Below are 72089 nucleotides of genomic sequence, written 5' to 3' on the forward strand. Positions count from 1 at the left end.
AAGTAGTTTCTTTTTTTAGAGCATGTAGCTAACTTTAAAATTTGTTTTCACTGGGAAAATGAGGTTTTTAATCACACATTGTTACAGACACTCCAACAGCTGCTTCTCACTCCTTGCTTCTGACGCAAGTTCACCTTTCACTGAGAAATTAGAAGCAGTCCTCAAAGAATGTCCACAAGCTCTGACCGCAGCACAAGCACAGCTGTGCTTACCCATCCTGCTTTGTGGATGTGCTTCCTCTCACGAAGGCCAAGCCCTCCACTTACACTGACTGGTAATCCTCTCATCTTCTCAACAGCAAATCACTCCCATGATGTAAAGCGTCTGTCTACAATGCAGGAGACCCGGGTTTGATCCCTGGGTTGGGAAGATCCCCTGGAGAAGGAAATAGCAATCCACTCCAGGACTACTGCCTGGAAAATCCCATGGACAGAGGAGCCTGGTAGGCTACAGTCCATGGGGTCGCAAAGAGTCGGACACGACTGAGCGACTTCACTGTAGTCACTATAGTCTCAATGGTCTTTCTTCTCTACTAGAGTTTAAAAATCTATAATATTGCACATCAAAGAAAAGGAAGAAAAGAAGGAAGGAAGAGGATGAGGGAAGGAAGGAAGAGAAGGGAGGAAGAGAGAAGTTAAGAAAAGCCCTCCTATACCTTCTCCTGCTTCTCTTGTTACTAAGAAATAAGGCTCACCTTATCAGGACTAATCTTCTTTAACCTGGGGTCCTAGAAAAGAATTTGTTTTCTGATAGAGCTCCTACGGAAACTGGGGAGCTAGTACTTATTATATCCAACCCTGGTCAGCCAGAAACTTGAACCTCGGCCCTGTTAGCAATTAAGGCAGGGATTTAAGGAATGGGGCTGAAATCGGCCCCTACTTACATCAGAAGAGGAGCTGGTGCAGATTTAAAGCCCCACCGCCTAGTGTCAGAATTTCTCTCCTGGAGCCTGACACTCAGCCCTGCTGCTTCTCTGTGCACTGCCCTAAATGCCATGTGCAGTGGGGGCTCGTGCAACCAACACTGGTTCTGCCCCTTGGAGCTTTTCCCAGAAAACACTGCTCCAGCCAGCCTGGTATGTATGCTGCCTGGTTACCCATTCAACACGGTTGAGACAACAGTACCATTCTCCTGTTTAGAGCAAAACTCATAAAGTTACTTATACTGTTGCCTCTATTATTTTTTATTGTCTCTTTTTTTTCCTAGACATTTTAAAATTAATTAATTAATTAATTTTATTTGTGGCTGCTTTGTCTTTGTTGCTGCATAAGGGTTTTCTCTAGTTGTGATGTGCCAGCTTCTCATTGCAGTAGTTTCTCCTGTTGCAGAGCACGGGCCCTAGGGCTCACGAGTTTCAGTAGTTGCAGCTTGCAGCCTCTAGAGCACAGGCTCAGTAGTTGTGGTGCCTAGGCTTAGCTCCTTCACAGCATGTGGGATCTTCCCGTGTCTTCTACATTGGCAGGAGGATTCCTTATCCACTGTACCACCAGGGAAGTCCTTAAATTTTCTTTTAAACTCTCTCCAGAAAGCCTTTTCTATTAATATTCCTCTGAATAACTCACAAAATGGTCAACAATGACTCCCAGTTGCCAACTCTGTCCTTATTTCATAGACCTATTGTTGCTTTTGACACCATGCACCCTCCTTCCTTTCTGAAGCATTTACTTCACTCCGCTCCTGAAAGACCACTCTTTTGGTTCCCTTGTCCCTCACAATCTCACCCCTTCTCAGCCTTTACTGTGGATCCCTCCAACCTCTAACCCTGGAAAGATCCCAAGCCTTGGGTCTCAGAACTTTTCTACCTAAATTACTCCCTAAATGATCTCTTCCATTTTCCTGTATTTAATGGTATTAAATATCAACTTTATGTTGACAACTCCCAAATCTGCATGTCCAGTTATGACCTTTTTATTGGAACTAAATACTCATCCGTAATGTCCACACTGGATTTATCCCAACATGAACTGCCGCGTTCCCTACCAAACTCTCTTTTCTTCAGCCTTACCCTTCTGAATTGCTCAGGCCCAAAACCTTGGAAACATCTTTGCTTGCTTTATTTCGTACTTAACATCAAATCCATCAGGATATTCTGTCACGCTTATCTCCAAAACAAAGCAAAAATTGAATCACTTTTCACATCCTCTATTGCTGTTGCCCTGATCCAAACCATTATCTCCCATTGTCTGGATATGAACTAGCTTACTACAGCATTTCTGCATTTTGGCACCTTGACAGTTTTTCTTACAGCATACAGACTAATCCCTTTAAAAGGAAATAAGATCGCTTCTCATGATTATGACTTTCTATTCACTTCCATCTCACTCAAAGTAAAAGCCAAAGTCATACAACGGCCTCCAAGGCCCTAGAAGATCTGACTCTTCCCACTTCCTTGCCGATATCTGTTACTTTCCTGGCAGTAAAGACCTCCTTGCTATCTCTGGAGCATACTCCTAACTCAGGACATTTGATCTTGCTCTTCCTTCTGCCAGGAACACTCTGCCAACAAATACAAAGATGGCTCATTTGTCCCTTTTTTAGGTCTCCAGGGTGGCTTCCCCAACTGCAATATGTAAAATGCTACTACCATCCACATTCCCCGTTCTGTTCTGTTTTCTTTTTCCATAGTACTTACTGCTACTTGACACACTACATCATTTTTTATTGTATCTATTCCTCCTCTAGAATCTAAACTCCACTAAGGGAAGGGCTTTGCTTTGTTCGCTAGTGTGACCCCAGAAGCTAGGACAATAACAGCCTTATTGGAGGTGATCACTGTATATTTGTTGAATGAATAACTACATAAATATTAAAATTATTAACACGTTAAACCATGTTCCTTTATATTTTAATCACAGCATGACTAAAAATATAACTATGTAATATGCCAATGAAAGGCTTATTTTTGTCATGTGAGATTTTATTCTGAGATGGCTGATTAAACATTTCATTTCTGAAATGAAATCTCTATCCTTGGGTCACTTATTTTCAAACAACCTTTCAGCTCTTTTGAAAGAACCTCACATAGATTATTATTTACTCTTTTTATTTTTTCATGACATTCTCAAAGATCAAGTGAAAAACACATGTCAAAGCAATTTCTCCCTGCTCTTTCTGATTAAAATCAATATTCTCCCTGCTTTTAGCAGCAGTAAAAATCAACACAACAGTTTCTGTTAACTCAATAGAATGTCAAGTGATATCTTAGTGTATTGTTACCAGCAAGGATATCAACAGAGAACTACCAACAGCCTATAATCACTGCTGTTTTATTATCTACAAAATGTCATCTGTGCATATGGCATTTTATAAAACAACACAGTGAAAACAAAGCTCCTGTCTCAAGTAAAGCTTATTTAGACAAAGAACTAAAGAAAAGGAGGCAAAACTTAAAATGAGAGCCTGTTGTTGTTGAGCAAAGAGTGTGATTGATCCAAGTAAGGGCAGGGTAGTGAGTCTTATTCCTGCTCTGTGAATATGTAGCTTGATTCTGCTCTTTGGATCACAAACAACAGCCATAACCCTAACTGGTTTTCTCAAAACACTCATCCTGTTGATCACAGAGAAGAGAGCTCAGGACATACCCATCAGAAAATACACTGTTAGATATGTCCAACAGCAATATAAAACCACACCCCACCAAGAGTTGCTGGCATCTTATAATATTTTGTTTAAAAAAAAATTGAGCTTTCCTAAGAAATCTTATAAAAACTGTATTGACTTTAGCCTAATAGTGAATTTCTAAGTTTACATAATTTATATCATCTAAATTAAGGAAATTCACAGTAGGATTATTAGTAATAATTAATATTAACATTGCATTTACTAAGAAATGATTTTACAAATATGTAAAAATGTGCATTAAGAAAACTAAATATGGTAACAAACAAAAAATTGGAAACAACCTAAATATCCAAAAGAAATTATTTGAAAGGACTGGATAAATAAATTTAATCTAGCCCACACCATACCACAGAATACTATTCAGTCATTAAAAATGGATCTTTGGGACTTCCCTGGTGGTGGACTTCCCTGGTGATTGCCTTCCAATCAATGCAGGGGGTGTGGATTCGATCCCTGGTCAGGAAGCTGAGATCCCACATGTCTTGCAGTCAAAAAACCAAACTATAAAACAGAAACAATATTGTAACAAATACAATAAAGACTGTAAAAATGGTCCATATTAAAAAATATATTAAAAAAAAAGAGCTTTGGATCTATATTTATTGTTACAAAAAATATTTTAATTATAAGGCTGCATGTATCCTATGGTCCTATTTTGACATATGGATATATATACATACATACTCACATTCACATCACATATAGAGACTCACTCACACTACATATGTATGACTCTGTATACAAAGAATGTGAAAAACAGTGAGAGTGTGTGTGATAGAGAGATAAGGGGCAAAAAAGCAAAAATAAAAGATAGGAAACCCCTTACAGATAGAATGGAGTAAAGCATATAAAAAAAGAGAAATCTCAATAAAGAAAGAGAAGCCAGTCAAATAGGCCCACTGAAGACACCCACAGAATGGTCTGAGATGTACAGATTAAGTTGTGCCCACAAAGATTCATACAGACAGGTGAAGGGTGAAAGGATAAATACTAAAAGGCTAATAGTGGTTAAGTCTGAGTGGAGACGTTATAATTTTCAAGCTACCTTTCTATATTACGTGATTTTCTTTAACTATGAAAATTTACAGCATTAATAATCAGAATTAATAAAATAGAAAGCTATTAACCAAAAACACTAGAACTCGAATGAAATACACACACTTTAAACACAGAAATAAACACAACCTTCAAATTCTTAAGTGTTAAATTTAATGAAAATATCATTTACTCTTTAAAATCCTGAAAGTTTTTGGTTTCTACTTATTTAACAACGTATCTTAGTGAAGTTAACAGAAAAGCATGCAGCCTGTTCTCCAAAGGCCCACTGTATGCCAACAAAGAAATTACTTCTCATTCAAAATATTATTTCCATATGAAAACAGCCATACATATTTGTATTTCATCTTCTCTTTAAATCTCAGAACTTCAAAGCCTTGAGGCAATTTCAACATATCTAAGTAGGAACAAAGATAATCTCCATCACATCATCCAAATCAGATATTGAAGGAAGTTTTTCAGGGAAAAACAGAATTCTTGATCAGAATTCTCTAGTTCTCAAAGGTAGCTTTAGACAGATCCAAATATAAAGAAAAGTTTGCAAAAGTGGCACACAATTTTTGCTTTAGAAAAGGTCAGAAAACATCTACAACTTTAGAAAATCATAAAATAAGTCACTCTGTGTGTCCAAAAGTGATGAAAATATACACTACTTTTAATTCAACAAATTATGATTTTTAACTTTTTCACCAACCTACAAGGAATTCACTAGTCTGAAAGCAAAACTAAAGATAATCTCTCTTTCTCTCTCTTTTTTTTTTTTAGCATAAAAAGCACCAATATATGAGGTTTTATTTCTGAGTTTAAAAATCAGTAACTTTTAATTCACTAGAGAAACTAGAAATAAATAATACAGCAAAACCTAATGATTTTCCACTTAAATTTCTTATGCATATAAATATGGCTATGTGCATTAAAATAATAATGTCAGATTTCTCAATATCAGACAAACATAATGCTTAGAAGGCTATAGATTAGGTGTCTCATGTCTAACAAAACCTGGAATAAGCACCATTTAAAATTTTGTTATTTTAAAACATTTTCAAATACATGAGTAGAATAATTCTGAGCCACTGGAAGTTTATTAGTAAATGTTATTTACAAAAACCACAATAATTCTCTTAAAATTCAACAGTATCACTACTCTTTCTTATAATCCTTTTTCATTCCATTCTTCCACTGATGACAAAGAGACCACTTGTTAAATTTAGAGATTATGTCCTGATTCCTCCAAGGTACTCGTGTTGATCAAAATTATTCCGTTGCAAATGGCAGAAACACATCAAATTATATTAAACTTTTAAACACACACACACATTAGTTCATGTAAATAAATCTTAGAAAGGGAGAACAGAGTCTATCTTTTTAAACCCAAAAGAAAGCTCTCAAGCACTGATAAGAAAATACTTTTCTTTTTTTTCCACTTCTCTTTGTAGGTTACTTCACTCTCTCAGACCATCTTCTCCAGATGGCTATGAATTAGTAGCTAAAAGTCCTACCTGACACCTTAACACCCTCTAACTTAGGGGGGAAATCAAATGAACAAAAAAAAAACAAAACTTCATCTTCAAACTCTAGTTAGAAACAAATCCACAGAAGTATTCTGACCAGCTCAATCTGGCCAACAGCTTAAATGGAAAAGGACAGACTTCAAGGAGGAGGAGTGTTCACAGAACCTTTAAGGAAAGGCATTGTTGATAGCTGGAAAGAGTGAGGTAGTTGATGGTTTTGGTGGGACAGGAGGGCGAATAATCACACAACATGGGGTGAAATTGCACAGCATGTTCCAGGAATAAGAGACACTCCAATGCAACTAAGGATATGAGGTCGGTAAAAGCCTTGATGGACTTCTCTCAATGTGAGTAGATGTTCATTGTCCAGAGTTAACCTACTCACATCCTCATATTCTCCCTTAAGCCTGATCATTGTGAAGAGCAGAGAATTCTATTTTCTTCTAAGATGCTCTCTCACCTACATAGTGTAGTGATACAGCATCTTGCAGGCAATATTCCCCATAATCACACGTTCCCATAGGAATACACAAAACTGCCCACAAGGTTGAAAACCTTGTGGCTTCCTCTTCTCTGTCTCTCTCTGAGCCTCCCTCTCCATCTAGAAGTGAAGCAAGTCTGTGCGTGCACCATGAAGCATGCAGCAAGAGGTCTTATTGCAGGGACAGCGTGGAAACGTGAAAAGGACTATTCCAGAAAGACATTTAAACTTTGACCTAGAAATGTGGGTTTTAAGAAATCAAAAGCCAGGAATTGATGCCTTGGATACTGAAAAGTTTACTATTCTGCTCCATCTCTCTATAATATCCTGATTTGGAAAGCAAACTTGGTTGGTAGAGAAACTTTGGTTCAATCATAAAGAAGCCCTCATGAAACCCCTTTGCACTCTCCACTGCCTTCCCCCACCCAACTCATTCCAGAGAATGTCTATTGTTTTTCCTCTCAGAATCAATTTTCACCTCATCCTAGAAACAGCCCCTGGATTTCCTCTTAGGCAGACACCTCTCACAGCTTAGAAATATCTGAGAAAATAAAATTGGTGCTCGGCTGGTGACTAAAAAGAAGGCATGTATGAACTGCTTTAAGGCATAATGTGAGTTTAAGTGTCAGTATCCCACTGGAGAAAGATGTTAGCACACACTATCTTCCCCTTGCATTAACTGGTTACTAATGTGGCTTTTATCCCCCAAAGTTTTATTAATTATTATTAATAGGATAGCCCTTTAAAAATAATTGTGAGTAACTCAAATGATTTGCCCTCCACTTAGGGGCCCCTCAGGCTGTTTCTCTGAAGGTAATTTTGCACACCATATTTCTAACACCACGACTTTGACCCTAGAATGACTGCAGTCATATTTTGACAATATTTCTTGTTAAAGTATTCACTCTTCAACCCCAGATAATGGCTTTTTTTTTTTTAATGTACACCTTCTTGTCTGTAATAATGGTTAAAAAGAGAAAAGAAAAGAAAGAAGTTTCTTCTTAGCTATTCTACTCTCATTTTCCACATCTATAAGAGAACAGATGAACTGATTTATGAAGTTTCTTTGGCTCTAATAACCCAAGATTTGAAAACACACTAAGCATTTCAGTTGGCAGCATGGCCAGGTAGAATGACCTCTCACTCTGTTACCATTCAAAAATAGTAAAGCTATCATTCAGTGTGTAGATGAATGGGCACAAGACAAGCTGACATTGTCTCACCAGGACTTACAGACAGAACACCGAAACCTGAGTTAAAGAAATGAGTATCTGTGGAGCAAACGCAACAGGATTCATAGGCATAGAGTTGAGAGGTTAAGTTTCAGATGGAAGGGGGCTGTCATCGTCTCTATAAATGTGAAGCAGTTCTTGAAAATCCCTTTTAGCAAAAAGACATAATCATGATGACATTTCCTATGAATCCTATAACAAACACAAAGCATAACCAGCCCCTTTGTCAATGTCGTCTATTATGAGTGATTTAATGAAATTTGAAGGTGACAGTAAAAGTCTCATGACACACTTTAGATCAATAAAACAAAGGTGAAACAAACCAAAATATAAAGCATATGCCTGGTATTTTAAAGTTACATACTTGCAACCTATCACAGGAGTCAATTATTCTGACACATTCTGTTCATGGGCATGTAAAATATGCACAAAATTTAAGGTTTCAACTTGAACCATGTACTGCTGCTGCTGCTGCTAAGTCACTTCAGTCATATCCGACTCTGTGTGACCCCATAGACAGCAGCCCACCAGGCTCCTCTGTCCCTGGGATTCTCCAGGCAAGAATACTGGAGTGGGTTGCCATTTCCTTCTCCAATGCATGCATGCATGCATGCTAAGTCACTTCAGTTGTCTCCAACTCTGTGTGACCCTATAGATAGCACCAGGCTCCTCTGTCCGTGGGATTCTCCAGGCAAGAATACTGGAGTAGGTTGCCATTTCCTTCTCCCATGTGGTAGGGACTGAATATGAGCCAGTCATTTGAGACAATATAGCAAAGACAGACTCTTCATGTCATTGATTATGTACATTTTTCAGAGGATGCAAAATATTGAGTGGATTTTCCTTCAAAATTTATCTAGAATTTTACCACTTTTTCTCTATTTCTATTGTTAATGTCCTGGATAAAGCTTCCATCGTCTCTCATCTGATTAATATAAAAGCCTTTGGACAGCCTATTTCCACTCTGGCCCCCTGCATCTATGTTATCATACAGCCAAACTCATCTTTGCAGTGTGCTCAATGGCTCGATCATGTCCAACTCATTATTACCCTCATGGACTGTAGCTTGCCAGGCTCCTCTGCCCACCTATGGGATTATCCAGGCAAGAATACTAGAGTGGCTTGACATTTCCTCCTCCAAACTCATGTTTAATGGTAACATAACTGAAGTGAAAATGAGATTTTGGTTGACTGCAGGGTCAGTGGTATTGTACAAGCACTAGAAAAAATTTTTAGAACTTATTTTATTGCTTTTGAGGGCAGTAAATATTTGTAGAATATATGATCATAAAAAGGGAAGAAATAATTGCTCTTTTTACTATGCTGATAAAAGTAGGGTTGCACATTCTGAGAGGGTCACTAGCCAACAAGAATTGATTAAGATAAAAATGAACAAAATATTGAGAAGGAAAAAAGAGTTGTGTCATGTGGGGAATACTCAACTCTCATGAACTAAAGAAATTTGGGACATTCAACCACAAGAAAAAATTCCCACATGATGGATGGAAATAGAGGGAAAAAAGACACGAATGGCTGCCTAAAAATAGGAAGGACTTCCATATAAAAACAGAATTAAATTTGTCTTGTATGGAAGTTCCAAGATGGTAGTTTGACTCTGTATGAGCAAGACCTATTCAACAAACACAGCACTCCAAAATTAAGAGAATATTAATAGCTCCAAGAAATGTTCACATAAAGTATGATTATAGTCCACCCCTCCACCTGAGTTACTTCTGCACCTTCTTCCTACCTGATCTCCCATCTCCAGTGCCTCTCCAACAGCCTAAGCAAACCATTCAAAGTACAGAACTGCCCTATATTCCCCTACTTAAAAGTCTTCAAAACATTCCACTGCCTTTAGAACAGAATCCAAACTCCTTCACTAAATATTTTCAGCCTCCTTTTTCATAGTTCTGCCTTTGTACTCTGGACTTCAGACCGAATGAATGTTTCCCAGACCTATGAAGAGAACATGCTTCACTCACCTTCAGATTTCAGCTCTCACTAGTGTCTTTATATACAACACAATAATTTCTCCTCAACATTGGGTAAGTTCTTCTCATCCTTCAGATCACAGCTTTGGTATCCAGCTCAAATATCCTTTTCAGATGAAACATGCTAAAGTCATCATCAAGCTCATATACACTAACAAAAGGAACAAAATCATGTGATCTTTTGAAAACATAAACCAGAACACCCCACTCTTTGTTCAAATTCTACAGTCGCTTCTGATCACATTTAGAACAAAATCCTCTTCACCATTCTGCAAAGCTTTGTGGTGACCTCTGGCTCCCTCCATCCTCAACTGCTGTCAGTGCTTCTCTCTGCTCCAGCCATGCTGGCCTCCTTGCTGTTCCTTCAACATGTGATGCATGCTCCTGGCCTCATAATCTTTTCACTTGCAGCTTCTTCTACCTGGAACAAAATTTTCCCAGATATTCGCATGAGTTGGTCCCTCACTTCATGCAGAATTTGGCTCATTTGTCATTTCCCTCACCACCGTCTATCAAAAACAGACTTCTCCATACTCTTGCCCTTTTTATTTTATTATTTCATTTTATAATCCTTATCACTATCTGAGATCCTATTATACATTCTTGCTTATGTATTCTTTCTTTCCCCTGACAGAAATAAATGTAAGCTCCGTGAGAAAAGAGACAATGTCTTGTCTTGTCTGCATGTCCAGCACTTAGACCAGGGCAAAGAAAATACTAAGCACTTATTAAATTTTAATAATGAATGACTGAATCATCCTGTTTTTCTACATAGCATTCATTATTTTCTGAAATTTAGCCTACTCATTTCCTCTATTGTTTGTTTACTCTGTCTCTACCTTTTAAATAGAATATAGGTTCTATGAGCCCTAGAAGTTTATCTGTCTTGATCCTCAATAGAACAGGGCTGGGGAAGAAAAAACAAAATAGTGTGTGAACTTGACAAGTGAAAGTGTTAGTCACTCAGCTGTGTCCAACTCTTTGTGACCTAATGGACATAACCCACCAGGCTCCTCTGTCCATGGAATTCTCTAGGCAAGAATTCTCTAGGCAACTGGAGCGGGTTGCCATTTCCTTCTCCAGGGAATCTTTCTGACCTAGGGACTGCCACATTGCAGGCAGACTCTTTACCAAGAGAGCCACCAGGGAAGCAGAATAATATCCTATATAGTCCTGGTTATAGCCCTTGCACTTTACAAAAATGCTTATTTCATTGTCTGTATTTTTCACTGGACTGTAGGCTCAGAGAAGTCAGGAACTTATTTTCTTCACCAGTCACACCCTCAGCATTTATCATAAACCCTTGGTATAAAAACTTTCATTTTATAAGTGTATCCATGCAAAGAAGGAAAAGAGTGGAGGAAAGGACGAAAGAACAGACAGAAGGAAAGATGAAGAACTTTTTCAGAGGATTGAAAAGATTATTTAGGATCTAAAATGATTGAACGAGATGACCATTGATATTCCTGAGTTTTTCCCAAGGGAAGGCCCAAAGGAGCTACAAAAGAATAAATGCATAAATTAAGGCTTTAAAATAGATTCTAAGAAGCCAGTTAGAGTATAAGAATCTAAGCACTTGGCTTCCTGTCAAACGTTTGTCACTAGGACACTGCTCACATTAATGTCAAAGATATACCAGTCACTTGCATCAACAATGCTCAAGTAGTTCATATATTTTTGTTTGTGGATCCTAGGAAAAATTCTGTTTCTTTTCCTCGAATTCCATATTTCTCCTCCTGTGTCCCCACAGCTTGTGATCTTTATATACATTTTTATACTTGAAAGTTGTTCATTATCACCTTATCATAGTTCTCTACAACAAAATATAAGAATTTTAGTATTCTATGAACACAAGGCTATACACTTTCTTTGAATTAATAATTCATTAAAATTAGTATTGATTTAAAATGAACAAAATAACATATAAATTTAAAAGGTGAACATAAATATAAAAAAGTATATAAATATTAAATAGAATGTAAAATTGTAAATATGCAAAAGGGAACTTTATTGGACCTATATATCTTAATGAGAAGGGAAAATTTACCATGTCTTGATTAGAGGACTCACTGAATGGTCCCTCTGCCTGTGGCTCTACAGGCTTTGAAGTCCCAAGGTCAAATCTCATAATAAGATTCCTGGTGGGTGAAGGTAGGTTTTTCTTTTATAATTTGGGCAGAGAGGTTTTGTGGAAGAGGGGGTCACAAAGGGAATATCCACCTCAGATAACTTCTGAGGTAAATCAGTTTTTGAAAATAGTACATTCTTGCATGCTCAGTCACTCAGTCGTGTCTGACTCTTTGTGATCCCATGGACTATAGCCTGCCAGGCTCCTCTGTTCATGGGATTTCCCAGCCAAGAATACTGCAGTGGGTTGCCATTTCCTTCTCCAGGGGATCTTTCCCACCAAGGGATAGAACCATCACCTCCTGCATTACCTGCATTGGCTGGTGGATTCTTTACCACTAGCACCATGTGGGAAGGCCATTCTCTGGGAAATGGTTCCCCTAAAATGACCCACCAGTGTACCCCTTAGAAAATCTCTTTGTGCCCTGGTCTGAGGATCACTGGCTGTCATCACAGTGAAGCTCATCTGAAGCTCTCCTCCTCTTGTGAGCATCTCTCCCCCAGCAGTTTCCCTCACTCTCTTCACTGAAATTTAGAGCCTCTCTACTAAATTTCAGGCCAGCCTTTCCAGCCCTGGCGTGGTATTCTCACATGCACACCTATCTAAAAACTTACAATCCACATGCCCCAAGATAATATTATCCCTGTCTCAGCCCCCAAAATAGGTTACACCATCTCTTATATTTTCTATTTCACACAGTGGCATCACAAATCTTCCAGAAACTCAAGCTAAAAACATTAACTCTAAACAGTGAATCTATTAAGAATTGAGATAATTAGCTGATCTCTAGCCAGCAGACTAATGAAGCTCAGACATGACACTTTCTGTGTGGTCTTGGAAGCTGGAAGTACAGAAGGTATATCTCTTTCTCCAGATGAATCCTAACAGATAAGATCTCAGTAGGTGGAGATAGGCTGATTCTTCTGACAATGGTCAGTAAACCCTCCAGAATAAGCCAGGGAACCTCGGCTAAGACTGGGCCTCTTAATTGGTTCTAGTAAATTAGAATGGGTCTTACGCAGGAAGGATATAGTTATAACACCATCCCCTCCCAGTGGATTACAGATCTAATGTGATTGGACTAGAAGCCTTGTTTATGGTTCTATTCAAAGGCAGCTTTCCCATGTTCCTTTTCATGTCTAGAGTTAAAATACTGGTCATGAGGTGCTGAGATTAGCTGCTTAGTCGTGTCCAACTCTGTGACCCTATGGACTGCAGTTGGCCAGGCTCCTCTGGCCATGGGATTCTCCAGGAAAGAATACTGGAGTAAGCTGCATGCTCTCCTCCAGGGAATCCTCTCAGCCCAGGTCTCCCACATTGCAGGCAGATTCTTTACCTTTTGAGCCACCAGGAATTCCCAAGAATATTGGAGTGGGTAGCCTATTCCTTCTCCAGGGGATCTTCCCAACCCAGGAATCAAACCAGGGTCTCCTGCATTGCAGGTGTTTTCTTTACCAGCTGAGCTACCAGAAATTAAATACCAAGAACAGTAGTTTGCTTTTTGAGATGTTAACCATTCCTCAGTCCCAAGGTCTGGAAGAAGGTACTACAATGAACTAAGGTGGGGTCTACTTCACAGCTTCTACAGAGGAACCTGAGAGATATGTATTATATATAATCTCAACATAAGAAAAGGGAGAAGAGACACTGAAAGTAAATAGAGCACTATTAGTTAAGCAAGTAGGATGGGAACTTGAGATATAAAAATATTTAGATGCTCTGGACTAATAAAGACTAATTCATGGAAGGTATTACTGGACAATAATTATTCATATGTGAATATGCCCACAAAGACTGCTGAAGATGTGCATTATACAGAGCTCCTTCCATTTTAAGAGGGAAAAAAATCAGCTTAAACTAGCTGAAAAGAAAAAAAAAAAAAAAACTATGGGATTTATTAATTCATGTGACTGGAGAATTCAGGGGTGCATCAGCCTCAGACACTGTTAGACCCTCAGGCTCATGCTGCCAGCCATGTATTTTCCTCCCCATTTTCAGTTCTGCCCTCCTCCTTGATCAGCTTCATTCTCCAGGCAACCTATCAAATTCAACCAAGGAAATGAAGGAAAATGAATGCTAGCAATTCTACACTATGACCCTTATAGCTAGTGCTACACAGAGGTAGAAAGAGTCCACAACCAGTCTCCAGGAGGGCGTCTGACTGACCCGATTTTGGACACGAGTATGTCCTTAAACTGCTCATTTTGTCAGGGGAACGAGGGAGTTTGATGGCCGGTGCTGGAGCCCATCTATCACTGTGGCCACCTGGTAAGCCTTAGAAACTCCCTGACAGTATTCCCCAGAGGAAGAAGTTATATACCAAAGAGAAAAGGAAGAGAAGGGAAGGGGAGGGAAGCAAGCCAAAAACTCAAGCTGTAACTATTAAAGACCCCGGTAGGAGGATTCCGTGTTTGCTGGCTTGGTTTATTTTCCTTCTCTACTTTCAGAGACTGATTTTCTCCTGCCAGATTGGTTCCTCTGGATCTTTTCTTTCAAAATCAGTACATAAGAGAGAATGGGGGAAAAGAAGAGAAAAGACATAAGGTGTGCAGGGGTGTGATTTGGCAAAACTTGGAGAGAAAGAGGCACAGAGCTGAGATTGTGTGAGTAAAATGGATGGGTGACAAAAGAAATACTTAAAGTATTGCTTTAGGTTATGCAATGCCTTTCATGTGGTTTAAGCAAATAAGTAAAGAGAGAGCTATTCTGAAGTGTTGTTGGGTTTCTAAATCATTCCTTTGACAACTATAGTATGATTAGATCCTATTGTAGAGTATTGTACAAATACTATATTCTATTAATGTTTACACATGTATCTCCCTTACTAGATCAAAGTTTTCCTGAAGGTCGTTATATCTTATACCATAGTGCTTTGCACACAGAAAGGACTCAGAAACTTAGTTGTTGATGTGTGATTTTTTTTTCACTCTCAAGACACTCCAATAAAGTAGGTCCTTCATTTTTAAAAATCCTAAAGATCGTGTTTCCACGGCCTCTGATTACAACCTTTTTTTAAGTACACAAGAATTCCCTTTGTGCCTTCATAAACTCATTCTAAGGCATTTTCTCTCTTCATTTAAAAATCAAGATAGTTAGATCAGATCAGATCAGATCAGTCACTCAGTCGTGTCTGACTCTTTGCGACCCCATGAATCACAGCACGCCAGGCCTCCCTGTCCATCACCAACTCCCGGAGTTCACTCAGACTCACGTCCATCGAGTCAGTGATGCCATCCAGCCATCTCATCCTCCGTCGTCCCCTTCTCCTCCTGCCCCCAATCCCTCCCAGCATCAGAGTCTTTTCCAATGAGTCAACTCTTCACATGAGGTGGCCAAAGTACTGGAGTTTCAGCTTTAGCATCATTCCTGCCAAAGAAATCCCAGGGCTGATCTCCTTCAGAATGGACTGGTTGGATCTCCTTGCAGTCCAAGGGACTCTCAAGAGTCTTCTCCAACACCACAGTTCAAAAGCATCAATTCTTCAGCGCTCAGCCTTCTTCACAGTCCAACTCTCACATCCATACATGACCACAGGAAAAACCATAGCCCTGACTAGCCGAACCTTTGCTGGCAAAGCAATGTCTCTGCTTTTGAATATGTTATCTAGGTTGGTCATAACTTTCCTTCCAAGGAGTAAGCGTCTTTTAATTTCATGGCTGCAGTCACCATCTGCAGTGATTTTGGAGCCCAGAAAAATAAAGTCTGACACTGTTTCCACTGTTTCCCCATCTATTTCCCATGAAGTGATGGGACCGGATGCCATGATCTTCGTTTTCTTAATGTTGAGCTTTAAGCCAACTTTTTCACTCTCCACTTTCACTTTCATCAAGAGGCTTTTGAGTTCCTCTTCACTTTCTGCCATAAGGGTGGTGTCATCTGCATATCTGAGGTTATTTATATTTCTCCCGGAAATCTTGATTCCAGCTTGTGTTTCTTCCAATCCACCGTTTCTCATGATGTACTCTGCATATAAGTTAAATAAACAGGGTGACAATATACAGCCTTGACGAACTCCTTTTCCTATTTGGAACCACTCTGTTGCTCCATGTCCAGTTCTAACTGTTGCTTCCTGACCTGCATACAGATTTCTCAAGAGGCAGATCAGGTGGTCTGGTATTCCCATCTCTTTCAGAATTTTCCACAGTTTATTGTGATCCACACAGTCAAAGGCTTTGGCATAGTCAATAAAGCAGAAATAGATGTTTTTCTGGAACTCTCTTGCTTTTTTGATGATCCAGCGGATGTTGGCAATTTGATTTCTGGTTCCTCTGCCTTTTCTAAAACCAGCTTGAACATCAGGAAGTTCACGGTTCACATATTGCTGAGCCTGGCCTGGAGAATTTTGAGCATTCCTTTACTAGCGTGTAAGATGAGTGCAATTGTGTGGTAGTTTGAGCATTCTTTGGCATTGCCTTTCTTTGGGATTGGAATGAAAACTGACCTTTTCCAGTCCTGTGGCCACTGCTGAGTTTTCCAAATTTGCTGGCATATTGAGTAAAGCACTTTCACAGCCTCATCTTTCAGGATTTGGAATAGCTTTACTGGAATTCCATCACCTCCACTAGCTTTGTTTGTAGTGATGCTTTCTAAGGCCCACTTGACTTCACGTTCCAGGATGTCTGGCTCTAGGGCAGTGATCACACCATTGTGATTATCTGGGTCATGAAGATCTTTTTTGTACAGTTCTTTTGTGTATTCTTGCCATCTCTTCTTAATATCCTCTGCTTCTGTTAGGTCCATACCATTTCTATCCTTTATTGTGCCCATCTTTGCATGAAATGTTCCTTTGGTATCTCTGATTTTCTTGAAGAGATCTCTGGTCTTTCCCATTCTGTTGTTTTCCTCTATTTCTTTGCATTGATCGCTGAAGAAGGCTTTCTAATCTCTTCTTGCTATTCTTTGAACTCTGCATTCAGATGTTTATATCTTTCCTTTGCTCCTTTGCTTTTCACTTCTTTTCACAGCTATTTGTAAGGCCTCCCCAGACAGCCATTTTGCTTTTTTGCATTTCTTTTCTATGGGAATGGTTTTAATCCCTGTCTCCTGTACAATGTCACGAACCTCATTCCATAGTTCATCAGGCACTCTATCTATCAGATCTAAGCCCTTAAATCTATTTCTCACTTCCACTGTATAATCATAAGGGATTTGATTTAGGTCATACCTGACTGGTCTAGTGGTTTTCCCTACTTTCTTCAATTTAAGTCTGAATTTGGCAATAAGGAGTTCATGGTCTGAGCCACAGTCAGCTCCTGGTCTTGTTTTTACTGACTGTATAGAGCTTCTCCATTTTTGGCTGCAAAGAATATAATCAATCTGATTTCAGTGTTGACCATCTGGTGATGTCCATGTGTAGAGTCTTCTCTTGTGTTGTTGAAAGGGGGTGTTTGTTATGACCAGTGCATTTTCTTGTCAAAACTCTATTAGTCTTTGCCCTGCTTCATTCCATATTCCAAGGCCAAATTTGCCTGTTACTCCAGGTGTTTCTGGACTTCCTACTTTTGCATTCCAGTCCCCTATAATGAAAAGGACATCTTTTTTGGGTGTTAGTTCTAAAAGGTCTTGTAGGTCTTCATAGAACCGTTCAACTTCAGCTTCTTCAGTGTACTGGTTGGGGCATAGACTTGGATTACTGTGATATTGAATGGTTTGCCTTGGAAATGAACAGAGATCATTCTGTCGTTTTTGAGATTGCATCCAAGTACTGCATTTCGGACTCTTTTGTTGACCATAATGGCCACTCCATTTCTTCTGAGGGATTCCTGCCCGCAGTAGTAGATAATGGTCATCTGAGTTAAATTCACCCATTCCAGTCCATATCAGTTTGCTGATTCCTAGAATGTCGACATTCACTCTTGGCATCTCATGTTTGACCACTTCCAATTTGCCTTGATTCATGGACCTGACATTCCAGGTTCCTGTGCAATATTACTCTTTACAACATCGGACCTTGCTTCTATCACCAGTCCCATCCACAGCTGGGTATTCTTTTTGCTTTAACAAGATAGTTAAGGCAATAATAACCTTTCAACATCACAGAATCAAAGTAAGTAAGGCATGGAAGAGAACTTAAAATACCGAAACCAAGTCCTTCATTTGCCAGAAGGAAATGGGATCCCTGCTAAGTCGCTTCAGTCGTGTCAGACTCTGTGCGACCCCACAGATGGCAGCCCGACAGGCTAAATACGTATAATTATTCCTGCCTTTCCCATAGTTCCCAATTAAAAAAAAAAAAAAAACAGTGTGTGAATAATATGGGGTAGTATAAGAACACATCTTTAGAGTCTGACCAGTCTTGATTCTTCTTTTTTGAAGTTATATGATTTGGTGGAAGTTTTTCTATAAAATTCATGTAATCATACTTATAGTTTACCAGTTATCTACAAGGTACTGAACTGTAGGCACCAGAAAGATAAACAAATAACATATCATAGACCCTAAACATATATTAGGAGTTTTTTTCTGCCAAACCACAACCCCATCCATAGCTAAATAACATTTATGAAAAATACTGAAACATACAGAAGTCTATGTCAGAAGTTACAATTTTAGCTCAATGAAGAAACTGCAGTTGAAAGTTGGAATATCAAGAAATTTAAGTACTATATGTTAAATTAATCATTGCTCAAGTTAATAACATTTCTTAGCTAATTCACAGCCCCATGATACTAATGAAATAAAATATTGCTTTAATTTTTTTTTTTTTATCATGAGAATGTATTAGCACCAAATAAGAACAGAAGCCAAAACCACAAAGTACTCAGAGGGGTCTGAGATTTATTTAAAAGACAAAGTTATTTTGTCACTGATAGCAGTAGAGATTAGAAACTAAGTAACAACTCTCTTTCAAACATTACCACCTAATTTACAATAGCAGGGCAGCAAGGAGAGCAGTCTTGTAGTTGAAAAGTAATTTGATAAAATAATGGCTGCCATTTTTCTACTGCAATTGCTCTGCAACATAATTTATAGGGCCCATACTTCTCATCTCCTTGATGACAGGTAATGGAAAAAATTTCAGCAGCAAACCTTGATAGTAGGCTAAGACCATTTGGATCGGTACTTCTAACTCATTTTTAACTGTTTCCTCAATTATCTTCTTTCAACTTTTATCCCATTTCATCAAAAAGAAGGACAAAGGTTGATAATAAGAAAATCTCTGCTCAACATTGAGACTTTTAGATTAAAAATAGCTGTAAAATGATTTTGACTCTATATTGTAAAGATATTGGTTCATTTTCTACATTGAGATGATAATAAATTAATCTACAACTATCACCATGAATACTAAAAGAAGCAATACAGGGTTACATGTATGGCTTTTCTAAAAATGAAGCTCACAATTTTTTTTTTTTTAGTTGACTCTGTGCCCTATGCATTTCAAGTAAGTCCTGAAGTAATTTAAAAATTATCACAAAATGTGATACTTAAGAACAAAAGTGAAACAGACCACCAGAAAGATGTAGGTGGAATATAAATTTTAAGCACCTAAGTTGAGTTGATTAAAATCTTGAATCCTAAATTTAGCTATTGAATTTCTGTAATCAAACAATATAAATAATGAACAACTGCAGTAACTTTCACTTTTAGCCACTCACACCATCCTTTCCCTCACATTTTGTATGAATTCTAATTTATTCCATACTCTTTGTATGGATCTTATCTTGATTTTGGGATTATGTGGGGTAAAATGATAAATAGGTAAGTCAGATATTTGATCCTTAATCTTTCCTAGTGATAGGTCAGGACCCCACATCTCCATGCAAGATAATAGGGGGGGAAAGACCATTTAAAAACCAAAAGATAAAATTTTAAATTACTAAGTTAAGAAACAACTAATTATATTTTATAAAGGCTTCCCAGGTGGTGCTAGTGGTAAAGAATCTGCCTGCCAATGCAGGAGACATAAGAGACTCAGGTTCGATCCCTGGGTTGGGAAGATCCTTTGGAGGATGGCATGGCAACTCCTCCAGTATGCTTGCCTGGAGAATTCCATGGACAGAGGAGCCTGGTGGGCTATAGTCCATCGGGTTGCAAAGATTCAGACATGACTGAAGTGACTTAACACTCATGCATGACAACTAAGAATATGCTACTGATATTCAGCTGTTCCTTCTAATAAGTGCTAAAATTTAACCTTTTAGAAACTGCTCCTAGAGCAAGGCAATATACTCTGTATTTAACATAGTCAAAGAAATTTCATTATTTTTGGTACAGTTGAAGGACAACTATACAATCCATCTAAAGAAACTATTCCAAAATATTTACATAAAAATCTACATGTTCATTCTCCCAATAAATAATCAGGAACTTTGGTGTTCTGGGCACCATTCTGGAAGCAAGAGATTTAATAGCAAAGCTGCCTTTGCTAAGTTTCCTTTCATTCCAGGGAAGAATACAGACAAAAATAGATCTGGAATACAAGAGGCAAGTGCTCTGAAGAAAAATAAAGCACCATGGAGGAGAGAAAAACATAGGTAATATTTTAAATCATTAAATCTGAGGTAATACAGATTAATATTTTTTGGAGTAACTAAGAAAACACCTTTAAGGAGAAAATTTTGGAGCAAACTGCTGAAAGTGATTACGTAGCCAACAGAAAAGCATGTCCTAAGGTCCTGAGGCAGGATATTAGAAAGGAGACCTAGGGTACAAGCCAGGATAATGCTAATTTAAAATAGAATTCCACATCATTTTATACCTTTCCTCTCTCTAATCAAGTTTTGACAACAATGTTTTAAAACAGAGTAAAGAAATAATGATAGTCTGAGATCAACTTCCTGGGCATAATTAGGCCAATATATAGCTTCTGAATGTTGAGAAAAAGGATTCTGATAAGCCAATTAATTATTAAGTTGCCTTTAATCATCCTTGGCAATTTTCCTAGTAACATGAAATTGCTTTGCATTGTGACTGATAATAAAACACATGCTCTTGAGTTATGCTTCTCATATGAAATACAGTTTGAGGAAATGATAATTCAGTTGTTTCTAAGCTAACAGAGTCTGAAATATATGTCCAAAATTTGGTCCATAATTTTGAAGTAATAAAGTGACTGCATCTTGAAATAAGCATAAAACTAGAACTAATTTAAGAGTTTGACTATTAGAGGTACGGCTCATCACTCAGGAAGAATTTTGTGCGGTTTTTCTGCCGTGTGATTCTCTCTTGGGGTTTTGTTCAACTTGACCTGTGAGAAATTCTAAGGGAAATGAGGCTGAACCAGCTTAACTATGGTGAAGGTGCTGAAGATGGCATGTGAAGAGAGAAACCTGTCATGTATATATGTTAGCAGAACGCTCAAGGTTTTCTGGAGAATTTATCAACAACTAAAATCGTTTTCTTTTATGGTGGTCATCTCAAAACAGAACAAACAAACAAACAAATTCCAGCCTAACTTCTCTACTACTTGCCAGATAATTATTTTACTGAAAAAATGCAAAAATGTTTTTTCTCGGATTAACTATAGTCATTGCTCTTGTTTAATTACCCTCACCCCCTCTCTCTTTTAATCTTGATTTTTTTCCTTTGTTTCTTGACTCAGTCTACCAAGTCTCCCCAACATTTGAGCGTACAATTTTCCTTCCAAATGACTTTGAGAATGCAAAAATACCCAGCTAAATATCTCTGAGTTATTCCTTCGTTAATCTTCACTGATCCTTCAAGAATCTAATGAAAGTTATTGAGCTTCTCCCCTCCTAAAATGCAACACATCCATGCACAGAAAATTTTACACAGATTCACAGGCTTCTGCGAGAATCCCCTTGTGTCACATAAAGTAAGAGCTCCTGCTGATATGTAATTACAGACTTCTCTGATGCCACCCACAAAAACTTTAGATCCCATTACAAGTCAGACAGACACAAACTAACACTTGAAGTCATTTATAAATATTAAATATTAGCACTTCTCATTCTGCTCTTACATGAAGCCATGCAATGAGCACAGTGTCTCTACCTGTCATGAGTTTGATCTTAATACCTGATAAAACCTGTCTCCTTAGAGAATGCAATGTGTTTAAATTGTTCTATAAGCCAACGAAGCCTTTGAGTGGCTTCTATTAACTTGCTTATCACATTGTCAAGATAGTTTTGCCTGATACTCCTAGTTTCCTATGGGATTTTACCAAATAATATAGCCAATATTATCAGCTCTGTTTCTTTCTCTCTTTCGTCCCTAAGTCGTGTCTGACTCTTGCAACCCCATGGATTGTAGCCTGCCAGACTCCTCCGTCCATGAGATTCTCCAGGCAAGAATACTGGAGTGGGTTGCCATTTCTTTCTCCAGGGGATCTTCCCAACCCAGGGATCAAACCCAGGTCTCCTGCACTGCAGGCAGATTCTTTACCAACTGAGCCATGAGGGAAGTCTGTTTCTTTAACCAAGGCTAACTGTAGCATATCTACTGTTTGTTTAACATAATTAGAATCTTTCAGACAGCATCACATGCACCATATTATCAAAACCCAAGAAATTCTTCAAAGAAAGAACAAGATTTTCACTGTACCTAGTGCACTTAGCTCTCATAGCTTTACCTTTCCAGTTTAGCAAGTAACCAGCTTGATAATGAGAAATATAAAATTTAAATTGGAAATAATCCTTTTACATGCTCAATAACATTATTATACCTTATTGAAGAAGATCAATAAGCTGGCATTGAATGTACATTGGGAATATGTGCCCACAGTAAAGTTGAGATCCAATATCAATGTTAAAAATGCAGAAACCTATCTCGCTTGGCAATTTTCCTTGAAAAAGTGAGTAGTTTTTGTGCTTTATAATGCTTAGAAAAAATCCAATTTGTTGAAATTGAGCATACACTAAATAATTAATGTGTATGTCCTAAAAGCTATTCATTGTAAAGCTAGTCCAGCCCTTATTTAAGTCATCCTGCATAGGTATTCTGCATCGCTCAATACCTAATAAAAAATAATTGAGATAACCACAGAACTAAAGGCACTCAGCCAGGTCACTTAGCAAAGCTCAGTGTCGAGGAGCTGCTTTCCATAGCTTCAACATGTGTTGTGACAACTTAAGTCTGCACTATATTTCCAAGAATGTCTGCATGGCAAACAGTCTTAAAAGAAAGAGATAATGTCTCCCTCTGTGCAGAGAATAGAGGTCTTTAGAGACAAGAATAATTTAAAAAGTCTCTCCCTCTGGAACAAATTTTGGCAAACTGGCTAGCATCTTCTTCATAACACTGAGACTCAGGATTCCTCAGCTATGACACAGATCCACTCTCTCTACACTAAGTATCTAGATCATCCCATATCACGCCATAGAACTTAGGGGACAAAGGAAACCAATAAGAACAGGAAGTTCAAGTTTCTTGATCTGCCCAGAATAATAAATCCTTTGTCTCTGATCCAGGAGTCTCTTGTCTTCTACCAGCATTTTAAAACAGAGGCCGACTAACTTGTTACTCTGCAGTCTGGGTGAAATCTCAGACTCTTCATGGTTCTTGATGCTAAGCTAAATAAGCAAAGCCAACTGAGATAGAAAATTGCATCTAGGAACTTCTGCATGTGGCCAAGACAGAGTAATGAACCAAATTTAATATCATGCCCAAAATAACTATAACAATAAAAAAAATACAGGAACACAATGTTTTTAAGACACTTGGACATCAGGCAGTATAGAACAGTGATCTCTGAGAGAGGGGGAACAAAGTGCCTGCTAGAATTTCCAGTCTGCAAAGAGAAGAACCCAGGAAGAGCCATCAGTTCCCCTAAGTTAAGGAGATACAGTTGAGAAATCTAAGCAATTAGAGTTTGCAAGGCGGAGGAAAGGACAGAAGGAAATGGCACAGAGAAAGAACTCCAGAGACTGGAGAGAATTCTCCTTCAGTCATCAACTGAGTACTGATTAGTGCATGTGTATGAAGAAATCACCAAAGGCAGAGAAAAGAAGTCCCCCTGGGGCTCACAAAGGGCAAGGAATAATTTGTGCTCCCAACAGCTGGAGTGAAAACCCCCTAAGTGATGGACAACGTAAAAGAGTATTGTCTCAGTTCTTTTTTCTTTTTTTAAGTCACTCAGTCGTGTCCGACTCTTTGCGACCCCATGGACTGTACAGTCCATGGAATTCTCCAGGCCAGAATACTGGAGTGAGTAGCTCTTCCCTTCTCCAGGGGACCTTACCAACCAAGGGATTGAACCCAGGTCTCCTGTATTGCAGGTGGATTCTTTACCAGTTGAGATACCAGGAAAGTGGAATAAAATTATCCTCAGACTAAATAAAGACTGCTCTGGATCCACCGGACACCTCAAAGAATCAAACTGCTTCCAAGTTACTTAGCTGCATCCCAGAACAAAATTCAAGAATATTTATATTAACAAACAAGTGACAATATTCAGCATGAAACAAGGTAACATTCATCATATCTGTATCCAATCAAAAGTCACTATACATGCAAAGAAGCAGAAAAATATAACTTGTGGATGGTGGAGGGAGATATCCAGGAGATTCTTTCTATTCAAAATGTGATTCACAGATCAGGAGCATCTGTCACCTGGGAGCTTGTTAGAAATGCAAAAAATGTTAGGCCCCACCTCAGCTCCACTGAATCATAATCTGCATTTCAATAAGATCCCTCAGGAGATTAAATGCACATGAAAATTTGAGAGTCACAGAACTAAAATTCAGAAGTCAAGGGAGTAACTTTAAGGACTGACTTGAAGAAATGTTTGCTCAGAGACTTATATAAAGAACATAGATGTGGAAAGGAATATTTATTAAGTATATTCTAGATTCTGGATATTTTATTTTCTAAACATATAACAAAGTAATATATGCACTTGTTAATAAAAATAAAATTCTATAATAGGTGTTTTAAATGGAAAGCAGTATTCCCCAATCCACCTTTTCCAATCTGAACTCTGGCTTTCAAAAGGTGATCACTTTTAACTTTTTTGTTTCAGCTCTTCTAGTAGTTAGTTCTTTAATATTTAAAAATATGCTTACATTAAAATCTCTTGATCTGTCAAATCTGACTCTCTGGTATAAAATATAAAGACAGCTTATTAATACTATTTTTCTAGCCTCTCCTTATTTTTGACAGTTATTATAAATTTTTACTATAACTTTACATTTTTACTGGACACCTATGTAATTTTAAATCATTAATATATGTATATATAATATTTCTTTTTTTCTTAAGTAATGGCATCCTTTGATGGCAGTAATACAATTATTGGACTAAGAGATCACAGGAGAGGGGGACTTCTCTGTTAAGAATCCACCTTCCAATGCGGGGGACATGGGTTAGATCCCTGGTCTGGGAACTAAGATCTGCCATGCTGCAGGGCAACTAAGCCCACACACTCTGGAGCCTAGGGCTCCGCAACTAGAGAGAAACCCACGCGCCTCAACAAAGATCCTGAGTGCTGCAGCTAAGACCAAATAAATAAATAAAAGACCACAAGAGAAAGAGCAGGTGACATGTCTGGAAGACAGACGTGGAGTACAGAAAGAGGGTGGAACAGAGTCATTCAGTGACTATCACTGTAAAAATACAGTACATTATATAGATATCTGCATCATCAATTTTCAACTCCAAAATAGTACTTACATCTTCATTACAATCTTCATTAGGGAAGAGTTTTTCTTTAAAACCTTGGCTGGATGGCAAATTAAAATTTGGGGTGAATTCATAGTCCCATGGGGTTCTTAGGCTGAATATTCCAAGAGAAGGGTTCCAGCTTCACCACAAATTTCCGTTTTAAAAAAGTATTGAGTTTTGCTTTTACAAAAGAAGATTCTCAAAGGAAGGGGGAAACACCCAACCACAGCACACTGAGTATTCTTCCTTATTTTACAAGCACTAAGGGCTGCAGCCCTCTGCTTCAAGGCTGACACTGGTGGCTGAAGAAAAATCTCACTAATTATGATTTTTAAAACAAAAGGAAAAAGACACAGAGACAACTGATCATGGTGCACTGACCCTTGGAGGCTGCTCAGTCCTTGCTTCTGGTGATGGTTATAAACAATTTATATGTTTCAAAGAAAGTATTACTTTAAAAAAGAGAGGGGAGGAGGGACAAGGAGAGAGAGAGAAAGAAAAAAAAAAAAAAAAAACACCCAAACTCCTTCCCCCAAGTTTCCAATTCTGCATGAGGCCCTTAAATATTGCACTGGAAGATGGAGTGCAGGGAGACGCTCGATTCCGTCTTAACACGACTGGCGAAAGGGGGAGGTCGTGGGGGCAAAGCCTTTAAAAACATCTTTCAGGGACCCAGAGTCTGGCTCACCTTCGCAGGCCGAACTGTTTCCAGGAAACCAGCTTCCAGATCCGGAGAGGGTCTTGGGGGCCAGTTTCAGGAAAGAGCGAGCATGGGTACGTGGCTAACCCGAGGCTGGCGGGGGCGCCCTCTGGTGGCGGGTCGCCGGTGGCGGCGCAGGGACCACAGGGGCCTTGGGCCTGGGCCCGTTGTAATTCTTCCACCTGTGACTTTGGCCTCGCACCCACTCTCACTGGCCTTCCCAGTTCGGGCTATTGGAGGCCCGACTTACGGACAATTAGGGCTCTTCGGCCTCGTCAGCTGAGCTCTTGCTATGGCCCTCGAGGCCCTTGGTCCAGGCGTCCACATGAGCAGTCTCTGCCACTGGCTAAGTACCCAGGTGGCTGCTTTGCCACCTGCGTTGGGAGTCCTGGGGTCGTAGAGGCTGATGCTGGTCAGCACGTTGCCCCGCCCACTCCGGTGCTCTGGTCCAGGTTGCCAGCACACGGGGGTCAAAGGGGGCAGCAGCAAGTACACGCCAAGGTCCGGCCCGGTGTGCTGCCCACAAAGCCTCTCAGACACTGGGATAGTATCTGCTTCAGCCCCTCAAAGTATAAGAATATTAGTGGTTTTCTCCCCTCGGTACCATGTCACTCTTTAGTACCAATATCTGAAAATTCTGCCTGTACCCAGAACTTCATAAAATCAAACAGTTCTCTCAGCTGCTTCTTCAGCCCCTCTTCAGAAGCTCACAGTTTTAGTCCCTGGAAGGAGAAGTTGATACCAATCTCTCCTCTTCATTATCATTCTCACTCCTTCCTGCCCTGCCTCTGGCAAACTCTCCTTCATCTCTCCTGGATGTGTATATATATATATGAGTCCCATTAGTTATCAATATATGTCAGTGCTAAGTTGCTTCAGAAGTGTCCGACTCTTTGTGACCCCAAGGAGGCCTGCCAGCCTCCTCTATCTATGGGATTTCCCAAGCAAGAATACTGGAGTGTGTTGCCATTTCCTTTTCCAGGGAAATGTTAATTCCTATGTGACTTAAATAGGGGTCCTTTATGAGTTAATTCCTATGAGATCTAAATGGTACTATTAGTAGAATTATATAGATATTTAAAGCATAGCTGTGAATATTATATGCATATATGTTTAATTCATATGTAAAAACTTATAAAAGTATACATATAAAACAAACATATAAAAGCATCTCATGTTTAAGCTAACATGAAAATGAGCATTTGCTATGTTCTTTCCATTTTTTTCCTGTAATGTTATGTGGTTCCTCAACATCAGTTCATTTCAGTTCAGTCGCTCAATCGTGTCCGACTCTTTGGGACCCCATGAATCGCAGCATGCCAGGCCTCCCTCTCCATCACCAACTCCCGGAGTTCACTCAGACTCACATCCATCGAGTCAGTGATGCCATCCAGCCATCTCATCCTCTGTCGTCCCCTTCTCCTCCTGCCCCCAATCCCTCCCAGCATCAGAGTCTTTTCCACTGAGTCAACTCTTCCCATGAGGTGGCCAAAGTACTGGAGTTTCAGCTTTAGCATCATTCCTTCCAAAGAAATCCCAGGGCTGATCTCCTTCAGAATGGACTGGTTGGATCTCCTTAAAGTCCAAGGGACTCTCAAGAGTCTTCTCCAACACCACAGTTCAAAAACATCAATTCTTCAGCGCTCAGCCTTCTTCACAGTCCAACTCTCACATCCATACATGACCACAGGAAAAACCATAGCCTTGACTAGACAGACCTTTGTTGGCAAAGTAATGTCTTTGCTTTTCAATATGCTATCTAGGTTGGTCAAACTTTCCTTCCAAGGAGTAAGCATCTTTTAATTTCATGGCTGCAGTCACCATCTGCAGTGATTTTGGAGCCCAAAAAAATAAAGTCTGACACTGTTTCCACTCTTTCCCCATCTATTTCCCATGAAGTGATGGGACCAGATGCCATGATCTTCATTTTCTGAATGTTGAGCTTTAAGCCAACTTTTTCACTCTCCACTTTCACTTTCATCAAGAGGCTTTTGAGTTCCTCTTCACTTTCTGCCATAAGGGTGATGTCATCTGCATATCTGAGGTTATTGATATTTCTCCCGGCAATCTTGATTCCAGCTTGTGTTTCTTCCAGTCCAGCGTTTCTCATGATGCACTTTGCATATAAGTTAAATAAGCAGGGTGACAATATACTGCCTTGACGAACTCCTTTTCCTATTTGGAACCACTCTGTTGTTCCATGTCCAGTTCTAACTGTTGCTTCCTGACCTGCATACAAATTTCTCAAGAGGCAGATCAGGTGGTCTGGTATTCCCATATCTTTCAGAATTTTCCACAGTTTATTGTGATCCACACAGTCAAAGGCTTTGGCATAGTCAATAAAGCAGATATAGATGTTTTTCTGGAACTCTCTTGCTTTTTTCCATGATCCAGCTGATATGGCAATTTGATCTCTGGTTCCTCTGCCTTTTCTAAAACCAGCTTGAGCATCTGGAAGTTCACGGTTCACATAATGCTGAAGCCTGGCTTGGAGAATTTTGAGCATTCCTTTACTAGCTTGTGAGATGAGTGCAATTGTGCGGTAGTTTGAGCATTCTTTGGCATTGCCTTTCTTTGGGATTGGAATGAAACTGACCTTTTCCAGTTCTGTGGCCACTGCTGAGTTTTCCAAATTGGCTGGCATATTGAGTGCAGCACTTTCACAGCATCATCTTTCAGGATTTGAAATAGCTCAACTGGAATTCCATCACCTCCACTAGCTTTGTTCGTAGTGATGCTTTCTAAGGCCCACTTGACTTCACATTCCAGGATGTCTGGCTCTAGGGCAGTGATCACACCATCATGATTATCTGGGTCGTGAAGATCTTTTTTGTACACTTCTTCTGTGTATTCTTGCCATCTCTTCTTAATATCTTCTGCTTCTGTTAGGTCCATACCATTTCTGTCCTTTATTGTGCCTATCTTTTCATGAAATGTTCCTTTGGTATCTCTAATTTTCTTGAAGAGATCTCTAGTCTTTCCCATTCTGTTGTTTTCTTCTATTTCTTTGCATTGATTGCTGAAGAAGGCTTTCTTATCTCTTCTTGCTATTCTTTGGAACTCTGAATTCAGATGTTTATATCTTTCCTTTGCTCCTTTGCTTTTCACTTCTCTTCTTTTCACAGCTATTTGTAAGACCTCCCCAGACAGCCATTTTGCTTTTTTGCATTTCTTTTCCATGGGGATGGTCTTGATCCCTGTCTCCTGTACAATGTCATGAACCTCATTCCATAGTTCATCAGGCACTCTATCTATCAGATCTAAGCCCTTAAATCTATTTCTCACTTCCACTGTATAATCATAAGGGATTTGATTTAGGTCATACCTGAATGGTCTAGTGGTTTTCCCTACTTTCTTCAATTTCAGTCTGAATTTGGCACTAAGGAATTCATGATCTGAGCCACAGTCAGCTCCTGATCTTGTTTTTCCTGACTGTATAGAGCTTCTCCATCTTTGGCTGCAAAGAACATAATCAATCTGATTTTGGTGTTGACCATCTGGTGATGTCCATGTGTAGAGTCTTCTCTTGTGTTGTTGAAAGGGGGTGTTTGTTATGATCAGTGCATTTTCTTGGCAAAACTCTATTAGTCTTTGCCCTGCTTCATTCCATATTCCAAGGCCAAATTTGCCTGTTACTCCAGGTGTTTCTTGACTTCCTCCTTTTGCATTCCAGTCCCCTATAATGAAAAGGACATCTTTTTTGGGTGTTAGTTCTAAAAGATCTTGTAGGTCTTCATAGAACCATTCAACTTCAGCTTCTTCAGCATTACTGGTTGGGGCATAGACTTGGATTACTGTGATATTGAATGATTTGCCTTGGAAACGAACAAAGATCATTCTGTCATTTTTGAGATTGCATCCAAGTACTGCATTTCGGACTCTTTTGTTGACTATGATGGCCACTCCAATTCTTCTGAGGGATTCCTGCCCGCAGGAGTAGATATAATGGTCATCTGAGTTAAATTCACCCATTCCAGTCCATTTCAGTTCGCTGATTCCTAGAATGTCGACATCCACTCTTGCCATCTCTTGTTTGACCACTTCCAATTTGCCTTGATTCATGGACCTGACATTCCAGGTTCCTATGCAATATTGCTCTTTACAGCATCGGACCTTGCTTCTATCACCAGTCACATCCACAGCTGGGTATTCTTTTTGCTTTGGCTCCATCCCTTCCTTCTTTCTGGAGTTATTTCTCCACTGATCTCCAGTAGCATATTGGGCACCTACTGACCTGGGGAGGTCCTCTTTCAGTATCCTATCATTTTGCCTTTTCATCCTGTTCATGGGGTTCTCAAGGCAAGACTACTGAAGTGGTTTGCCATTCCCTTCTCCAGTGGACCACATTCTGTCAGATCTCTCCACCATGACTAAGCACAGGCGGCTGCGACGACCGGCACACTAAGCGTGGCTGAGAGGAGCTACCCCGCATCTGAGGTCAGGGGCAGAAGCCAGGAGGACCCCATGCCCGAAGGGTGGCAGCCAAGAGGAGTTACCCCACGTCCGAGGTCAGGGGCAACGGCGGAGAGTGTCAGGCTGCGATGGTGCAGGAACGGCCGAGAGGAGCTACCCCGTGTCCGAGGTCGGGGGGGGGGCGGGGTGTGGGGGTGTGGGGGGGGTGGCCAAGAGGAGCTACCCCGCTTCCGAGGTCAGGGGCGGCGACGAGAGCAGTTACCCCGTGTGCGAAGTCAGGGCGGGCCGGGAGGAGCAACCCCATGCCTGAGGCCAGGGGCGGCAGCCAGGAGGACCAACCCCACGCCTGAGGCCAGGGGCGGCGACTGGGAGGAGCTACCCCACGCCCCCACGCCTGAGGCCAGGGGCGGCAGCTGGGAGGACCAACCCCACGTCTAAGGAGCCGTGGCTGCGCAGGCGCAGGAGGGCCTAGAGGAGCTATCCCAAGTTGAAGGTCAGGAAGGGTGGCGGTGAGGAGATACCCCTCATCCAAGATAAGGAGCAGCGGCTGCGCTTTGCTGGAGTAGCTGTGAAGAGATACGCCATGCCCAAGGTAAGAGAAACCCAAGTAAGACGGTAGGTGTTGCAAGAGGGCATCAGAGGGCAGACACACTGAAACCATAATCACAGAAAACTAGTCAATCTAATCACACTAGGACCACAGCCTTGTCTAACCCAGTGAAACTAAGCCATGCCCGTGGGGCAACCCAAGATGGGCGGGTCATAGTGGAGAGATCTGACAGAATGTGGTCCACTGGAGAAGAGAATGGCAAACCACTTCAGTATTCTTGCCTTGAGAACCCCATGAACAGTTCCTCAACATAGCTTTTGGTATTTGCTTCAAAGTACGGATAAATACTTAACCTCATTTTTATATTTAAAGAAAACTATAGTAAGATGTCTTTCTTAAAGCTTTTTAGTTCAAAACTTGAAATTCCATCCTAAGACCCAAATTACACTCCTCTGCAGAAGTCAGAATTCGTGAGAAGCATGTCACGCTCACCAATGACAGCAGTAAAACAGGGGAAGCCTGTCATGCCAAGACAACACAACAAGCCCTTCTAGAATCTGCCACAACCTGTGGAAAGGGAGAATAATACATCATATGATAAAATGGAGATGTTATCCGACTCCTTTTTAAGTCTTTACACAATCATCTATTCTGTTTCTATAATTAAAGAGCAGATCATGTTGTCAATTTTATATAATATTACTATAAAGAGACAGAAATGTGTGATAATCACCACCCCGAATTTGGCAGATAAAAAAGTGATAGCTCCCCTTCCTCCCAGAAAATAACAATTTACATTATTTTTTATGCTAAAAGAAAAACTCATGGATTTTTTAATGCCTAGTCAGTTTTCTATATCAACTTGACTTGCAAGGGTAAACTTCCTTCATGGCTTGAACTAGTTCTCATCCCCAATATTGAATGTCTGCTTTAAAAAGTGTTTTTCTGTGTTAGGCTATAATTGTAACCATTTCTGTGTTCCTGGATTATCAGCCTTGATGTGAAATTTGTGCTGGATAGAGATAACGCTCTCTATTTTTTTCCACATGGGCAGTTCAGTTCCTTCCTTAAACAGAAGGATAATTAAAGGAAAGCAAACATGAAAAAAAACACGTGCAGGCCAAGGACCTCCTTACCAAAGAGAATCAGGCCATATTAAGAACACATCAGCTAACTGTAATTTAGAATAGCTTTCTAAGGAGGCACAGAAATATAAAGCCTCTTTTCCAGTGATTACAGATTGCATATAGATTCTGTCCAGATAATTTGGAAAATGATCAGTCTAAAATGAGTTAACTGCTCAGCATAACACAGTACCACTCCTGGAAACGTATTCCAAATGAGTGCCATCATTTGCACCAAAAAGTGAGAGAATGCACTTTAGCTCATATGCAGATACAGACCATAGAAGTCTACAAGCCTATAAAACTGCCCCCCCCCAAAAATAAAGTATTAACCATGCATGGACAAAAATATTGTTTATGGTAGTCAAGTGACTCACTCACTCTCCATCCACATCAGCAAACTCAAGAAGAATATCTGTTTTTCTTAACATTTGAATAGAAAATCAGACATATTTCAGTAGCCAAAATACTGGTCTCCTTTGGGTCTCATGAGCCACCATTAAAAGTGACACTAATTGGTGTCATCGCTGACAGCACAGAGTGATGGCTGCAGGCTCTGCAAAAGAAGCACAGTTCATCTCTGGGAGTGCATGCCAGCTTACTCATGGACTGGGAAATTCAGGTAACCCCTGGATGAGCCTGCCCTTGTCATTCATACTCTGTGAAGACAAAGGATGACAGAACTTTTGGTCCAGCATTTCCTCCAAACACTGTTTACTCGCTGCCTCTGTGCACAGTGCCTCCCTTCCCAAGCTGAACTGAGGGGTAGGAACTGAAAGGCAATGAAAGCCTGGCTCTGATCAGTGATGCATGCATGGCAGATGCTGAGAGGCCCAGGGCGGTACTCAGCTGTATGTAGGTGTTATGAGAGGAGCTGAATACTGTGATGCTAATGAAACCTGTACAACAGAATGCTTCAACCCAAAGAAGCACCGCACACCTGAGTAATAGAATCTTCTTGGGTTCCACTGTTGTTCACTTATGGTGTACATGGAAAACTCATTCTACTGCTAATTCTGGGTTTTGTTTTTAATTTTTATTTATTTAGTTAGTTAGTTGGGGCTATGCCAGGCCTTCACTGTTGCTCGGGCTTTCCTCTAGTTGCGGCAAGTGGGGGTTACTCTCTCGTTGCAGTGCACGGGCTTCTCATTGTGGTGGCTTCTCTTGTTGTACAGCACGGGCTCTGGGGCACCCAGGCTTCAGTAGTCGTGGCGTGTGGGCTCATGAGTTGCAGCTCCCGGGCTCTGGAGCACAGGCTCAGTAGTTATGCTGCATGGGCTTAGTTGTTCCACAGCATGTGAAATCTCTCTGGACCAGGGATAGAACCCATGTCTCCTGCATTGGTAGGCAGATTCTTTACCACTGGAAAGCCCTAATTCTGTTTTATTTATATCCTTCATTCTGTTCTTACATAGCATCTGGATTCTTCCTAATATAGTCCTCTTATTCCATACCTATGTAACTGCTGTTGAACTGTAAGAGTATATCAGAAAATCTACATTATAAACCCAAATGTACATAGGCTTTATATTTCCTATTGGTAAGAAAAAAGAAAAAAAAAAAAACCCTTTCCTGTTAGGGCATGATCCAGAATGTTCATCTTGAAACAATTTATATACAGATAATTAAGATAGCCAAAGAAATGCCCTCTAAAAAGCCATCCATGTACAAATCACAGATTTTTGAGTTAGGGAAAAGGAAGGAGAATAATTTCAAATCAAATATTGAGCAGTTACTGAAAAAAAATAAAGATGCATGAAAGGATCCATCAGTTCAGTTCGGTTTAGTCACCCAATCATGTCTGACTCTTTGTGACCCTCAGGCTTCCCTGTCCATCACCAGCTCCCGGAGTGTACTCAAACTCATGGCATCGGTGATGCCATCCAACCATCTCATCCTCTGTTGTCCCTTTCTCCTCCCACGTTCAATCTTTCCCATCATCAGGGTCTTTTCCAATGAGTCAGTTCTTTGCCTCGGGTGGCCAAAGTATTGGAGTTTCAGCTTCAACATCAGTGCTTCCAAGAAGGGATCCATAATGAATGAATAAATATAGAATACCTTAAAGAGAAAGAGTGCAAATCTGCATATGTACTCCTTTGTTTTATCTTGAGCCATAGAATAGCATAGATTTTACAAGTCATTTTAGAAGTCATTCTGTTCATCGTAATGCCTCTCTGTATAAGATGGCATATGAGGGGAATGAGGTTCTATTAATAATACTAGTATTTATCATATGTTTCCCATGTACTGCACAACTTTTGGAAAGTTGGAACTTATGTCCCCATTAGCAAAATCATACCATTAATGAGGGGTATGGGAGTGGGGATAACAGAACAAGGTCTACTTCTCCAAAAATAACAGCCATTTAACCAAATTTGGAGGAGAATTTCATTTTTAGATCGTCAGGTATAGGTTTATGCAGAATCCAAAGTTGCAGAGAGAAGGTCATATTGAATCTGTATTTCTTGAACTCACCCACTCAGAGTCCATTCAGAGTAGAAGTTATACCAACATATGAGACCATCATCCAGGTAAAATAAAGTAACTCTACAGTCAGGAATGCCTCAAAGCACCCAACTAATGATAAAAAAGACACACAGTGGAATTGTATATTGAAAATATTCGTCAAAAAATGAAAAACGATTGGAAATAAATATATCTGACACTCAACATGTGTGAAGAATAAAAATGACTTTTCAACTATAGTTAACAGCATAGCTGGATTCGAAATTTCATATTACTCAGTTATAGAGGAAAATTAATAGTATTATATTACTTTAATATAGCAGCATCCAAAACAAAGAGAGCTGGCATTCTCTATGAACTTCTTGGGCAAAAATGAGGAAAATGTAGAAAGCGAGCTGTTAAGTACCTTTTACTAAATTCTTCTTTGGTATCCCAAACATCCCCTTATACATCATTTAGTAGATCCTTGCTGAGTCCTTAGAAGGGCATAAAAATCTCTACAAAGCAAGCTAAAGTGATTTCCCTCAGGCAAGGAAAATTACAGATTCTAAGGTTCAGGTCAAATCTTAATGATCAGAATTCGACCTCTCATTTTTCCGATAGAAAAATTTAGGTCTAAAGTGGTAAAGGATTTTCCCCCAAGGAAAATTCAGTCAGTCAACTAGAAATGGCCAGTCTCTTCAAAGAGTCAGAGTTTCCTTTACTGTCACTGTATGTCAGGACTCTGCAAGACGCTGCCAAAGACGAAGGTAGTATCCTTGCCTTCATGCAGGTGACAGAAAATCACTTGCAGAATGTAGAATATTTAAAATAGCTCCTATAGATTGAATTGTGCCCCTTCAAATTTCATATGTTGGGGGCCTAAGTCCCAATGTAAGTCAATTAAGGCAATGTAAGTTGATGTAAGGCAATTAAGGTTAAATGAGGTCATAAGGGTGGGACTGTGACCTTTTGAAAAGAAGACCGATCCCTGCCCCCTCTCTCTTCCTGTCATGTGACAATACAGCAGACTGTCTGCAAACCAGGAAGAGAGAACTTACTAGAAACTGCATCCTGCCAGAACCTCAATCTTGGACTTGCCAGCCTTCAGAACTTTGAGGGGAAAAATGCTTTGTTTAAGCCACTTAGTCTATGGTATTTGTAGAGGCAGCCCAAAGTGACAAAGCCAACAGCGACAACAATGTGTAGTGAAAGAGAGTGGATAGAACTCCTCAAAGGGGGATGCATTATGACCAGAGAGCCTTAAAAAGACAAGGTGGTGTGCCTTCAAAATATAAGTAAGGAGAGCTTTGGGAAACTTGTAGGCAGGATGATATAGTCATGAAAAATTAAGCAAAGAAGATCAAAGAAAGAAGGTGCTGGCAGTTCCCCTTCCACCTAGATGGCCTCAGTTGGGCAAGGAAGGAGATCTGTTATTAGGATTCCCAGTTCTACTGTGTCTGTGACCAGGGTGGGATACTGGAGGAGAGATCGAGAGTTGTAAAAAGACAAGTTCATTAAGTTTTATCTGACCTAGAAGCCAATTTTAATTGAAACCTACACTCTAAGGTTGGGGAGTAGTCCCTTTTTTTTTTTGTAATTTTGAGTCCTTTTTTATTTCATGATAAAAGGAGACCAAGAGAAGGGGCAGGGTTCTATGGAAAAACTAAACAGAATTGTATATATCTAGCCAGACTTTTCTATTTCCGAATACAGAAATAAATTACTTTCTACAAGCATTGAAGAAGAGACTACATGAAAGATTAAAAAAAAAAAAAAAAAAACCCCAAACTCAGAAACATAGAATGAGGATTATAATTAGCATAGTGATCTCTGAAATGGCACCCCACTCCAGTACTCTTGCCTGGAAAATCCCATGGAAGGAGGAGCCTGGTAGGCTGCAGTCCATGGGGTCACACGAAGAGTTGGACACGACTGAGCAACTTCACTTTCATTTTTCACTTTCATGCATTGGAGAAGGAAATGGCAACCCACTCCAGTGTTCTTGCCTGGAGAATCCCAGGGATGGCGGAGCCTGGTGGGCTGCCACTATGGAGTCGCACAGAGTCGGACACGACTGAAGTGACTTAGCAGCAGCAGCAGCAGTGATCTCTGAAAATATGTCACAGGGGGCCTGTTAGGACAGAGGCCTTCCTGAGAGCTAACATTTAAGCTAAAAGATGGTTAGGAGTTAACCCTTTGAAAGAACAGTGGGGAGTGATAAGAACGGCTCAGAGGGTGTTCTACAAATGTGCACTGTTTGGGCACATGTGCAGAGTTCCTGAGATGAGGCAAAACATGGTGTGTTAAGGCATAAAATAATCAGAGTGACACATATGAAAGAGGGGAGGAAAAAGACAGGAGGGCGATAGTATAGAACGGTCCAGGTGGCAAATCTTACAAACTGAATTAAGAATCTTGACTTTATATCAGGACAAGAGGAAACCATGAAAGCATTTTAAGTATGAAATGTAAATTATGAAGTTTTATAATATTTCTGTAAATAAAGAATGTAAAAAGGTTTAATAGGAACATGATTACAACCAGGAAGACAAGTTAGGATCTGTCACAGAACTCCAGGTCAGAGAGGACAAAGGGAGATGTCAGTGGGGATCTGAAGGATGTAACAGCTCATGTATTAACTCCATACTTGACATTTCCTTCCTAAACAGGCAAATCATGGAGTCTTCTAAAGCAAAACATATTCAAAGCCCTATTGATGATTTTCAGTCTTTCCAGTCTCAATAAAAGACACATGCTGCTAGACGTGGAGGTCAGAAACCTTGGAGATATAACAGACGCTTCTATTTCTTCTTATTTTGCGCCCCCCCCCCCCCCATATTCAGTCTTCTCTGCTCTGTTCATAAATTTCATTAATTCTGCCTTCAAATTTGGTTTCTGATTTTCTTGATTAAGTTTGGAAACAGATTCAGAGATTAACAGGCAAGAAGTCAACTGGGGATGGCTCAGGACAAATTTGTAGGAGAATAGGGAAGCAGAATGGATAAAAGTAGAGGTTGAACTGAAAAGTGCAGCTGCATAGAGGGCTCAGACAATTCCACAGGAAACTCAGAATGGCCTTTCAGAGTTATCCCAATTTAAAGCAAGAACCTTATCCTCCCCTCTCATTGACCAAATACTGGATGTTCACTAACTCAGAGGCATGATCTTGAGTGAGGCATTTCTGTTGGGCAAAGGACAAGTCCTGGAGATCGACTAAGCTCTAAGCTGTTAGCAGCCAATACTTGTAGCACTGGGAGAGCACCTCAGTCCTGGAAGGGGCATCTGGGTGCCATGGCACAGAGTACTCCATATCAAAGCGATTTAGTTCCTTCTTTACTGCTCCAAGCATTATTACAAGTAATGATGGTGACCTTGACCTCTTTCACCTTGACAGTGTGTTAGCTCTGAACTGGATTTCTCTGTCCTTACTCCTGATACCCTCAAATCCACTCTCTACCAAATAACCAGAAATATCTTTTTGAAATGTGAGGCTGATCATGTCACTCCCCAGTTTTCAATGACTTTCCACTGCAATGAAAATAAAACACCAACTCCTAATCCTGCTTGGGTCTACTACTTTCTGAGCCTTTCTGTCTCAGTCCATTCAGGCTGCTATAACAGAACTTGTAGAGTGAATGGCTGATAAACAACAGACATGTATTTCTCACAGTTCCGGAGGATGAGAAGTTTAAGATCAAAGTGCTGGCAGATGCAGTCTCTAGGAGAGCACACTTTCTGGTTCATGGATTATCATCTTTTCACTGTGTCCTCACAGTGTAAAAGCAGCAAGGAAGTTTTCTGGGGTCTCTTATATAAGAGCACTAATCCCATTTATGAAGGCCTATTCTCAAGAACTAACCATCGCCCCCAAATCTTACTTCCAAATACCAGCATATTGGGGTTAGGATTTCAACATTCGAATTTGGGAGGACACATTTAATCACAGCTTCCCAGAAGGTGCTAGTGGTGAAGAACCTGCCTGTCAATGCAGGAGACATAAGAGACACAGGTTCAATCCTTGGATTGGGAAGATCCCCTGGAGGAGGGCATGGCAACCCACTCCAGTATTCTTGCCTGAAGAATTGCATGGACAGAGGAGCCTGGCAGGCTACAATCCATTGAGTCACAGAAAGTCAGACATGATTAGTATGCATGCAAACTATAGCACTTTAACCATTTATCTCAAGTCAGTTCTTCAAATCATGTTTTTTCTCTATTTAGAATGTTCACACAGCTCTCTACCACCACTCTAGCACCCTCTGATATCTGATACACCAATTTTTGCATGATTGGGTCCTCCTCATTTTCCATGCCTCATCCTGAATATCACCTTCTCAGGGAGGTCTTAACTATTCTTTTTAAATTAGGTTCCTCCTCCCTTATTCTCTAACACAGCATCTTATGCTATAGCAATTTGCAGGTGCACATTTGTGTATTTATTTATTTTTCCTTCACACTGCATTATCAGGACTGTGAGGTCAAGACCATGAAGACTTACTCATCTTTGGATCCAGAATCTAGCACAGTACTTGACACTTCAGTACCTTCTGAGTGAATGAACAAGCCAATGAATGAATAACACATCAAGATATTTGGGAAATGAAATCAACAGAATTCTGCCAGATGGCATGGTGGATTGAGTGTGATGACGTAGGGAGCGTGACACCTACAATCCTGTATCGTACATTGGGGTGTCACCTTTTGAGATGCTTCAGAAAGAGAAGTGCTTGAGGGGAGTAGAAAGGTCATCTAAGCCTGATTCTTAGTGATTAATAAATATATACCTTATTCCCTACAATTCTAAGAACAAGAGATGTGCCAGACATGCCTCTTTATACCTTAAAGCCAACTCCCATAACTTTTGGTATCAGCAAATGCCAATCCACCCCCTTTTCTGCTTGCTTTCTTTCTCCGCATTTTACAGTTCTTGAGAACTCCTCAACCTCTGAAAGAAAGTAAAGTGAAAGCATTATTTGCTTAATGGTATCTGACTCTTTGTGACTCCATGGACTTTAGCCCACCAGGCTCCTCTGTCCATGGGATTTCCCAGGCAAGAATAGTGGAGTGGGTTACCATTTCCTCCTCCAGGGAACTTCCCGACACAGGGATTGAACCTGGGTCTCCTGCATTGCAGGCAAATTCTTTACCATCTGAGTCACGAGGGAAGCCCCTTTAGCCTCTACCACATACACACACCAAAACTATGGCTGCTCTTAAGGAAGAAGCATGAGAATAAGAAATATAGAATTAGAAAGAGAATGAAGGAAGCTGAATATGGAAAGGGACAAATAAAAGAGAAGTGCTGCCTAGGAGGAAAATAAATCCTTGCCCCATGAAAAGCAAGAGACAAAGACCCAAATCTAACCTGAGAGTGTAGACCACATGGAAAACAGTCAGTAGCTTTACCATTATTATCTTTGACCTTCAGTGGATGCTAATCTGCAGGCATATATTCTAAGGGAAGCAAAAATAAAAAACATAGCCATCTCTGCCGTATTGGAATTCCAGCATTCTCTCATGTTTCAGCTTTTCATTGGTTCCAAATACTTGCATTTAATTTCATATCACAAAGCTATAGCAGACTTTGTACAAAGGACATCTGTGTTTATGTCAGCTTCCAACTAACCTTGCTGTGATATTATGGATAATCCCAAACAGTGATAAAACTAAAATCACATCTAAATGGTTTTCATTATTACATACATTTGGGGCTTTGGATTTGCCTTTCCTAAGTATATATTACAGAAGTTATCTGTGATTCAGTAGTGGTAATAGTGACCTTCACAAGTTAGAACAATAAGCTTCCTCATGTATGAGGAAGAGTCACAGAGACTTGCTTATTGGTGGTATAGCCAGCACCCACAGTTTCCAGCCCCCTGTTCATCAGACTCAGTGGTTCAGCCAAAACTGCAGGCATGGATTTTTTTTCATGACCCAGCAGTTTCCAAACTTAGACTTGCAATGCTGTTTGTCGCTGGCCTTTTTTACATGACCCCACAAAATGATTTTAACCATTGTTTAGAAAAAATTTTAAACCCCTTCAGATAACTGGAGCATATTTCAGGAAACGATAGTACAGCTGAAAATTAGAAATGTTGTGGTTATTGTTCATTTAGCGCCATAAATTTGTTCTTAGCCCTTCTTCTTCCTGTTCTGTCACTGGTCCAATGGACCAAGGTACTTGAGATCCTTTGTGGTTGAGCTTAAGTAAGGCTTGGCCACTGGGCAACATCAGAAGGAAAACAGATGTTGGGAGGAGAGAGAAGTCATAGTTTTTCTACCCTTATTGTCTATGCTTTAGGCTATATTTCTACCAGTTACATTCCTCCAATACTGCAATTAATATTAATTGATCCCTTCTCCAAAGCTCCAACTCTCGGTAGGCACTATTTCTCTTCAAGCCTGGGGCCTCAAATGGTATCTCTTGTTGCTAGTTTCTGAGTGCCTCAATATCGCTTATTTATTTCCTTAAAACCACTCATCCTGGACCTGCTGCTGCTGCTGCTACTAAGTCGCGTCAGTTGTGTCCGACTCTGTGCAACCCCATAGACGGCAGCCCACCAGGCTCCGCCGTCCCTGGGATTCTCCAGGCAAGAACACTGGAGTGGGTTGCCATTTCCTTCTCCAATGCATGAAAGTGACAAGTGAAAGTGAAGTCGTTCAGTCGTGCCCGACTCTTAGCGACCCCATGGACTGCAGCCTACCAGGCTTCTCCACCCATGGGATTTTCCAGGCAAGAGTACTGGAGTGGGGTGCATCCTGGACCTAAAGATTATCATACTGAGTGAAGTCAGATAGAGAAGGAGAAATATCGTATGACATCCTTTATATGAGTTATCTAAAAAGAAATGACACAGATGAACTCATTTACAAACAGAAACAGACCCACAAACTTAAAGAACAAATTTATGGTTGCCGGCAGGTAAGGGTGGGGCAAATGGATAGTTAGGAAGTTTGGGATGGGATGGACATGTGCACACTGCTGTATTAATATTTTAAATGGATAAACAACAAGGACCTACTATATAGCAGATGAAACTCTGTTCAATGTTATGTGACAGCCTAGATGGGAGGGGAGTTTGGGGGAGAAGGGATGCATCTATATGTACAGCTGAATCCTTTGGCTGTCCACCTGAAACTCTCACAACATTGTTAATCAGCTATACTCTAATATAAAATAAAAGGATTTTTTTAATTAAAAAAAAAAAACACCAACTGGAAATAGTTTTATATTTACTTGGGGGAGGAGGGGTTATTGTTTGTGCTTTTTATCATAAAGAGTAACAATAGTAGGGCTATGACGACCCGTTTAGGGGAGGAGGAAAAAACAGAGAAAACCAAATTCAGATGCTTGAGAAAATGTCACCTCTCTCCCCAATCCCAGATTTCTGAAGTAGTCAAAGTTCACCTCAGAAATACCACTCATCTAGCAGTAGTATTAATTAGATACAAAATGGTGATGTTATCAGAAAGCACCAGAACCTTGTCTGAAAAATTACTACGTTACCAGAAAGTCCCTGACAGCTCAATTCGATGTTAAGGTGTTTTCGCCCAAACAATGGCTTAATCACACCATTACAAGCAAAGCTACCAAAAGAACTGATAAGGCTTATAGCACGCTATCCCTTATCTCTGGCGGCAGCATATAGGTCAGCCCATGAGAGGGTGACTCCCAGGAGTGTATATCACAAATCCATGCTTAGAAAAACTTCTGGCTTCAGCAGTTCCTGCACTTCCCAGTGATCACACTTCCTCAGAGACTGGGAGAAACAACACTGACATTTTGTGTAAGAGTGCAGGGGGATTAATAACCAGTATTGCCACCACTATGTCATCTTCCAGAAAACACAACTCATGGGACTCCCTATAGGTTCACATTTAATTTAATCAAAATTTAAAACCATCTTTCTTGCTGCTGTGTGGATTAAGGATTACAGGAGTGCGGCTGTGCCTGGAAGCAGGCAGATGAATTGGGGAACTTTTGTAAAAGTTCGGGAGAAAGATGATGGTAATTGGCAATAGGGTAATGGAAAAAAAAGGGGGGAGGAAACCAAGGGTTTTGGAGTGTTTTTTTTTGGCCCTTTGGCATGCAGGATCTTAGTTTCCTTGGCAGTCATCGAACTCATGCTGTCTGAAGTGGAAGCATGGAGTCCTAACCACATGAAGTTTTAAAATGTCATATTTAAATAACAAAATAAGAAAAAATTTCCTAAATTTTCCTATTAGTTGTTAAGAAAGAGATTTTTATTTCCCCTAAAATCAAACCAATTGAAGATGAACAACTGAATTGTAAGAATGTTATGTAGCAAAAGGAACAAGCTTAAATTATTTTTCCAAGAATAACAAAGGAGCTGTCATGCACTGAGAATGTTTCTCAGTCAAAACCTTAAGTAGTAGACAAGGCATCTAACTCTCTGCCATTCAAATCCTTCTACCTCCTTTCCCTCCTTGCCTTTGTATTTTGGCTCATACTCCTCCCTTTATCTGGAACACCATTGTCCAATAACTCTACATTTTGAGATTATAGCTATTCTTCAGATGCCATTCATTGGAAAAATCTTTTCAGTCTTTGCCAAACAGAATTAATCTTCTCCTGTAAACCTGGGGAGGCTGTTTTACCTTCTATATAACATTTATCACATCCTGCCCTCTATATGGGCATGAGGACCTCTGAGAAGTTCTGTGAGGACAGGAATCATGTCTTATTCATTGCACACTGCCCTGAAAATAGTGTCAGTTTAGTTCAGTTGAGTTCAGTCACTCAGTTGTGTCCGACTCTTTGCAACCCCATGGACTGAAGCACACCAGGCTTCCCTGTCCATCACCAACTCCCAGAGCTTACTCAAACTCATGTCTATAGGGTCAGTGATGCCATCCAACCATCTCATCCTCTGTCATCCTCTTCTCCTCCCACCTTCATTCTATCCCAGCATCAGGATCTTTTCCAATGAGTCAGTTCTTCACATCTGGTGGCCAAAGTATTGGAGCTTCAACTTCAGCATCAGTCCTTCCAGTGAATATTTGGTACTGATCTCCTTTAGGATGGACTGGTTGGATCTCCGTGCAGTTCAAGGGACTATCAAGAGTCTTCTCCAACACCACAGTTCGAAAACATCCATTCTTTGGCGATTCCCAACAAATTGTCACTTTGAAAAATGTACTAAAGTTTTCAAACATCCTGTCCCACATGATATGCATTCAGTTCAGTTCAGTCGCTCAGTTGTGTCTGACTCTTTGCGACCCCATGAATCGCAGCACGCCAGGCCTCCCTCTCCATCACCAACTCCCGGAGTTCACTCAGACTCACGTCCATCGAGTCAGTGATGCCATCCAGCCATCTCATCCTCTGTCGTCCCCTTCTCCTCCTGCCCCCAATCCCTCCCAGCATCAGAGTCTTTTCCAATGACTCAACTCTTCGCATGAGGTGGCCAAAGTACTGGAGTTTCAGCTTTAGCATCATTCCTTCCAAAGAAATCCCAGGGCTGATCTTCTTCAGAATGGACTGGTTGGATCTCCTTGCAGTCTAAGGGACTCTCAAGAGTCTTCTCCAACACCACAGTTTAAAGGCATCAATTCTTTGGCACTCAGCCTTCTTCACAGTCCAACTCTCACATCCATACATAACCACAGGAAAAACCATAGCCTTGACTAGATGGACCTTTGTTGGCAAAGTAATGTCTCTGCTTTTCAATATGCTATCTAGGTTGGTCATAACTTTCCTTCCAAGGAGTAAGCGTCTTTTAATTTCATGGCTGCAGTCACCATCTGCCATGATTTTGGAGCCCAGAAAAATAAAGTCTGACACTGTTTCCACTGTTTCCCCATCTATTTCCCATGAAGTGATGGGACCAGATGCCATGATCTTCGTTTTCTGAATGTTGAGCTTTAAGCCAACTTTTTCACTCTCCACTTTCACTTTTATCAAGAGGCTTTTGAGTTCCTCTTCACTTTCTGCCATAAGGGTGGTGTCATCTGCATATCTGAGGTTATTGATATTTCTCCCGGTATAATGATATGCATTAGGATTGAAGAATAAAGGACAGACCACATTACTAACCAAGCTTTTTTATAGTATGCGATTGCTGTAGAGATGGAAAGGGAGGTCAAAAGCTAAACCTGTGTCTTGTAAGTTTGGTGGTGGTGGTGGTTTAGTTGTTCAGTCATGTCCAACTCTTTCGACTCCATGGACTGATAGCCCACAGGCTCCTCTGTCCATAGAATTTTCCAAGCAAGAATACTGGAGTGGGTTGGGTTGCCATTTTTTCCTCCAGGATATCTTCCCCACCCAGAGACTGAATACTCATCTCCTATGGCTCCTGCATCACAGGTGGATTCTTTACTGCTGAGCCACCAGGAAAGCCCAATGATGCCCGAAGAGGCTAAAACTTTGCTCTTATGGCTGACATCCACAGATAACAATCACCCAAGGTGATTTTTAAATGCTCTGTACCTCTGTTTGACTTTGCAATTAAATAATAGTTATAAAGTTTTCTTTATAAAAGGATCAATTTGAATAGTTTTACATCTAAGCAAGGCTGATTTGTGGGAAAAGCAATAAGCACGTGCATTGTTTGGTATGCTTAGAAAAATATCAAGATGCACTTACCACCTCTAAATACAAAGCATCATTCAAGCTTCTTTAAGGTGAAAAGTATCCTTTAAAACTTAATACTTAAGAAACTCCACAGATGGAGTTAAATAACAGTTATTCATATACTAATTGATTTTGTATAATGAGATTGCCTCCACTCTGACAGCCAGTAAAAAATGGCGGCCCTGGAAGAAGAACAGGTTTGAAGTCAGAGGGAGGAGGAAAAACTGTAACAAATTAAACTGCTCTATGAGCACAGAGCTGATGGGTGTCTCAGCTGACCCTGAACAGTAGGGTAGGAATCAGGAATGGGAAGAGGGATATTCCAGAGATCACACAAGGAAACAAAAGAGAAGATACGTGGGTGCTAAGGAAACTTCTAAAACCTACCACGAAGTGTCCTGAGACAACAGTCAGGTAGGCTGAGTTTATGTGATACCAAGCAAATCCTTTGGCTTCACTTATGTAATTATGTTGGAGTGGAGGATAAAATCAACACTACTGTCTGACATTTTAACTGTCAGAGTCCCTGATTCACATTAAGAAATTTCTGTAAGGTAATTCAGAGGCAATGTCTCCATGACGGGAAAGAATTAGAAAATATATATTTAAAGACATCCATAACAAATGTCTAGATGACCAGTTAAAATTAAAACAAAAATATAGAATAAAGATTTGGTATCACCCCCCAAAATATTAAGATAAACTTCCTTCCTAATCATTTTGATTCAAATATTTGAAACCCTGCAGTGATCTAGAAACTGGATTAAAAATAAAAAATAAATGGGATATCTGTGTTAGCTTCAAATAGCTTGCAGTCTAGAAAGGGAGACAGACTCAGAGATAATTCAATAAAATTGGAAAGAATTGACTGGACACAATAGAAGAAGTGGTGATTCATGCAGAACAAACAGTGGAGTGAGCCATCTGGGGAACCACTTCAGTTCTGCCTAAACTATGAAGCAGCCAAAAATGAAGCTTTTGTCCTATAGGGGATAGAACTTGAACATCTTTCTTTGCCATACTGGGAAATTTAGGGGTTCTTTTTTAAGGAATGGAAATATATAGAAGAGTTTTAGGCAGGGGAGTGAAATGGTTAGATGTAAGGTGATGTGTTATGTAGTTGGATGTGGGCATATTGGGGAGTTGAAATGAGACTAGGCAGCTTTAGCCATAGTTTAAATAATAAGTAAGAATCAAAAAGCACAGAGCAAAATACCAATAACATTCTGGTTCTTGGGAAGGTGGTGTGTTCACTGATGTTTTCTATATTATTACATACAGTAAACATGCATACCTAACATACTTTTCAATATTAAATATTTAGTTTAATAGACAATTAAGCAGAGTAGTTACAGATTCAAGGATATAGAGGAGATAGAGGAGTTGCAGATTCAAGGATATTCAGGTGTTGAAAACTGATCAGATGTAGGTTAAAAAGTATAAAAATCTAGACTGAGGATTGTTCCCTATTTTTATGCATGTCATGCTCCAAATTGAGGAGGAAAATGGGAACTGCGATCCAACCTGAGCTTTCCTATGAATAGAATCTGTGTATGCACAGAGGAATGTCAACACTTTCTGCTTTTCACAAAAGCACAGCAAAGTTTTTCTGTCTCAAGCAACTGGATAAATGGTGATATCATTAACACTAGAGGAGTCACCATTGCTGGGTAGTGCTGGGGAAAAAGAAGAAATTGGTGATACTAGTTTCAGGCTGTGTGTCCCAAGTGAAGATGTCCCCCAGGACTGTGTATCTATGATTCTCCACCTCTCAGGTGGAGAGGTCAAAGCTGGATACAGAGGTCAATGGCACATGTGCAAGAGAGAGGCAAGTAATTATAAAACTGAGTAGCACTTAATCTATAGGGACAGCAAAGAGGAGCCGGAGAGAAATAATATTTGAACCTATTGCTCTAACCAGAGATTTAACATTCCCTAATAGTTTGTTTCAGTGACATCCCATTGCACTTAAAATTTTCCTGAAAACTTAACGCTTTTTTCCTGCAAATAACACATTCTGTCCCCTAAAGCACCAGCAAGCCCATTTCTCATCAACATTAAAGCTTTTAACTATATCCTTATCACTTCTTGAAAAAGAACTGTTTGCTGTCATTGGCTTATACTTTTCAAGATGGATTCTGTAAAAGGTATTTCATCTTATGTATTACCTTAGTCGACCAAAGATGTATTGCCTCATGTTTCAAGATACATTCAATTCAAAGCTGAAATTTCAGCCTCATCCCCTAATGCTTTGTCCTTTTGCCCCTGTAGAAAATAGAATTTTTATATAATAATTTCAGTAACCTTTTTTTGCTGTTCAAATGGTTTTTAAAGCAACACTGCACTGTAACATCTCATTAGTGAAAAGGAAGAAGTCTGAAGTGGATTTCTGAAGGAGAAGTCTGAAATGCTTTCACTCATATGTTGTCCATAAAGGTCTTAATGGGTGGGTTCTCAACTAAATTCACAGGATTATCTGATTAGCTTAGTGTTGACTATTATCAACTCCACTTCTGTTTTGAGGGAGAGAGGCCAGACTTTATGTTAGATCTTAGGAATTCAAAGAAGAATGGGACATGATTCCCGCATTTTAACAATTCAACCTAGCAGACTACCAAGAGCAAAATATCCCAAATTATCAGTTGACATTTTCTCCAGTTCTGGTTATATAAAAAAATGTGTAGAGGTCTCCTTCATAATTAAAATTTTATTTTAATTTTACCAAAAGATATTATTACACAGCCGAATTCATTCCACTATTGTGTCCTTTCTCCCCTAAGTTTTCAATTTTAAAATTTCAAAGTAAAAGAGGCTTCTATGACATTATTTATGATATTTTTAATGTACTCATCACTATTCAAGGTAAATGCCATATGAAAAGAGATAAATTATACGTCTAGGTAGGCTGCAGTTCATAATTCTTGCTCTCTTTAATGTCAGTGAGCCCTGGACAAGTTTTCAGGGACAAACCAGCAGTTAATGTAGATTATGTAGATTCAACCTTAACCATTATTTTATGACCCAGAAACTCCTAGATTTCCAAGCCTGAATTACCAATGAATTTGATATCATTTATTTTTATTTTATTCACCTGATAATACCCTGCAAAATTAAATGAAAAATCTAAGATAGTATATCATGTCATTTATTCTCTTTGAAACCAATAGGACATGTACCTTGTCCATTCATCCTACAAATAATAATTGAGCACATATATTGTGCCAGACACTACCATAGTTAAGAGTGATTGCTTAGAAAGGTTTGTAAACTCTCTAAAAGACTCTTGTTGATTATTTCCTGAAATGATATCGGCGGGGGGGGGGGGGGGGGGGGGGGGGCGGGGGGCGGGCCTGGAAGTCAGACCTATTTCCCAGAATATAAACTATCCTAAGCTTGTTTTAGGAGAGTTACATCACATAAACACCAAAAAAAAAAAAAAAAAAAGTTACTCAGGAAAAACCCCTTCTGTAGCTCAATTCAAAATGTGCAAAATGGGTTTATTGTATATTTTGATGGTCATCACTATGTGATTCAAAGCCTAGGGAATCCACAATTGATTTGATTGACAAACTCAAAATCAGCAACTACTGGAAACTTGGGCAGTATTAGTGGGTAAACAGAGTATTTTCCCAACAAAAACTGCATCAAATTTAAGTTGTTTCATTATTTCTTTTCCAATTCCCTACAATACATTTACCATTCCCTTTGGAACTAGAAAGAGAGATACATCCGAGTTTTTCTTCACCCTTCTTCGATCTTGTTTAGATATATTATTGACCTTTGACTTTCAATAACTCCCATAGTATTTCTCTAAGAACTGTTCTTAATCTCAAAATAGCTTCCAAATATACAACTTATTTTTTGTTCTTTACATGACATTTACATATACATTTAAAATATATATTCTCAAATCTCCTGAGAATCTAGTTTTCTAATTCTTAGAAGATATTTCCCTTAATTGTTTAAAATAATTCCCCTTCCTGCACAAACACATACACACACACACACAATTTACATTATCTTCTTTTTTTTCTACCCAGTATTCAAAAGACTGTTTATTTCAGATTGGAAGAAATAAAATAAACCAAGAAAATAACTGATTCTACGGACTCTTAGTTAAATAAAATATCTGAAATAGGCTCACAATCAGTAGCAGTTTCAAGTCCGTCTTGTCCATTCATGATGGATTGTCCCATTCATTAAATCTACCTATAAGCTGACTTCTTTTTGGCAACCATCCTCTATAAGGAGTCAGGCTCAAAAAGGTCATTCTTTTGCATCCTATATCTGGCACACACTGGCTGGAACAAAGCATTAAACCACATTTAGTAACTTTTGGACTGGCCTGGAAAGGAAATAAATATCATGCTAACAAGCATATTACATGATCAAAGGGTTAGTATGAAGAAAAGGATTTTGTGTTTGTTTTTTTCTTTTGTCTTATATAACAAAAGGAGAAACAAGCCATCCTGTTATTTTACGTGCCCAAATTATTGGCATGCTACAAAATTCCACAGTAAAAATTTTATTTATCTGTTTCTTTATTTTCCTAGAAGTACTAAAGATGGATATATATTATTTTATCATTTCCTCATTTTCTCTTTTTAAATAATATGTCCATACTTCACTCTCAGAAATTCTGCTATCATACCCCAAGATGACACTCTAGGAAAAGCTAACTAGAAGAAAATACCCACACTGAACCAATTTTGTCATCTCACTTGGATCATCATTTTGAAGTTAGAACTGGGATACCTCAGTCTGTCTCTGTTGAATATTTTAGTTGTGAGATAACTTAAAAGGGATTAGAATGTTTGTTTTTCACCTTATGTGAAATGAAGAACAAAAGGTCAGTTAACATTAAGAGAATAAATTGAGCACAAGAGAATTGTAGAGACTGGAGACTCTGTTGGGTAGAAAACACAGAAAGAATGACTGCCTTAAATTTATAGCCTGCCAGGCTCCTCTGTGCATGAGATTCTCCAGGCAAGAATACACGAGTGGGTGTCATTTCCTTCTCCAAGGGATCTTCCTGACACAGGATCCAACCCATGTCTCCTGCATTGCAGGTGGATTCTTTACCATCTGAGCCACCAGGGACTGTTCAGTTCAGTTCAGTTCAGTTCAGTCACTCAGCAGTGTCTGACTCTTTGCGACCCCATGAATCCCAGCACGCCAGGCCTCCCTCTCCATCACCAACTCCCAGAGTTCACCCAGACTCATGTCCATCGTGTCAGTGATGCCATCCAGCCATCTCATCCTCTGTCGTCCCCTTCTCCTCCTGCCCCCAATCCCTCCCAGCATCAGAGTCTTTTCCAATGAGTCAACTCTTTGCATGAGGTGGCCAAAGTATTGGAGTTTCAGCTTTAGCATCAGTCCTTCCAAAGAACATCCAGGACTGATCTCCTTCAGAATGGACTGGTTGGATCTCCTTGAAGTCCAAGGAACTCTCAAGAGTCTTCTCCAACACCACAGTTCAAAGGCATCAATTCTTCAGCACTCAGCTTTCTTCACAGTCCAACTCTCACATCCATACATGACCACTGGAAAAACCATAGCCTTGACTAGATGGACCTTTGTTAGCAAAGTAATGTCTCTGCTTTTCAATATGCTATATAGGTTGGTCATAACTTTCTTTCCAAGGAGTAAGCATCTTTTAATTTCATGGCTTCAATCACCATCTGCAGTGATTTTGGAGCCCAAAAAAATAAAGTCTGACACTGTTCCCCATCTATTTGCCATGAAGTGATGGGACCAGATGCCATGATCTTCGTTTTCTGAATGTTGAGCTTTAAGCCAACTTTTTCACTCTCCTCTTTCACTTTCATCAAGAGGCTTTTGAGTTCCTCTTCACTTTCTGCCATAAGGGTGGTGTCATCTGCATATCTGAGGTTATTGATATTTCTCCCGGCAATCTTGATTCCAGCTTGTGCTTCTTCCAGCCCAGCGTTTCTATAAGACCACCCAAATCTTCCTTTTGGCTTAACATATTATTAATAGGTTCTATGTTGTATAGTCAAATCAACTTTGATTAAGACATTGATATTTTAAGTACAGAGGTAAAATCAAGGTCCAGGCATTGTCAGAAAGTCTGATTGTCTTGTCTTAAAGTAAGTATCTAATAATGTATATGTTCAAAAGAACTGTATGATCTTAGGAAAGTCATGGTAACACTGAATGTATGTTTCTTTACCTTTGAAATAAAGTAGAAGGACTTCTCCATTTGACAGTAAGACAGATTAGATACCCTGAGTAACTGGTTTGAATAAAACAAAATATCAGATAAAATATTTGAATTATTTTTAAATACATCACTGAGATAACAAAAAAGTATAAAGATGTCAAGCCTTAAAAGTAACCAGAGGCTCTAAGAAGTAAAAAGAACCAAGGCTGACTTTTGACCCAAAGGTTTTTATTGAACTTGTGTGACCTTGAGCATCTATTTGACACCTGCTTAGAAAGTAGGGGGTCTGACATAAAGCCCAGGGCACCTCAAGGTGGGTAATTCAATAAGTGGTCCCTGCTGCAGTCACTGTATAAGGGTGAGTGAGACACAAACCCCACCACACAGAATGGAGCAGAAAAGAAACTCATCTGTGCCAAAGAAACTCATCTCTTGGAAGGGGAAAAAAATATATGTATTTACCCTAGTAATTCACAACCATAAGCCATTCCTCAACCTCATTTACAATCTGAGTTCACACTATGTGAATGATCTGAGAAAAATCCTCAAGAGAAAACTTTTAATTTATGGTAGCTCCAGATTGGTATCAGTTCCAGGGAACTGGCAGAGTGAATGCAAATCTTACTTTGAGATGTGCTGATCAACTAACTAAACAGAGAATAATTCATAGAGCAAATTAAATACAGTCCTACTTTCTAAATACAAAGCTGATCATCTCACCCCAGTTCTTAAAAATTTCATTGCCTTTTAAAAGTCAAACTGTGTTTGAAAAGTTTACTTCCAATCATACATAATGATCCACCCACAATGTGTTTTGTTCCTACCCCACACATTTGAGTAGTTTAGAGATTTTCACCACAGAAAAAAGCAAATTGCTATACAAGGAAGGAATTTCTACAACAGGCATCCAACAACAACTCACCAAAATGAAAGCTGAGACTGCCTCTGACAGAGCAGGGATCCTCTTGCCATTGGGAAAATAGGCAAAAGAGGTGTTACAATGCTGACCAAGATCCTGAAGTAGTTACCACAATTAAATGGGTTCAAGAATAACAGCTGGAACCCAGGTAATTCCCTGGAGCATGTTTTTTTAAATAATCATAGTGAAGTGAAGTGAAGTGAAGTCGCTCAGTCATGTCCGACTCTTTGCGACCCCGTGGACTGTAGCCCACCAGGCTCCTCCGTCCATGGGATTCTCCAGGAAAGAATACTGGAGCGGGTTGCCATTTCCTTCTCCAGCGGATCTTCCCGATCCGGGGATCGAACCCGGGTCTCCCTCATTGTGAACAGACGCTTAAACCTCTGAGCCACCAGGGAAGCTTAGTGATTAAAAACTAAGAACTTGACTTAATAAATGGGTAAAGAACTTGAATAGACATTTTCCCAAAGAAGACATTTAAATGGTCACAAAGGTATAGAAAAGGTGCTCAATATCACTAATGATCTGGGAATTGCAAGTCAAAAATCACAATAAAATCTCATACCTGTTAGGATGGCAATTATCAAAAAAAAAAAAAAAGGAGATAAACAGAAATGCTATAAAGAATATGGAGAAATTAGAACACTTGTATGCTACTGCTGGGAAAGTACTAACAACATGGTATAGCCACGATGGATAATAGTGTGGCTGTTCCTCAAAAAATTAAACATTAAACTACCATATGATCCAGCAATCCCACTTCTGGGTAAATTGAAATTAGGATTCTTAAAGATCCTGCCACTATATTCCTTTTTCCCTAAGTTGGCCAGAGCTGGTTTTTTGTTTTATTTTATTTATTTATTTATTTTTTGCATGCATGCACCCAAATAACTAACTCATTCAGAATAAGATATTTTAAAATCTGACACTAATACTACTTTTAGGGTCTAAGAGTTCAGGAAAAAAATGAATAATTCCAGAAATCATTTTATTTTCTTTTTGAGTAAAGATACTGGCCAATGAGGAATGAATTAACTAGAATAGTGTTATCTAACAAAACTTGCAGCAATGGTGGGAATGCCCTCGGTCTGTACTGTTCAGTACACCAGCCGTCAGGCACATGAAGCTAGTGAGCACTTGAAATTCGACTACTGAAACTGAGGAACTGAATTCATAACTTTATTTCATTTCAACTAGTCTTAAATTTAAGTAGCCACATGGGGATCCTTGGGCAGAGAATCAGAGTTTTTATATTTTTATAATTAAGAATAGTCTTATATATGATAGAGCACCTCAAATAAATGATTAGTTCTTTAACCATGAGCATTAATTACTCTAATATTTACAAATACTCTTGAATTTCACAACCATGACCCATGGTCAGTGGGCTGGATATTGTGTTTGCCCTTCCAAATCAAGTCTCTACCTTTCTCTTCAGTACTCTAGACCCCACAGGCTGACAGGCATGAATTATGTAAATAGACTCATTTGCCCTCTGGTTTCCATTTGAGCTCGGTAACTGTGAATTCCCTACAGATGGAAGAGAAGGAGCAGAGGAAAATTGGGTTACTTTTCTCCCTATTCCCTTCCTCCTGCATAGCTGTGGGTTAGCAATATCCCTCAACCACAAGTCACAGCTCCTTTCAGACAGCCTTCTCCAGATACCTATCTATCTCCAGGTTCTGGTAATTATCCCACCTTTTTGGCACCAACAGATAGTGATGACACTCCAACTGTTACTAGCTCTCAGGTACTTACTATGCTGGGTTTCCCTGGTGGCTCAGAGAGTAAAGAATCCGCCTGCAATGCAGGAGACCCAGGTTCAATCCCTGGGTCGGGAAGATACCCTAGGGAAGGGAATGGCATTCCATGGACAGAGGAGCCTGGTGGGCTACAATCCATGGAGTCACAAAGAGTCAGACACAACTAAGCGACTAAAGTGCGCGTGCACACACACACACACACTTACTGTGCTATGCCTTGCTCCACATATGGGCCTATATTTATCATTCCCTTTAAGTATCCCATCTGTTTTCTGCTGAAATGCTCACTGATAAAATCAGTCAATATTTTAACAATACTTTAGAATAAGGTTTAAAACCATATGCTAGCAAATGGATAGATTTCCCTATAGAGCTGAAAGAAGACCTTCATCAAAGGTTTTATTGATCATTTCTATAGATACTTGTCATTATACACACACACATGCACATATACTCACAGAGCACAAAGGCACACACACAGGGTTAGGAATAAAATTCAACTCAAAGCTCTAAGGGACAGAGACAATAGTTTTATCATTAAAAGTGGATATCAAAGATTCTTCCACAAAAGTAATTACAAGTATATTCACACAGATCCTAGATTGCAATTTGGTCTGACTCCTGGGAGCAATGTTTTCTAATGCCGATCTCTTAGAAAAGAAGGTAAAATATTACTGGATTCCCATCAGTTTAGTCAGTTAAGTTACTATTAATCAAAACAGAAGGTGGAAGCAGAATTTAGTGTTATTTGTGGACTAAATACAGAAGAACAAAATGGAAAAACTTGTTGTGTTTTCCCAAGAGGATGAGAGCATGTTCTATCCTAAAGAAACTTTAAAAATTGATCTAACTAAAAATGGTCCAAATTCTGTTCTGAGTGGCCCTAGGAAGCTTCTGCAGAGCCTTCCCTAATCTGGTGGAATTCAGCCCTTCACCCACTACCATCACTTCAAAAGGAGCAATTCTGAAGTTAATTTTCATCAGATTTTAATTTGAGCAAGCAAATCACTGATAAAAAATGAAAAAGAAAACTATGAAAGCCACTTCTATTTCAAAAACCACCCCTTTACTTTCCATTAATTAACAGGGTCCTAATCCAAGTTAGGTAAGGGATCTCCCCAGTGTCAAATATCTTGCAACTCAAATCAGATCCCCAGAGTATTTGTCCAGTGTTCTTATCATCATATTCATTATTCCATTTGAAGCATCATCAATGATTTCCTTTTACATATATGGGTATATGTGTGTGTGTTGCATGTATAAAGATCTTATGTATCTAATATATACATTGTATATATGTTGTTTTAGTCACTAAGTCATGTCTAACTCTTTGTGACCCCACTGGTGGACTGTAGCCCACCAGGCTCCTCTGTCCATGGGTTTATCCAGGCAAGAATACTGAAGTGGGTTGCCATTTCTTCCTCCAGGGGTTCATCTCAACCCAGAGATCGAACATGCATCTCCTGCGTCTCCTGCATTGGCAGGTGAATTCTTTACCACTGAGCTGCCAGGGAAGCCTATATATATATATGCATATGTATATTTATATATGTATGTTAATTTATGAACTTCTTAAGGATATTTAGGAGGCGTATATGATCCGAAGTTTAGTTAATAGCTATATTGGTTGGAGCAATATTAGCTGCCAAAATGTGTATTGCTTCAAACTCAATAGGATTTTATTTCTTGCTGGGCAGCTGGTCAGATCAGGGGCTGCCTTCACAGTTATTTAGGGACCTAAAGTGACAGAAGCTTTGCCATCTTCAGTGTGTAGCTTCCAAGGCTATCATGGTCATTTCCCTCCCAGCCAGCCAAAAAGCAAAAATAGGATGGAAGATTTTTTAAAGCCAGAAAAAGTGGCATGTATTACTTCTACTCAAATTGTATGAGCTCAGACAGCTATCCCAAATGGGATGCAAGAGAGGCTGGAAAATTAGCCAGCTGTGTGTTCATGAAGAAAAGGAGAACGAGAACTTGGGGAACATCTAACAGTCTCTGCTAAAATGGCATTGAACCTTTCTTTCAACTCCCAAAACATATACCTAGGAAACAAAGAAAGAGAATCATTGCCATTTTCTAAATGGGAGACCTAAAACGCAGAGAGTAAGCTGATGATAGACGCAAGAAAAGGTCGCCACCTTCACCCCAAACATACATACATTAGACCTGAGATTGGTATTAACCTTCCTGCCAGGATAAAACACACTAAACTGAAAACAGCGTGTACTAGAGGAGAGGATCCAGGGAAATAAATAACTGACTAGTTCTACCATTGCCCTATAGAGTAAAATCGTCTTCGTTCACTGCTCTACTTCCCAGTACAACATCTATGAAATTCACTGCCCACAGCAGGGGAAATTGAACCTTTTGACCTATACCAGAAGGCTATACACTTGCTACTTATTTCCCCTGGAGTGGTCTGGGGCTCAATCCTGTACACAGTTCTGAAAACTGACAATGGTTAGTTAAGATGACATGGGCGGCTTTTAAAACAAGAAACCCTGAAATCTCTGTGGCTGAATACATAAATTTATCTATCTTTAATGTAAGGGAAAAGTGGATGCTGCTGATCAGCTGCCAGCATTCCTTTGAGCAGTGTTTCAAGACCTAGCCTCCATCCAATTTACTCCTCTTCTGTTTTCAGCAGTGGTCTCCAAGGTAACCCCAGGGGTGTTCATCCAGCCAGTAAGTGAGAAAAAAGAGGCAATGGAGAGGGTGTGCCTCATTCTTGACCCTCTTTTCCTGCAAGGTACACATGTCACCTCTCCTTGTATTTCATTGGCAAGGCCGCTGGCATGGCCACACCTAGATGTGAGGGAGGCTGAGACAGATGTAGTCATTTTTCAGCAACAATTTTACACTGTAATAAGGACACAAGTTTCTGATGAAAGGCTAGCTGTCTCTGTCACAACCCACTAGGAACCCATGGAAGGAATTCTTTTATTTGACTAGTTGTTATCTGTGCCACAGAGTTCTGTTTCCATAAATAATTATTACAGTGGGTTTTCTTTAGCCTGGTATGGCTGAGCTTCAGAGGTAAGTGAACACTTTGAAGTGTATGCAAATTTTTATGAGGTACAGGCTGCATTTTTTAAAGGATCTGCATGTCAGATTTCAGAGGGCTTCAAAGCCCCCAGATATTTTTTTTAAAAATATCATTGCCATATAGAGATTTTCTAATCTATCTTTTCCTTCTCAGCTTCATTTCCTAACCCAGTAGTTTCTGGACTAAGTAATCAGACCCTCTGAGGATCACTTTGAATGAACAGATTTCAGGATGTTCAGTTCAGTTCAGTTCAGTCGCTCAGTGGTGTCTGACTCTTTGTAACCCCATGAAACGCAGCACGCCAGGCTTCCCTGTCCATCACCATCTCCCGGAGTTCACTCAAATTCACGTCCATCGAGTCAGTGATGCCATCCAGCCATCTCATCCTCTGTCGTCCCCTTCTCCTCCTGCCCCCAATCCCTCCCAGCATCAGAGTCTTTTCCACTGAGTCAACTCTTCTCATCAGGTGGCCAAAGTATTGGAGTTTCAGCTTTAGCATCATTCCTTCCAAAGAAATCCCAGGGTTGATCTCCTTCAGAATGGACTGGTTGGATCTCCTTGCAGTCCAAGGGACTCTCAAGAGTCTTCTCCAACACCACAGTTCAAAAGCATCAATTCGTCAGTGCTCAGTCTTCTTCATAGTCCAACTCTCACATCCATATATGACCACAGGAAAAACCATAGCCTTGACTGGATGGACCTTTGTTGGCAAAGTAATGTCTCTGCTTTTGAATATGCTATCTAGGTTGGTCATAACTTTCCTTCCAAGGAGTAAGCATCTTTTACTTTCATGGCTGCAGTCACCATCTGCAGTGATTTTGGAGCCCCAAAAAATAAAGTCTGACACAGTTTCCACTCTTTCCCCATCTATTTCCCATGAAGTGATGGGACCAGATGCCATGATCTTCGTTTTCTGAATGTTGAGCTTTAAGCCAACTTTTTCACTCTCCTCTTTCACTTTCATCAAGAGGCTCTTCAGTTCCTCTTCCCTTTCTGCCATAAGGGTGGTGTCATCTGCATATCTGAGGTTATTGATATTTCTCCCGGCAATCTTGATTCCAGCTTGTGCTTCTTCCAGCCCAGCGTTTCTCATGATGTACTCTGCATATAAGTTAAATAAGCAGGGTGACAATATACAGCCTTGACATACTCCTTTTCCGATTTGGAACCAGTCTGTTGTTCCATGTCCAGTTCTAACTGTTGCTTCCTGACCTGCATACAGGTTTCTCAAGAGGCAAGTCAGGTGGTCTGGTATTCCCATCTCTTTCAGAATTTTCCACAGTTTATTGTGATCCACACAGTCAAAGGCTTTGGCATAGTCAATAAAGCAGAAATAGTTGTTTTTCTGGAACTCTCTTGCTTTTTCCATGATCCAGCAGATGTTGGCAATTAGATCTCTGGTTCCTCTGCCTTTTCTAAAACCAGCTTGAACATCAGAAAGTTCACGGTTCACATATTGCTGAAGCCTGGCTTGGAGAATTTTGAGCATTACTTTACTCGCATGTGAGATAAGTGCAATTGTGCGGTAGTTTGAGCATTCTTTGTCATTGCCTTTCTTTGGGATTGGAATGAAAACTGACCTTTTCCAGTCCTGTGGCCACTGCTGAGTTTTCCAAATTGGCTGGCATATTGAGTAAAGCACTTTCACAGCATCATCTTTCATGATTTGAAATACCTTAACTGGAATTCCATCACCTCCACTAGCTTTGTTCATAGTGATGCTTTCTAAGGCCCACTTGACTTCACATTCCAGGATGTTTGGCTCTAGGTCAGTGATCACACCATCATGATTATCTGGGTTGTGAAGATCTTTTTAGTACAGTTCTTCTGTGTATTCTTGCCATCTCTTCTTAATATCTTCTGCTTCTGTTAAGTCCATACCATTTCTGTCCTTTAATGTGCCCATCTTTGCATGAAATGTTCCCTTGGTATCTCTAATTTTCTTGAAGAGATCTCTAGTCTTTCCCATTCTGTTGTTTTCCTCTATTTCTTTGCATTGATCGCTGAGGAAGGCTTTCTTATCTCTTCTTGCCACCCCTATTCAATGACATTTCAGTTGGAAAGGGGTAAGGATATGAAGCAGTCTGGGAATATATGCATTTTTTTTAACTCTCCTGTGGAGCCACTGTCCTTTGTCCTGAAACTAACCAGGTGCATTTCTTGTAAAAGAGAAGTGAGCATGTACCCAAGTGATTAGCTTCCCCCACTCAGAGGACACCTGCAGTTCCTCAGTCTATCCATAGTTCTCTGCTTGTTTCTAACAAACAACTCTGTGTGTATTCATCAGACCCATTTTCCATTTCATACATCCCTTAGGTATCCCTTTTTAATTATGATGACTGACAATTATTAAGCATCTCCCCTGTGCCGGGCATCACATTTATCACTTCATGTTTAATTTAAAACTCACAGCAACCCACTTATAGTTCAGCAAACTGGAGTTTATAGACCCAAGTATTTCATCTAGTGTCACAGGGCTGCTAAGTGCCCACACCTAGATTCAAACATCACTGCCTGATTCCAACCTGTTTGTTTGATTCACGAACCTATTTTCAATCTGTCCTCCTCTTCAGAACATTGCAGAATATTTTCATGGCTTTATTATTTGCCTCTCCTACTCTCAGCAGTTTTTGCTCCCTCTCAAATATTACTTTAGATTTTTATCTTTCCCCAGTTTAAAATTGTAATTCTGAGTAGTCCTTGAATTAAAAAGAGGAACTATATAAAATTTCCCAGTGGTAACAATGCCCATATTTGTCATCAATTTTTTCAATTCAGAGGCACCAAATGAAGCAGATACGAAACATTCTGGGTCTTACCGGGATGTCAGCTTGAGCTACAGAGTTCTTTTTCTCTGCTTCAACAGAAAGAGATGTTTGCTGTTATGAGTCTACAGATATCCTTAGAGCTTTGATCACAACACACACAGCTGAGTGGGGCTGTTAATGACAAACACTTCAAAAAATAATTAACTTATATCTGGCTTCATGTATCAAGGAATTTAAGGTGCAGTATCAGGAATCTGTACTGAGATTGTAAATTATTTTATAGCAGATGGCACATGGCTACATTCCCTTAACTCATTCTGTATAAATGTCCCATGCTATGTCTTTCTGAGACCCTGTCTCTGTTTTCTTTCCCTGTTGACATGAGTGACTAAGCTCCATTGGCAATAGAAAGGCAAGTCTGGAATCAGCAATGTCATAAGGAAATGGTTACAACCTTTTAAATGGCAGAAAGTTCCTGATCACAAAAACTTTTTCTTGAATTTTCCAGTTGTATAGGCTACTTCAATCTTCTGGTTGGAGTTGGGAGAGTTCGACAGTATTTTGTTAAATATTTTTGTTGAAAGAAATGTTATAATTTTTTCTCATTAGTATTTTTTCCTGGGGGTAAGTTGTAAAGTAAATGGAGAAACAACATGTCAGTCAATGACATTATATTTTGAATTCCACTAAGATACTAGGCAGATCCAAATGGTTAAATATAGTCTTAAAATAGTTTATAATGAATTGTCAGGGAATTTTACTTGTTCCTGATATCCTTGTGCCAGTAGCAATGGTGTTTGAATTCTACTACAGACCAGAAAAAGGCAAAGAAAGAGAAATTCCATCACTTATAATAAGAGATCAGAGACAGAAAGTCTTGGCACAGATAGCAATGATTTAATAAATCAATTTAAGAATTAGACACTATGCTTGTTTACAAATATCTTCTGGTATCCAGCTCACAGAGTTGCCAAGCTGTCACTGGCAACTGCCTATCAAGGTGAAATCTTCCATATATTTTTTTTCTTTTGGCTTCTTTAGTACCATAATTTTTTTAACTTTTTAAAAAATAATTGTATGTATTTTTCTTTTTTAATTAATTTATTTTTAATTGGAGGATAATTGCTTTACAATATTGTGTTGGTTTCTGCCATAAATCAGTATGAATCAGCCATAGACATTCATACATCCCATCCTTCTTGAACCTCATTGCTCTCCTTAGGCTTTCTTTGGTTGCAGTGAGCTGGGACTGCTCTTCATTGCAGTGCTAGGGCTCTAGAGTGTAGACTCAGTAGATGTGGCACATGGGCTTTGTTGCTCATCAATATGTGGGATCTTTTTGGACCATGGATCATATCTGTGTACCCTGCATTGCCAGGTGGATTCTTATTCACTGGACCACCAGGGAAGTCCCTCAAACTTTTAGTCCTTTTGCAACCTCCAGTCTCTCACCTCTAGCTAATAAACATGCTCAAATTTCTTCTATCCTGAAAAAGGATCTCTCCTTGGCCCAGGCCTTATCTCTAACCCTGTGCTCATTTTGGTTTTGGTTTTTCAGCTACATCTGAGGAATCCTCTTCTCCAACTACCTTGGCATCCTTGCCTCCCATTCCTATATTCCCTCAACCATGAAAAGCTGGTTTTCACCTCCTGTGCATCACACATTTGCTTCAACTCTACAAAAATTGCTCTGGAAATGGCAACCAGTGACCTCCATCTTGTCAAATCTATCAATTCTCTCTTCTCATTTTTTTTTTTAGTCTTTTCTTTCTTATCTGAGAAAGATTGAGACTCAGTCCTTTCTAAAATTGCATATCCTTGGTTTCCATGATATTATTCTCTTCTAGGTTTACCTCTATTGTGTTACCATCTCCTATATGAGTATATTTGCTTCTCTTGTATCTGTTCCTTAAATATTAATGTTCTGCGGGGTTTTATCCTCTCATTATTTTTCTGCATAACCGCCTTTCTCACCATAAACTCTTTTCAGGTAATCTCATGTGAGCTAATGATTTAAACTCTCACTTATGTGCTAATGACAACCAAAATTAGTTCTAGAGTTCTGCCCTCTGCCCTGGGCTTCAGATTCAACCAAACAAATCACTTCTACATACGTGCTCTTGGATATCTGCAGTCACCTCTTGTTCTATACAGGCAAACCTGACTTTGACATCTTCTCCCCATAACACTTCTTCTGTGGATTCATTTCTCCTTTGCTTCCAGTAGCATTTTTGTTAACAATGTATTTTGTGACAATATCACATCTGTATTATCAAGGAAACATTTCCCACCTATCGTCCCTGCTGAGAGGACAGCAGATCATTGATTCCCTCTGCTCTGCAGCTGAAGGACAAGGGGAAAGATGTAGTCCTTTGCAGTGCAACTGAGTCCCCATGCTCCTGCCACTAAAGTGCATGGGGAGCCTTGTATCTAGAACTACGACATCAGACCTCCTGTGAAACTGAGACCTCCCAACTCCTGCTCTCAGAGAACAGTCTACTTTGTTCAGCACATCTGAGAAGGGTCTCTCTTTATTGAAACCAGAATAATTCAGACAAAGAACAAAAAGCAAAAAGAATAAACAAAAAGCCCCACTTATTTCTTTAAATCAAACTGACCTCAACACTAGCAAAGGGTGATGATGCAATAACTATTAGCATACAGTGTCTCTACCGCTCAGTGTTCCTCATTGCCATGAAGCTCCTAGATAGACTCTAACATGGCTATCTAGATGCATTTAACTAAACAAAACCCTAAAAAGCATATTGTCTCTGTTCCAATTCTCTTCTCACTCAGGAGCTGCTCAAAATCTAAAACGTCAAATACAAATTATTAAAGAATGCATTTAAGAAGTTGCTTCTGTAGGCATCCAGAATTTCTGGTGTTACATTTTTGCTAGCTGTTTTAATAATCCTCTTTTGAATTCCATTTGTCAAATTACCTCTAATCAGCAAGAGTGCTGTTGCATGCGATATAGAAATGGGAGAGAACACAATGTGCCTCAAGGTGCCTCCTCTTGGAATGAGCCAGAGAAGTGACTCCTGAGAAAGCCTGGTTTTAAGAAAAGGTGTACTCAGTTCTAGCATGAAATGTCAAACTTTATCATAAAGGGAATCCATATACAATAGGTATTGCCTGACATCAGATGATAATATTCATAATTGTTAAGTTTAAAAGCATTTCACACATAATTGCTTCTTTCAGGAATAAAATGGAGTCCTTTCTGAAACCAACCTGGGTTTGGCTATTCTTTAGTGTGTGAGAAGTAACACAGAGCAGCTAAAGGCTAAAACAGTTTATCATAGTCACGTTTATCATAGTCATCTGTGAGCAATTCAAAGTTCTTTAACCTTGGGGAGCAGTCCTAAGATGGCAGAGGAATAGGACAGGGAGACCACTTTCTCCCCCACAAATTCATCGAAAGAACATTTAAACACTGAGTAAATTCCACAAAACAACTTCTGAATGCCGGCAGAGGACATCAGGCACCCAGAAAAGCAGCCCATTGTCTTCAAAAGGAGTTAGGAAAAACTATAAAAGACAAAAAAAGAGACAAAAGAGGTAGGGACAGAGCTCCATCCCAGGAAGGGAGTCTTAAAAAGAGAAGTTTCCAAACACCAGGAAACACTCTCACTGCTGAGTCTGCGGCGAGCCTTGGAACCACAGAGAGCAACATAACTGGGAGGAAAAATAAATAAATAATTAAAACCCACAGATTATGTGCCCAACGGTAACTCCCCCAGCAGAGAAACAGTGCAGACGCCTGCACCCCCCACTAGCAAGCGGGGGCTGGGCAGGGAGGCATGGGCTGCATTGCTTAGAGTAGGGACCAGGCCTGAATGCCCAGAGGGCAATCTGAGGGAACTAACTTGGGCTAGCAAACCAGAATGTGGGATAGCTACCATGTGAAAAGTCCTAACTTAAGACACCACCAGGCCTGCTCACAGAACAAAAGACTATACAGAGCTAGTCGGCTGCAGACCATCCCCCTCCTGTGACAGGCAGCCAGAGCAGGAAGGGGGCAATCGCAGCCCCAGAGAGACATTATCTACCAAACTGTAAGCAGACTTCTTTGCTAACTAAGACTTCTTGGGGTTCTGGACAGTCAACATCCACCTGAGAAGGTGTGCCAGTTGTACACCCAGAAAACTGAGCAGCAGGGACGGGGGAGGCGATAAGTCGCAGTGACTGCACTCACCAAACACCTCATCACCTGAGCTGCTCGGACCTGGGAAGGGCACAAAACGCAGGCCCAACCGAATCTGCACCTCTGAGGACTTCCTGAGTGCCCGAACCTGAGCAGCTTAGAACTGGGAGGTGCATGCAGCCCAGGGCCGGCCTCAGGCGGTTCTGGGCAGAGCAACATAGAGCCTGAGCAGTGTGGGCAGGGAGGGCACAAGCGCCGTGAGCAGGGGCAGGCCCACTGTGGCTGAGACACTGTGAGCACATGCCAGTGTTATTTATTTGCAGCATCTCTCCTTCCCCACAGTGCGACTGAACAAGTGAGCCTAAAAAAAGTGTCCACCACCACCCTCTTTGTGTCAAGGCAGAAATCAGACACTGAAGAGACCAGCAAACAGAAGAAGCTAAAACAGAGGGAACTGCCTTGGAAGTGACAGGTGCAATAGATTAAAACCCTGTCGTTAGTACCGACTACATGGGAAAGGGCCTATAGATCTTGAGAAATATAAGCCGGACCAAGGAACTATCTGAAAATGAACTGACCCCACAATACCCACAACAACACCAAAGAAAGTCCTAGATATATTTTTACTATTTTTACGATCATTCTTTTATTTATTTATTTTTTTAATTTTTAAGTTCTCTATTACTCCTTTAATTTTCATTTTTATAACCTACTATTCCTTTGCAAAGAAAAAAAAATACCCTATTTTTTTAAAGCAAACTTCACATTTTATAATTTTTGTGATTTTTTTTTCTTTTAATACTGTATTTTTGAAAATCCAACCTCTACTCTAGATTTTTAATCTTTGCTTTTTGGTATTTGTTATCAATTTTATACCTTTAAGAACCCAATCTTCAGTACCCATTTTTACTTGGGAGCGAGATTACTGGCTTGACTGCTCTCTCCCCCTTTGGACTCTCCTTTTTCTCCACAAGTCTCCTCTATCTTCTCCCTCCCCCTTCTCTTCTCTACCCAACTCTGTGAATCTCTTTGCGTGTTCCAGACAGTGGAGAACACTTAGGGAACTGATTACTGGCTAGATCTGTCTCTCTCTTTTTGATTCCCCCCTTTATCCTCCTGTCCACCTCTGTCTCCTTCCTCCCTCTTCTCTTCTCTTCTCTGTATAACTCCGCGAACATCTCTGAGTGGTCCAGACTGTGGAGCACACATAAGGAAGCGATTACTGGCTAGCTTGCTCTCTCCTCTTTTGATTCCACCTCATCTCATTTGGGTCACCTCTAACTCCCTCCTCCCTCTTCTCTTCTCCATGTAACTCTGTGAACCTCTCTGGGTGTCCTTCACTGTGGAGAAACTTTTCATCTTTAACCTAGATGTTTTATCAACGGTGCTGTATAGATGGAGAAGTCTTGAGACTACTGTAAAAATAAGACTGAAAACCAGAAGCAGAAGGCTTAAGTCCAAATCCTGAGAACACCAGAGAACTCCTGACTCCAGGGAACATTAATTGACAGGAGCTTATCAAATACCTCCATACCTACACTGAAACCAAGCACCACACAAGGGCCAACAAGTTCCAGAGCAAGACATACCACACAAATTCTCCAGCAACACAGGGACACAGCCCTGAGCTTCAATATACAGGCTGCACAAAGTTACTCCAAACCCATTGACATCTCATAACTCATTACTGGACACTTCATTGCACTCCAGAGAGAAGAACTCCAGCTCCACCCACCAGTACACCGACACAAGCTTCCCTAACCAGGAAACCTTGACAAGCCACCCATAAAACCCCACCCACAGCGAGGAAACTCCACAATAAAGAGAACTCCACAAACTGCCAGAATACAGAAAGGCCACCCCAAACTCAGCAATATAAACAAGATGAAGAGACAGAGGAATATCCATCAGGTAAAGGAACAGGATAAATGCCCACCAAACCAAACAAAAGAGGAAGAGATAGGGAATCTACCTGATAAAGAATTCTGAGGAACGATAGTGAAAATGATCCAAAATCTTAAAATCAAAATGGAATCACAGATAAATAGCCTGGAGACAAGGACTGAGAATATGCAAGAAAGGTTTAATAAAGACCTAGAAGAAATAAAAAAGAGTCAATATATAATGAATGATGCAATAAATGAGATCTAAAACACTCTAGAGGCAACAAATAGTAGAATAACAGAGACAGAAGATAGGATTAGTGAAATAGAAGGTAGAATGGTAGAAATAAATGAATCAGAAAGGAAAAAAGAAAAACAAATTTTAAAAAATGAGGACAGTCTCAGAGACCTCCAGGACAATATTAAACACCCCAACATTCGAATCATAGGAGTCCCAGAAGAAGAAGACAAAAAGAAAGACTGTGAGAAAATACTTGAGGAGATAATAGTTGAAAACTTCCCTAAAATGGGGAAGGAAATAATCACCCAAGTCCAAGAAACCCAGAGAGTCCCAAACAGGGTAAACCCAAGGCGAAACACCCCAAGACACATATTAATCAAATTAACAAAGATCAAACACAAAGAACAAATATTAAAAGCAGCAAGGGAAAAAAAAAAACACACACACACAAGGGGATTCCCATAAGGATAACAGCTGATCTTTCAATAGAAACTCTTCAGGCCAGGAAGGAATGGCAAGACATACTTAAAGTGATAAAAGAAAACAACCTACAGCCCAGATTACTGGACCCAGCGAGGATCTCATTCAAATATGAAAGAGAAATCAAAAGCTTTACAGACAAGCAAAAGCTGAGAGAATTCAGCACCACCAAACCAGCTCTCCAACAAATGCTAAACGATATTCTCTAGACAGGAAACACAAAAAGGGTGTATAAACTCCAACCCAAAACAATAAAGTAAATGGCAATGAGATCATACTTATCAATAATTACCTTAAACATAAATGGGTTGACTGCTCCAACCAAAAAACAGAGACTGGCTGAATGGATACAAAAACAAGACCCCAATACATGTTGTCTACAAGAGACCCACCTCAAAACAGGGGACACATACAGAATGAAAGTGAAGGGCTGGAAAAAGATATTCCATGCAAATAGAGACCAAAAGAAAGCAGGACTAGCAATACTCATATCAGATTAAAAAAGACTTTAAAACAAAGGCTGTGAAAAGAGACAAAAAAGGACACTACATAATGATCAAAGGATCAATCCAAGAAGAAGATATAACAATTATAAATATATATGCACCCAACACAGGAGCACCACAATATGTAAGACAAATGCTAACAAGTATGAAAGAGAAAATTAACAATAACACAATAATAGTGGGAGACTTTAATACCCCACTCACACCTATGGATAGATCAACTAAACAGAAAATTAACAAGGAAACACAAACTTTAAATGATACAATAGACCAGTTAGATCTAATTGATATCTATAGGACATTTCACCCCCAAACAGTGAATTTCACCTTTTTATCAAGCACACACGGAACCTTCTCCAGGATAGATCACATCCTAGGCCATAAATCTAGCCTTGGTAAATTCAAAAAAAAATTGAAATAATTCCAAGCATCTTTTCTGACCACAATGCAATAAGATTAGATCTCAATTACAGGAGAAAAACTATTAAAAAATTCCAACATATGGAGGCTGAACAAACACGCTGCTGAATAACCAACAAATCAGAGAAGAAATAAAAAAAAAATCAAAATATGCATAGAAACGAATGAAAATGAAAACACAACAACCCAAAACCTGTGGGACACGGTAAAAGCAGTGCTAAGGGGAAAGTTCATAGCAATACAGGTATACCTCAAGAAACAAGAACAAAAGTCAAATAAATAACCTAACTCTACACCTAAAGCAACTAGAAAAGGAAAAATGAAGAACCCCAGGGTTAGTAGAAGGAAAGAAATCTTAAAAATTAGGGCAAAAATAAATGCAAAAGAAACAAAAGAGACCATAGCAAAAATCAACAAAGCCAAAAGCTGGTTCTTTGAAAGGATAAATAACATTGACAAACTATTAGCCAGACTCTTCAAGAAACAAAGGGAGAAAAATCAAATCAATAAAATTAGAAATGAAAATGGAGAGATCACAACAGACAATACAGAAATACAAAGGATCATAAGAGACTACTATCAGCAATTATATGCCAATAAAATGGACAACGTGGAAGAAATGGACAAGTTCTTAGAAAAGTACAACTTTCCAAAACTGGACCAGGAAGAAATAGAAAATCTTAACAGACTCATCACAAGCATGGAAATTGAAACTGTAATCAGAAATCTTCCAGCAAACAAAAGCCCAGGTCCAGACGGCTTCACAGCTGAATTCTACCAAAAATTTAGAGAAGAGCTAACACCTATCCTACTCAAACTCTTCCAGAAAATTGCAGAGGATGGTAAACTTACAAACTCATTCTATGAGGCCACCATCACCCTAATACCAAAACCTGACAAAGATGCCACAAAAAAAGAAAACTACAGGCCCATAACACTGATGAACATAGATGCAAAAATCCTTAACAAAATTCTAGCAATCAGAATCCAATAGCACATTAAAAAGATCATACACCATGACCAAGTGGACTTTATCCCATTGATGCAAGGATTCTTCAATATCCACAAATCAATCAATGTAATATACCACATTAACAAATTGAAAAATAAAAGCCATATGATTATCTCAATAGATGCAGAGAAAGCCTTTGACAAAATTCAACATCCATTTATGATCAAAACTCTCCAGAAAGCAGGAATAGAAGGAACATACCTAAACATAATAAAAGCTATATATGACAAACCCACAGTAAACATTATCCTCAATGGTGAAAAATTGAAATCATTTCCCTTAAAGTCAGGACCAAGACAAGGGTGCCCACTTTCACCACAATTATTCAACACAGTTTTGGCCACAGCAATCAGAGCAGAAAAAGAAATAAAAGGAATCCAAATTGGAAAAGAAGAAGTAAAACTCTCACTGCTTGCTGATGACATGATCCTCTCCATAGAAAACCCTAAAGACTCCACCAGAAAATTACTAGAGCTAATCAATGAATATAGTAAAGTTGCTGCTGCTGCTAAGTCACTTCAGTCATGTCCGAATCTGTGTAACCCCATAAACAGCAGCCCACCAGGCTCCCCCATCCCTGGGATTCTCCAGGCAAGAACACTGAAGTGGGTTGTCATTTCCTTCTCCAATGGATGAAAGTGAAAAGTGAAAGGGAAGTCACTCAGTCGTCTCCAACTCTTAGCGACCCCATGGACTGCAGCCTACCAGGCTCCTAAGTCCATGGATTTTCCAGGAAAGAGTACTGGAGTGGGGTGTCATTGCCTTCTCCAATAGTAAAGTTGCAGGATATAAAATCAGCACACAGAAATCCCTTGCATTCCTATACACTAGTAATGAGAAAATAGAAAGAGAAATTAAGGAAACAATTCCATTCACCATTGCAACGAAAAGAATAAAATACTTAGGAATATATCTACCTAAAGAAACTAAAGACCTATATATAGAAAACTATAAAACACTGGTGAAAGAAATCAAAGAGGACACTAATAGGTGGAGAAAATACCGTGTTCATGGATCAGAAGAATCAATATAGTGAAAATGAGTATACTACCCAAAGCAATCTATAGATTCAATATAATCCCTATCAAGCTAACAATGGTATTTTTCACAGAGCTAGAACAAATAATTTCACAATTTGTATGGAAATACAAAAAAACTCAAATAGCCAAAGTAATCTTGAGAAAGAAGAATGGAACTGGAGCAATCAATAGCCTGACTTCAGGCTCTACTACAAAGCCACAGTCAACAAGACAGTATGGACTGGCACAAAGACAGAAATACAGATCAATGGAACAAAATAGAAAGCCCAGAGATAAATCCACACACCTATGGACACCTTATCTTTGACAAAGGAAGCAAGAATATGCAATGGAGAAAAGACAATCTCTTCAACAAGTGGTGCTGGGAAAACTGGTCAACCACTTATAAAAGAATGAAAACTAGAACACTTTCTAACACCATACACAAAAATAAACTCAAAATGGATTAAAGATCTAAATGTAAGACCAGAAATTATAAAACTCCTAGAGGAGAACATAGGCAAAACACTCTCCGACATACATCACAGCAGGATCCTCTATGACCCACCTCCCAGAATATTGGAAATAAAAGCAAAAATAAACAAATGGGACCTAATTAAACTTAAAAGCTTCTGCACATCAAAGGAAACTATAAGCAAGGTGGAAAGACAGCCTTCAGAATGGGAGAAATAATAGCAAATGAAGCAACTGACAAACAACTAATCTCAAAATATACAAGCAACTCCTGCAGCTCAATTTCAGAAAAATAAACGACCCAATCAAAAAATGGGCCAAAGAACTAAATAGACATTTCTCCAAAGAAGACATACAGATGGCTAACAAACACATGAAAAGATGCTCAACATCACTCATTATCAGAGAAATGCAAATCAAAACCACAATGGGTACCATCTCATGCCAGTCAGAATGGCTGTGATCCAAAAGTCTACAAGCAATAAATGCTGGAGAGGGTGTGGAGAAAAGGGAACCCTCTTACACTGTTGGTGGGAATGCAAACTAGTACAGCCACTATGGAGAACAGTGTGGAGATTCCTTAAAAAACTGGAAATAGAACTGCCATACGACCCAGCAATCCCACTGCTGGGCATACACACTGAGGAAACCAGAATTGAAAGAGACATGTGTACCCCAATGTTCATCGCAGCACTGTTTATAATAGCCAGGACATGGAAGCAACCTAGATGTCCATCAGCAGATGAATGGATAAGAAAGCAGTGGGACATATACACAATGGAGTATTATTCAGCCATTAAAAGGAACGCATTTGAATCAGTTCTAATGAGGTGGATGAAACTGGAGCCTATTATACAGAGAGAAGTAAGCCAGAAAGAAAAACACCAATAAAGTATCAGATCAAATCAGATCAGTCACTCAGTCATGTCTGACTCTTTGCGACCCCATGAATTGCAGCATGCCAGGCCTCCCTGTCCATCACCAACTCCTGGAGTTCACCCAGACTCATGTCCATCAAGTCAGTGATGCCATCCAGCCATCTCATCCTCTGTCATCCCCTTCTCTTGCCCCCAGTCCCTCCCAATAGAGTATACTAATGCATATGTATGGAATTTAGAAAGATGGTAACAATAATCCTATATGAGAGACAGCAAAAGAGACACAGATGTATAGAACAGTCTTTTGGACTCTGTGGGAGAGGGCGAGGGTGGGATGATTTGGGAGAATGGCATTGAAACATGTATAATATCATATATGAAACAAATCACCAGTCCAGGTTCAATGCAGGATACAGGATGCTTGGGGCTGGTGCACTGGGATGACCCAGAGGGATGGTACAGGGAGGGAGGTGGGAGGGGGGTTCAAGATGGGGAACACATGTACACCCGTGGCAGATTCATGTTGATGTATGGCAAAACCAATACAATATTGTAAAGTAATTAGCCTCCAATTAAAATAAATAAATTCAAATTTTTAAAAAAAGCTCTTTAACCTCTTCATTCCTTAAAAGCAGGCTCTGAGATTATTTTATAGCAACTAAGTCATGGTAGGTAGAAAATTGAGAAGTGCCAGCTTCTCAGACAAAACTTTACAAGGAAGAACAATAGAATCTTCCAGTTAATTAATTTTGAAAAATCTTAATTGGATATTTTATTCAGTTCAGTTCAGTTCAGTCGCTCAGTCATGTCTGACCCCTTGCGACCTCATGAACCTCAGCAGGCCAGGCCTCCCTGTCTATCACCAACTCCCGGAGTCCACCCAAACCCATGTCCATTGAGTCAGTGATGCCATCCAACCATCTCATTCTCTGTC

The 72089-nt window shown here is 39.8% G+C and overlaps 1 long non-coding RNA gene across 1 annotated transcript; it reads right to left on the reverse strand.

The window, feature by feature from the left end:
- Positions 1-4063: 4063 nt before the first annotated feature.
- Positions 4064-52608, reverse strand: LOC123466115. Its single transcript, XR_006641353.1, has 3 exons — positions 52522-52608; positions 9887-10316; positions 4064-4122 (listed from the first exon to the last, which is right to left on the reverse strand). It is a non-coding gene; the product is annotated as an uncharacterized LOC123466115 (long non-coding RNA).
- Between the last annotated feature and the right edge of the window lie 19481 nt (positions 52609-72089).

Source organism: Bubalus bubalis, chromosome 8 (assembly GCF_019923935.1).
Source record: "Bubalus bubalis isolate 160015118507 breed Murrah chromosome 8, NDDB_SH_1, whole genome shotgun sequence".
Lineage (NCBI taxonomy): Eukaryota > Metazoa > Chordata > Mammalia > Artiodactyla > Bovidae > Bubalus > Bubalus bubalis.